Source organism: Oncorhynchus clarkii, chromosome 3 (assembly GCF_045791955.1).
Source record: "Oncorhynchus clarkii lewisi isolate Uvic-CL-2024 chromosome 3, UVic_Ocla_1.0, whole genome shotgun sequence".
NCBI lineage: Eukaryota > Metazoa > Chordata > Actinopteri > Salmoniformes > Salmonidae > Oncorhynchus > Oncorhynchus clarkii.
This window is the reverse complement of record NC_092149.1, coordinates 9714958-9787046: the sequence shown is the minus strand read 5'-3', so window position 1 is coordinate 9787046 and position 72089 is coordinate 9714958. Positions and strand designations below refer to the sequence as shown.

At 47.4% G+C, this 72089-nt stretch overlaps 2 protein-coding genes across 2 annotated transcripts; one reads left to right on the top strand and one right to left on the bottom strand.

Annotated features, from left to right (window-relative positions):
• The first annotated feature begins 8232 nt into the window (after positions 1-8232).
• Positions 8233-11410, top strand: LOC139405696 (cholecystokinin-like). Its single transcript, XM_071148119.1, has 3 exons — positions 8233-8317; positions 9365-9625; positions 11155-11410. The coding sequence occupies exons 2-3, from the start codon at positions 9367-9369 to the stop codon at positions 11292-11294; spliced, it is 399 nt and encodes a 132-aa protein (XP_071004220.1). The 5' UTR covers positions 8233-8317; positions 9365-9366; the 3' UTR covers positions 11295-11410.
• Positions 11411-16565: 5155 nt separating this feature from the next.
• LOC139387519 (trafficking kinesin-binding protein 1-like) lies at positions 16566-63419 on the bottom strand. Its single transcript, XM_071133805.1, has 17 exons — positions 63286-63419; positions 57913-58107; positions 37633-37709; positions 37299-37415; positions 36647-36747; positions 29662-29770; positions 29349-29427; positions 28865-28995; positions 28507-28581; positions 27753-27890; positions 27234-27269; positions 25174-25250; positions 24789-25022; positions 23602-23909; positions 21691-22119; positions 19711-19813; positions 16566-17486 (listed from the first exon to the last, which is right to left on the bottom strand). Exons 1-17 carry the CDS (start codon positions 63287-63289, stop codon positions 16661-16663), a joined length of 3039 nt encoding a protein of 1012 aa, XP_070989906.1. The 5' UTR covers positions 63290-63419; the 3' UTR covers positions 16566-16660.
• Positions 63420-72089: the final 8670 nt, after the last annotated feature.

Sequence of the window (72089 nt, the reverse complement as noted above, 5' to 3'; positions counted from 1 at the left end):
GGAGTATGAGAGATCGGACCAATGTGCAGCGTGGTAAGTGTCCATAATATATTTAATAAACTGACGAGGAGTATGAGAGATCGGACCAATGCGCAGCGTGGTAAGTGTCCATAATATATTTAATCAACTGAACACAGAATACAAAAAAACAAGATAAATAAATGATAACCGAAACAGTTCTGTATGGAAAACACAGACACAGAAAACAACTACCCACAAATCATAGTGTGAAAACAAGCTGCCTAAGTATGGTTCTCAATCAGAGACAATGATAAACAGCTGCCTCTGATTGGGAACCATACCAGGCCAAACACAGAAATACAAAAACATAGAACACATAGATTGCCCATCCCAACTCACGCCCTGACCAAACTAAAACAGAGACATAAAAAAGGAACTAAGGTCAGGACGGGACAGTTATTGTAGTTAGGCTTCATAGGGGTTGCTGGCCTGCTGAGCAGTGGGGCATGAGGGTTTGTTCAATAGCCACGTCGGGGACGGTTTTTAATTGCGGTTACAGAATGAAAGCTGCCCTCGCTTGATATTTGAATTCTGAAAAGAACAAAATGAAAGATATTGGTATTTATTTATTTAGATGTAGATTTATTTTTATTTTCATGTATTGACGCTGTAATGATATATTTACTGCTGTATGGGGTGTGTACTGGCGGCAGAGAAGTCAGGCGTAGGCGATGCAAAAAACTGATTTACAACGGCGCGGTTTAATAAATAAAACCCCCGTTAACAGTACAGTATTAAATGAATAAAACCTTTCACACACCAGCTTAACGTGCACAAGCATTACAATAAACAATTACGGACAAGGACATGGGGAAACAGAGGGTTAAATACACAACATGTAATGATGGAATTGGAACCAGGTGTGTGGAAGACAAGACAAAACAAATGGAACCAGGAGAGGGGACCGACTTCGGTGGAAGTCGTGACAACTGCCTGGTACTGATGCTCTAGAAATACTTAGAGAGACAAATCCAAGCCTTAATTGCTCTCTGTAGTAGAGGTCTGTTGGACTGCAATCAGCAATCTTCATCTGTATCTGCATAATGTGAACCAAGAAGATGTGACAAATGTGATTATTTTTTCCTCCCATTGTGCCTTGGTTCTATGCAGTACATTGTCCATGCATAACTATATGAAGAGAAAGACTGGCCGATTCAGTGGAAAACACATTAACTGCAGTATTTTCACAAACAATTGTGTATGTGTGTACAGGTTTTTAAAGGGTCAGCCACTGAAGTGGAGGTTCTCAGCTCGAGCTGCATGAGTGTAGACCTCTCTATTGAGGGATTTAGGTGGGAGTGCTGTGAAGACTTGGTTATTACCCACATTTTGATAGAAACTCACCCAGCTGTTGTTTACAGAAATACCGTAACAATACAACAAAGATAAAAACTATTTATCATTGCTAAAATGTACTTCGGTCTTTGTCATTTTAACAAAGCTTTGAATCAAAACACCTCTTCTGTTTCTGCCCCCCATGTTGATCAATGATTAAGCTATCTTTATCTGTTGTGTTTCAAGAGCAGCTCCATTGTTGTCCTGTGGTCTCATCACAATATTGTAGAGTGTATGGATACTAGAAGGTCAGTTATAGGTAGGTACTACAGGAGAAAGGAATAGCTGCAGTAGGCTACTCTGAATTAACATTCATGCATAGCAGACTAACTCAATGCTGGACCCTAGAGCCAGTTCCATAGCTGATTTAAATGTGTCCTTGCTAGTCAAGGACTGATTTAGACCTGGGACACCTGGTGGATGGAATGAATCATTAGGTAGAACAGAAAACCAACCGTACCCGGGATCTCCAGGTTCTGATTTGCATTCCCCTGCTTTATAACATACAGCTAATACAACAAGGATGACATTCAGTTTGTCAGAGTCGCTCACACTCTCCGGTCTGTGACGCAAGTTCCCGATGTCACTTCATCTCAGTATTCATCCGCCTGACGTTTTAAGACAAATCATATGGGTATATAAAGGGGAGGTGATGCGGCTTACAGGGTCAAGCATTTCTTCTCCCAAAGAAAGAAACAAGAGGATGTGGTAATGATGAAGGGACTGTGTTGAGAGGAGGGGATGGAGAGATGAAGGGAATGTGTTGAGAGGAGAGGATGGAGAGATGAAGGGAATGTGTTGAGAGGAGGGGATGGAGAGATGAAAGGGAATGTGTTGAGAGGAGGGGATGGAGAGATGAAGGGAATGTGTTGAGAGGAGGGGATGGAGAGATGAAGGGACTGTGTTGAGAGGATGGAGAGATGAAGGGAATGTGTTGAGAGGAGGGGATGGAGAGATGAAGGGACTGTGTTGAGAGGAGGGGATGGAGAGATGAAGGGAATGTGTTGAGAGGAGAGGATGGAGAGATGAAGGGACTGTGTTGAGAGGAGGGGATGGAGAGATGAAGGGAATGTGTTAAGAGGAGAGGATGGAGAGATGAAGGGAATGTGTTGAGAGGATGGAGAGATGAAGGGAATGTGTTGAGAGGAGGGGATGGAGAGATGAAGGGAATGTGTTGAGAGGAGAGGATGGAGAGATGAAGGGAATGTGTTGAGAGGAGAGGATGGAGAGATGAAGGGACTGTGTTGAGAGGAGAGGATGGAGAGATGAAGGGAATGTGTTGAGAGGAGGGGATGGAGAGATGAAGGGAATGTGTTGAGAGGAGGGGATGGAGAGATGAAGGGAATGTGTTGAGAGGAGAGGATGGAGAGATGAAGGGACTGTGTTGAGAGGAGAGGATGGAGAGATGAAGGGAATGTGTTAAGAGGAGGGGATGGAGAGATGAAGGGACTGTGTTGAGAGGAGGGGATGGAGAGATGAAGGGACTGTGTTGAGAGGATGGAGAGATGAAGGGACTGTGTTGAGAGGAGGGGATGGAGAGATGAAGGGAATGTGTTGAGAGGATGGAGAGATGAAGGGAATGTGTTGAGAGGAGGGGATGGAGAGATGAAGGGAATGTGTTGAGAGGAGAGGATGGAGAGATGAAGGGAATGTGTTGAGAGGAGGGGATGGAGAGATGAAGGGAATGTGTTGAGAGGAGGGGATGGAGAGATGAAGGGAATGTGTTGAGAGGAGGGGATGGAGAGATGAAGGGACTGTGTTGAGAGGAGAGGATGGAGAGATGAAGGGAATGTGTTGAGAGGATGGAGAGATGAAGGGAATGTGTTGAGAGGAGGGGATGGAGAGATGAAGGGACTGTGTAGAGAGGATGGAGAGATGAAGGGAATGTGTTGAGAGGAGGGGATGGAGAGATGAAGGGAATGTGTTGAGAGGATGGAGAGATGAAGGGAATGTGTTGAGAGGATGGAGAGATGAAGGGAATGTGTTGAGAGGAGGGGATGGAGAGATGAAGGGAATGTGTTGAGAGGAGAGGATGGAGAGATGAAGGGAATGTGTTGAGAGGAGGGGATGGAGAGATGAAGGGACTGTGTAGAGAGGATGGAGAGATGAAGGGAATGTGATGAGAGGAGGGGATGGAGAGATGAAGGGAATGTGTTGAGAGGAGGGGATGGAGAGATGAAGGGACTGTGTTGAGAGGAGAGGATGGAAAGATGAAGGGACTGTGTTGAGAGGATGGAGAGATGAAGGGACTGTGTTGAGAGGAGGGGATGGAGAGATGAAGGGAATGTGTTGAGAGGAGGGGATGGAGAGATGAAGGGACTGTGTTGAGAGGAGAGGATGGAGAGATGAAGGGAATGTGTTGAGAGGAGGGGATGGAGAGATGAAGGGAATGTGTTGAGAGGAGGGGATGGAGAGATGAAGGGACTGTGTTGAGAGGAGGGGATGGAGAGATGAAGGGAATGTGTTGAGAGGAGGGGATGGAGAGATGAAGGGACTGTGTTGAGAGGAGGGGATGGAGAGATGAAGGGACTGTGTTGAGAGGAGGGGATGGAGAGATGAAGGGAATGTGTTGAGAGGAGGGGATGGAGAGATGAAGGGAATGTGTTGAGAGGAGAGGATGGAGAGATGAAGGGAATGTGTTGAGAGGAGAGGATGGAGAGATGAAGGGAATGTGTTGAGAGGAGAGGATGGAGAGATGAAGGGACTGTGTTGAGAGGAGAGGATGGAGAGATGAAGGGACTGTGTTGAGAGGAGTGGATGGAGAGATGAAGGGAATGTGTTGAGAGGAGAGGATGGAGAGATGAAGGGAATGTGTTGAGAGGAGAGGATGGAGAGATGAAGGGAATGTGTTGAGAGGAGAGGATGGAGAGATGAAGGGAATGTGTTGAGAGGAGAGGATGGAGAGATGAAGGGACTGTGTTGAGAGGAGAGGATGGAGAGATGAAGGGACTGTGTTGAGAGGAGTGGATGGAGAGATGAAGGGAATGTGTTGAGAGGAGAGGATGGAGAGATGAAGGGACTGTGTTGAGAGGAGGGGATGGAGAGATGAAGGGAATGTGTTGAGAGGAGGGGATGGAGAGATGAAGGGAATGTGTTGAGAGGAGAGGATGGAGAGATGAAGGGACTGTGTTGAGAGGAGTGGATGGAGAGATGAAGGGAATGTGTTGAGAGGAGAGGATGGAGAGATGAAGGGAATGTGTTGAGAGGAGGGGATGGAGAGATGAAGGGAATGTGTTGAGAGGAGGGGATGGAGAGATGAAGGGACTGTGTTGAGAGGAGGGGATGGAGAGATGAAGGGACTGTGTTGAGTGGATGGAGAGATGAAGGGAATGTGTTGAGAGGAGAGGATGGAGAGATGAAGGGACTATGTTGAGAGGAGGGGATGGAGAGATGAAGGGACTGTGTTGAGAGGAGAGGATGGAGAGATGAAGGGAATGTGTTGAGAGGAGAGGATGGAGAGATGAAGGGACTGTGTTGAGAGGAGGGGATGGAGAGATGAAGGGAATGTGTTGAGAGGAGAGGATGGAGAGATGAAGGGAATGTGTTGAGAGGAGAGGATGGAGAGATGAAGGGACTGTGTTGAGAGGATGGAGAGATGAAGGGAATGTGTTGAGAGGATGGAGAGATGAAGGGAATGTGTTGAGAGGAGGGGATGGAGAGATGAAGGGAATGTGTTGAGAGGAGGGGATGGAGAGATGAAGGGACTGTGTTGAGAGGAGGGGATGGAGAGATGAAGGGACTGTGTTGAGAGGATGGAGAGATGAAGGGAATGTGTTGAGAGGAGGGGATGGAGAGATGAAGGGAATGTGTTGAGAGGAGAGGATGAGAGATGAAGGGAATGTGTTGAGAGGAGGGGATGGAGAGATGAAGGGAATGTGTTGAGAGGATGGAGAGATGAAGGGAATGTGTTGAGAGGAGGGGATGGAGAGATGAAGGGAATGTGTTGAGAGGAGGGGATGGAGAGATGAAGGGAATGTGTTGAGAGGAGGGGATGGAGAGATGAAGGGACTGTGTTGAGAGGAGGGGATGGAGAGATGAAGGGAATGTGTTGAGAGGAGGGGATGGAGAGATGAAGGGAATGTGTTGAGAGGAGGGGATGGAGTCATCATGGACAAGACATTTTTGTGGCTGCGTCACGTGGCACCCTATTTCCTACATAGTACTTTTGACCAGAGCCATATGGGGTGTCAGTTGGGACACGAGCTCTGCCTATCTGCTATGTTTCCATCACCACTGCTGAAAGGGAATCAGATCAGATGTATCTCTCTCTAATCCATCCAGGCGTTTGGCTGGAAGCTCTGGATTGAGAGAGAGACCTCTCTTTATTGGATGTTAGTGCACAGATAAAGCCAACCCTGGCTTAGCTCTGTCAGGCTGATCTGAGGGTGCATGGTGACCTGCTTAGCTCTGTCAGGCTGATCTGATAGGGTATATGGGGACCTGCTTAGCTCTGTCAGGCTGATCTGATAGGGTATATGGTGACCTGCTTAGCTCTGTCAGGCTGATCTGATAGGGTGCATGGTGACCTGCTTAGCTCTGTCAGGCTGATCTGATAGGGTGCATGGTGACCTGCTTAGCTCTGTCAGGCTGATCTGAGGGTGCATGGTGACCTGCTTAGCTCTGTCAGGCTGATCTGATAGGGTATATGGGGACCTGCTTAGCTCTGTCAGGCTGATCTGATAGGGTATATGGTGACCTGCTTAGCTCTGTCAGGCTGATCTGATAGGGTGCATGGTGACCTGCTTAGCTCTGTCAGGCTGATCTGATAGGGTGCATGGTGACCTGCTTAGCTCTGTCAGGCTGATCTGATAGGGTGTATGGGGACGCCCTGCTGGCCAGTGATAGCCCACCTGGCCCCCCTGCCTTCAAAGATTCACATCAGAAAGTCTGGGTGCATCTCATTCTATTCCCTGAAGCCTTCAAACTCAACTCTGGACCACAAACTAGTTCCACTGTGTTTTCTCTTTCATTGTTCCCCTCTAATCAGGGACTGATATAGACCTGAGACACCAGGTGGGTGCAATTAATTATCAGGTAGACCAGAAAACCAGCAGGCTCCAGATCTCGTAGGGTAAGAGTTGAACACCCCTGCCCTGTAGTGCACTGCTTTTGACCAGACTCCTATGGGCCCCGATCAAAAGTAGTGCACTATATAGGAAATAGGGTGCTATTTGGGACAAAAACAATATCAGCTCTTTAAGTTGTGTAGGTGATGTTACTGATGTTCTTCTAGATGCTGTCTTTCTCCTTATTAATGTTGTTGTTGTTATAACAACAAGGGTCTGTTCTCTCTCGGTCTCTGTGCGTGCAGAGCTGAGTGGCAGCTTGTTCCGTGTAACAGCCATATCACTCCAAGAGGACAACCACCTGCCGATGACATTCTGAAGAGCAACGGATCGCTAATGATAGCCCATTTACATAGAGGACCATGCTTAAAATACACAGGAGAGAGTGTAGATACACCACTATTCCTGTTCATCTGAGATTGAATCCCACATCCCCGTGGGACAGCTAATTGGTGTACAGTGGAATTCTAATGTCCCTCGTTAGAAAAGTCAACTGGGCTTAAGAACAATGAATTAAATAATGTTACAACAGTAATGAGTAATGTGTTAGTTATACAAATATTAAAGGAACCTATATTTAAAACCACTATCTGGATGTATGAGGCTGCTGAGGGGAGAACTGTTTAAGACAAAACTACATTCCTATAAAATAGTGTTCACTGGGTCAAATGAAAGATACTCGGAATATTAGATACTCTGAATACTGTATATTAATTCAAAGTACAGGAAGCATGTTTCCTCCACTAATCGTAGAAGCTGGACAAAGGATTTGATTGAACAAAGACAGTAATTCAGTTTATAGATATTTGAGATGCAAGTATCGGGTCAGGAGGAGAACCAAAAGGAAGGCTGTTTAATTCTCTAACGATACAGTGTATGAATCACAGGAGGCTGATGAGGGGAGAAGACTGTTTAATTCTCTAACGATACAGTGTATGAATCACAGGAGGCTGCTGAGGGGAGAATAATGTTTAATTCTCTAACGATACAGTGTATGAATCACAGGAGGCTGCTGAGGGGAGGGTGGCTCATAATAATGTCCAGAACAGCGGTATTAAATACATGGAGATCATGTGTCTGATGTATTTGAAAACATTCCACTTATTCCACTCCAACCATTACCACTTCCTCCCCAATTAAGGTGCTACCAACCTCCTGTGGTATGAACGTAATCCTGAAAAAACATAATCTCCATGTCCTTCAGTTAGACAACTTGAAAAGACCTTTAAGAGATCGTGCCTTGTGTTTCATTCCCAGGCACACAGCCAGATGTGCATCCCCATATTAATCAGGCAGCAGTCTCTCTAATGAGGGAGAAGGATTAGCCTATCACTGTCTGGAGACGGAGGCTGATGGGGTGGGGGGTGGCGAGGCTGCTGACTGGGGTCTAGGAGAGGGGCTTACTTCTGGGTCATATTCATTAGGAACCAAATGGAAGAAAATGGACTGAAACTATGAGTGATTATACCTGAACACACCCAATATAAAAAAAAGTGTCCTAATGAATACGACCTTGTTTTTGGGGGAGGGAGGTGTGGGGAGTGGTTGTCATGATCTTTGACCCTCTCCCCCTCTTGTTTCCTAGTGCGTCAGCATCAGAGGAGAGGAGAGAGGAGCGTGGGGAGTGTAGTGGGTTCAGGGTGGTGCCCTGTCCCTCTCTGAAGGAGGCGGAGAGTGCGTCTATCCCGTTACTGCGTCAGCGATGAGCAAATACACGACAGGATGCAAACGCTCCGCTCCAGGGACGGCCCTCCCACTCCGGGTATATAAGGGTCAGTCCTGCACCTTCAGGAGAAGTGTCCCGCTGTCTGTTCCAGCTGTACTCCCTCTACTGTACACTCCTCTCCTCTACTGTTATCAGACTGTTGAGCCCAGCCTGTGTGGACTGACTGAAGGTAATTGAACTTTGTGTGGCTATTTATTTTTCTAATTTTTCTGCTGTGAGGTCGCTGTGGTTATCAGTAAAGAAGCTTAATGAACACTTGGAGCATGGGACTAATTCCTTGCACAATGGGTTCTCTACAATTGAAGTACAGGGTTTAAGTTCAGGTCAATAATCCAACTGGGTTCCAGTCAATTATGTGAGGACGTAATTGTGTTTTTCATATGAAATCTGTCTGGAATTAATGTATCGACATTCATTCACTGTAGCTAGTTTGAGAAATGATGGTGTGTCCTGACTCCTGTTCAATATCTGATGTATTATTGTGCCTGAATAAACCTTCCTTTGGAATGCTGTCCTTCTATATTTGTTTTAATTCTATACAACCCAGACAGTTCTTGTTTGTTGAATCTACATGAATTATTCACTAGTCCATTGGTGGTATGAAGACATCTTCACCCGGGAGAGTACTTTTCAATGGCTCTTTAAACAGAGAAGAGTCTGTTTTTTCTGCCTCTTATGGTAGAAAAGTAAATTCTCCTGACTGGAAGCTGAAGAAGCCGATAACATGGATCGCTGCCTAATTGTGTTGGTTCTTTCCTCCAGGATTATATTTCAACAGGAAAGACTCATCCATCAGTATTACTTCCCTACAACTTATGACTATATATATGTCTATATGACTGGTCAATTCATATTGGGTGGGAAAGGGCACTTTAATTTTGTTTTTGCTAATTGCCTTCTACCCCTGTGCTGCATAATGCAACAAAAAGGTTTCAGTTGTGTCACGAGAAAAAATATCATGGTATTCCTTGTAAAACGTATTTTTTTAAATACTCAAATGTAATACAGATCTATGCAGAGATGTTAATTCATGTTCTCTTTTGATGCTAATCTTTTCTGATGTTCTGTCCATCTCTCTCTCTGTGCCCGCTCCCTCTCTCTGTGCCCCCTCCCTCTCTCTCTCTGCCCCCTCCCTCTCTCTGTGCCTACTCCCTCTCTCTCTGTGCCCCCTCCCTCCCTCTGTGCCCCCTCCCTCTCTCTGTGCCCCCTCCGTCAGCAATGAATGCAGGCATCTGTGTATGTGTACTGCTGGCTGCGTTCTCTGGCAGCAGTTTGGGGCGCCCGTCGGACTCGCAGGATGAGGACAAGCCTGAGCCCCCCCAGCTCGGCAGCGTTATGTCTCCCCAACACACACGCCACACCCGCTCAGCACCCTCCAGTGGCCAGCTCATCCCCTTCTCCAAACCGGCAGAGGACGAGGCAGAGGACCCCCACACCAGTCTGCGTGAACTACTGGCAAGATTGATATCCAGGAAAGGTAAGCCATGGCATCTGTTAAATGTTTGTTAAAGTAAAATAGACCAATGTTAAAGGTTTCTTCATAAATATCATATTCTAGGGTTGTATGTTATCACAATCCTAGTATCCCTCACTCATGAACTAAGTCACAAATTATATTAAGTCATGTATTAAGTCACCGTATTCTCTATGAAGTGCAATACTTTGACCAGGGCACATAGCGCTCTGATCAAAAGTAGTGTACTATTTAGGGAATAGGGTACCATTTGGGACAGTGACCTTGTATGAGTTTTGGATTGGCAACATCTCCACTCTGATAGCTTTCCCATCTCTATAGTTAAAGCAATTTTCCTCTGAGAAGGAAGAGAAGTCTCCAAACCGGCTTTGGCCTTTCTAGGGAGTTTTTCCTAGCCACCGTGCTTCTACACCTGCATTGCTTGCTGTTTGGGGTTTTAGGCTGGGTTTCTGTACAGCACTTTGAGATATCAGCTGATGTACGAAGGGCTATATAAGTAAATTTGATTTGATTTGAAGTCCCACAGTACAAGATGGAGGAGAAAGTTGATAGTGGGAATTATCCAGACAGAGGAGGCCTTCCCTCCAGTGGTTTTCATCACGTAACAGAGATGAAGAAATATGAGATTGTTAGAGAAAGAAAGCCTCCCTCCATCCTTCCTCTCTCTCCTCTGTCATCATTCATCTCTCTGGGTGTCACAATCCAGTCATGGCTGTGTCATGCTGCTGTCATCTGGCCCTGCTCAAACTGGACTTTTTGACTTTTATAAACAATCAAATAAATGGCTATATTTTGCCATTTTAAAAGGAACTCCACAAACGTTGTGTAGATTAGTGCGGTTTGTAGATATCCTTAACTCCTCTGAAGAGGGACAGAACATTGTGTAGGTTAGTGCAGTTTGTAGATATCCTTAACTCCTCTGAAGAGGGCCAGAACATCTACACACATAATAATTAACATTTACACACAGAAGTACATGCCAAAGAATGAAACAGTCAGTGTCTCCAGTGGATTCATAATGACGGACCGGCACCAGTCCCTGGGATGATGCTGAGCGGATGATGCTGAGCGGATGTTGCTGAATGGTTCCATCAGATAGCTAGCCAACACTGATTTAGTCATTAACAAGTGTTCATTTGTTTTAATCCAATAGGTCTTCCCTGATCCCTGGAACAGAAAGTGGTTAAGAAACATGTTATGATCCAACATAAAGGAGTGGTGTTACCCTGATCCCAAACAGTCATAAGGACAGGATGCTTTCTAGGAATAATTCTATTATGTTCTTTCATCTAATGATACAATCAAATGAATAAGGTTCTACCAACAGGAGACTCCAGTGCCTGTTACAGTATAGATGATATCTGTCTCTGTGCCAGACAGAGACAGATATTTTATATCCATATGCATTAGAATATACTGTAGTATTTAAAAGGGCAATCTGGGATTCAAACAATGCACAAGCACCCTTTCTTTGGTAAAAAGCTGAAGGATTGTGCTGGAGAAAAGTAACCCCTCAAATTCCCTGGTTCCAGGATCATTGCAGAGGAGCTCGTCCCTGAGCAGCAGAGCCAGCGGTCCGGGTCCCAGCCACAAGATAAAGGACAGAGACTACCTGGGCTGGATGGACTTCGGACGCCGCAGTGCAGAGGAGTACGAGGAGTACTCCTCATAGAAACAGACGCACCACCACTAAATCCATCTCGATTATCAGAAAACAAAAAAATCATTGTCCCCAAAAGCTATATTTATTATGATGTATTTGATGTAAATGTGTTTGTAAAACTGATATGAAGCAATATATATATACATATATATATACAGTACGTATACAGATTTTTGAAGAAAACAAAAAAGTGTGATGCTTTTCTTACATGTACCCTATACACAGTCCGATGTCCTTAAAACACAGATACCTAACCAGACAGATTTTGTAGTAGAATCAACCAAGTCTGCATAATAGAACATCCTTCTCCTTAGTGTTTCCAAACACTAAGGCCTTGGGCTCATTGTATTCCTAAGTGCCATGCAGTCTAGTGTGTTTAGTGGGCTCATGGCTTGCTCTATTTGTCATTTACAAATAATGTTACACAACGGCTCATCTGACTCATATTTGCTCCCCTATTATGCTGGACCACAGTTGCCACACATTGTTCACAGCTCTAGTCATCACTGAGCCACAGAGATGCAGCAACATACAGCAAGATCCTCCTCTTAATGCAGAAGGTACAGGGAGGTTAGACCGTCAGAGACTACAGTGGGTGTATTAGCAGCACACAGAATTTAGGTCTGAAAGTGATACCTCCCTGAGCAACTTGTCTTCTTATGGACCCACTGTACCTACAGCAGCCCAGCACATCACTCGGACTGAATTAAAGAGCAAGAGCGTTTTTGTTAACGAGCCGTCCTCCAAATCTACTTTTTCAGACACACAGCCTTAGAGTGTGATTGTAGCGGCAATAACAGAGGCAATATCACATCTCAGTCACTAAATAGATAAACTGGAACACAGAGGAGACAAATAGAGCCTGGGTTTTTACATTAGACAAAGCACGCAGCTTAACAAATATTGGATGGAGTACCACTTGGGTGCATTGGAGAGACAATGGCTTGGCTTGGATTGCACTGTTGTGAGCATAAAGCTTGGCTAGCGCTGCACTAATGCTAGCACAGGTGTCCCTCAATGAGCTGATTTAATTATTTGCGACAGGTTTTCGTTGTGGGATGGGAGAGGAGGCAGAGGAGGGGAGGCGGAGGAGGAGAGGATGAGGAGGATGAGGGGAAGCAGAGGAGGAGAGAAGGGGAGGGTGAGGTGGGGAGAAGGGGAGGATGAGCAGAGGTGGAGAGGAGAATGGGAGGGTGAGGAGAAGGGGAGAATCAGGGGGCTGAGGGGAGGCAGAGGAGGGGAGAAGGGGAGGATGAGGAGAGGTGGAGGAGGGGAGGATGAGGGGAGGCAGAGGAGGGGAGGAGGATGAGGGGAAGTGGAGAAGAGGATGAGGAGAATGGGAGGATGAGGAGGGGAGAAGGAGTAGAAGAGGAGGATGAGGGGAGGTGGAGGAGAAGAGGAGGATGAGGGGAGGTGGAGGAGAAGAGGAGGATGAGGGGAGGTGGAGGAGAAGAGGAGGATGAGGGGAGGTGGAGGAGAAGAGGATGAGGAGAAGGGGAGGATGAGGTGGGAGTAGGGAGGGATCTGTTGCATAATAAAGCATGGCAATAAAATACAGAAAAACATGAAACATCTGCTGCTGCTAGGGCTGCTGCTGCTGGGGCTGCTGCTGGGGCTGCTGGGGCTGGGGCTGCGGCTGCTGCTGGGGCTGTTGCTGCTGGGGCTGGGGCTGCTGCTGGGGCTGGGGCTGCTGCTGGGGCTGCTGCTGGGGCTGTTGCTGCTGGGGCTGCTGCTAGGGCTGCTGCTGCTGGGGCTGCTGCTAGGGCTGCTGCTGCTAGGGCTGCTGCTGGGGCTGGGGCTGCTGCTGGGGCTGCTGCTGGGGCTGTTGCTGCTGGGGCTGCTGCTGGGGCTGCTGGGGCTGGGGCTGCTGGGGCTGCTGCTGGGGCTGCTGCTGGGGCTGCTGCTGCTGGGGCTGCTGCTGGGGCTGGGGCTGCTGCTGGGGCTGCTGCTGGGGCTGTTGCTGCTGGGGCTGGGGCTGCTGCTGGGGCTGCTGCTGCTGGGGCTGCTGCTGGGGCTGCTGCTGGGGCTGCTGCTGCTGGGGCTGGGGCTGCGGCTGCTGCTGGGGCTGCTGCTGCTGGGGCTGGGGCTGCTGCTGGGGCTGCTGCTGCTGGGGCTGCTGCTGCTGCGGCTGCTGCTGGGGCTGCTGCTGCTGCTAGGGCTGCTGCTGCTGGGGCTGGGGCTGCTGCTGCTGCTGCTGGGGCTGCTGCTGGGGCTGGGGCTGCTGCTGCTGGGGCAATTACATGTATTGGTGCCCATTTACAACAGACAGTGGCTAACTGCTGGGTCCACATTAGGCTCAATGAGATGCTAGAAGGTTGGGACTGGGGATGGTGAGACCCCACAGGGAGACAGTGATTTGACAGACCTAGAGAGAGATGGCAGGTAGGGGGGATTATGTAGGACCACTAAACATTTCGGAAAACTTGTGCAGATCCCAAAAAGGATGAATCATTTCAGTTCCTTGAGTATTTTTTTGGGGCATCAACAACCTCCTTTGAAGTCTATGATAATGCAAGTCAAACGTCAATTTGATCATCAATTGGTTTGTAAGACACTAAAAATATCACTAAGAAAATGTGAATATGTTGAATAGAACAAGATCTCCAGCATATTTCATTGAACAACCTTATAATAATGCAAAAACAAATCAACATAAATAATTGCATATTCCAACTCTCCATAAAACACCTGAAGGGAGTGGAATCATGGCCATTATCACCATTGTACCCTGGAGCAATTAGGGTTAAGTGCCTTGCTCAAGGGCACAGTGACAGATGATTTATTTCACCTTGTCGGCTCCGGTATTCGAACCAGCAATCTTTCAGTTACTGACCCAATGCCTTAACCATGAGGCTACCTGCTACGTTTTATCCATCTGTGAATATCAAGTGGCTTGTTGTTCAAGTGGATGTGTGATCATACCAGATGTTCCCACTAATTACAAACAAAAGAGAGGACTTCCTTGAACATGGAGAAAAGGGCACTGAAAGAGCACTTAGGGGAACAGCTGAATGAGTAGTGGGTTTATTTCTGCTGCTGTCTGTAGTAATGGACCCTCAACACAATGCACTTGGTTCCAACAACACTGAAATTCTCAAATAGTCATCTAATTGCATGAAACGGAGGCCAAGATCTTTCCCTTGTGAACACGTGTTGTAGCTCGGTCCATATTGTCCTCATAAAGCTGTGTGGGCACCAGTCTGGTGAAACACCATGAAACAACAGTTGTCAAGTACATGTCTTCATAAACGCTTCATTATCATGAGGATTTCTGGTGATTTGTGCTCCAACCATGATGTTATTATTTTGTCTGTAGTGAACTCCAACCAACACTACATAGACGGATAAATAAAAGACATGAAAGCAAGCAGGTCATATCAATTGTTTTATTGATAATAGCCTTTTTTTTGCAAATTGGTGCTCTTGAAATTCCGGAACACAAAACCCTTGTTTTTAAACCAGTGTTCTGACCACTTCATGGCCTGAACAACATTTTTGTCCCTTATATATATATATATATTCTAGTTTATTAAAAAATAGTTAACATGGCTAAATTCATTGCATACATACCATTTACAATGTACAAGTAGTATAATAATAATTCCCTTTGTGGTTGAAATGCAGTAAAACCATCATTTAAATCAACAGACACATATGGACATCATATTTTCTGCTGTTAATCAATACATTCAAAGGCTATTCAAGTTACACACAATGTCAGCAAGGACGATTCTCTACTTTTGTCAGAAGTTAATGATAAATAATAGGCGTTTCTTCTTTATTTCAACACATATACTGCATCTATCCAAGATGTAACGAGAGCTCATCTTCTCTGCAGTTCAAGTTAAAACTCGTACGAGGAGGATATCCTCAGAACACAAAGCAGTTGTCTGCTCATACCAGGGAGGAAGCAGACAGATCAGTCAGTCCAACAACAATGGAACTATGTAAAGTATGAGGCACTAGGACGTATTCCCTCCATCTCTCCGTTCCTCAACTTCATTTACAGTACAGGGGCTTTAGTTTAAAGCTAACAGTTCAGTCACCAAAGCTTGTTACCAGAAAGATGAAAGTCAGAAGAAAAATCTAACTTGTATAATGTTTCTCTCATAAAAGTCAACCGCGTCCCTCCCAGAGAACTCTTCTACACACCTTTTGTATTGGGAGACAGCAGTTAGTGGGCTCTGGTTGAAATGTCCTGTATATCTGATTATCACCTTAACCAAATGACTCAAGCCTTTCTTAGACTATCTAGGCCTATAGGTAAATCTTTCAACAACTTTATACACACACACACACACACACACACTCACATACTCGCACTGCACACAAATGTCTATAAATCATGTTGGTCTGTTACAATGTATCCAAGTTCAAACCATAGCCTATTCATTCACGGCAAACATCCATGCACCCCTCTTAGCTTCAAGTGTGGCTCCTTCCCACTCTTTATTTGGATCAACTTTGAGGTGAATAACATGTGTTGTTGCCCAGTATTGTGCTGGCTAGTAGTATGAATACTGTACCTCCAACATTTCATTTCCTCAATAAAGGTCTTAGTTATGTGCATATTGTCATGATGCCACTGAACACCCTTAAATACCACTTAAGGTGCGTTCGTTGGTACTGCTTGCCACTCATTAGCTAATTAACAGGAAGAGAGTGTTTTATCTCCACATGTATACGTTTAGACCTGGGAATAAAATAAATAGATTTTTAATATGAGTTTACCTGGGCTTGGAAGCGCTCCGTTTCCTAAACAGATAACAGGTGCTACAGTACATCTTCTTCAGCCTACCGATCTGCAGGGCCAATCAACAATAAAACAATAACACATCATGGTACTATTTACTGAGGCTTGTAAGCAGAGAGAAAAGAGGACAGAGAAAGAGAGGAGAGGAGAGAGAGACAATAGAGAAAGAGGACAGGAGAGAGAATAGAGCGAGAGGACAGGAGAGGGAGACAGAATAGAGAAAGAGAGGACAGGAGAGAGAATAGAGCGAGAGGACAGGAGAGGGAGACAGAATAGAGAAAGAGGACAGGAGAGGGAGACAGAATAGAGCGAGAGGACAGGAGAGGGAGACATAAGAGAAAGAGAGGACAGGAGAGGACAGGAGAGAGAATAGAGAAAGAGGACAGGAGAGAGAATAGAGAAAGAGGACAGGAGAGGAGAGACAGAATAGAGAAAGAGGACAGGAGAGCGAGACAGAATAGAGAAAGAAAGGAAGACAATAATTAGCATTGATACAAAATGCACTGTAAAAAGAAAGGGCATCTCTTTCAGGCACAGAGTTGATTTGTCACAGACCAGGGAGCTATATATACATCCAACTCATCTGACAGGTGACAGACAGAAGAGAAAAGTCAACATTCATTCACCCATCATTGAGACTAGTCTGTCTGGGGAGTTTGGAGGAAGAAGCCAGGAGCATGTCTGTGGGGCTGTGGGGCCCCGGGCCCTTCATAGTCATGCCGGCTCCTACCATGGCCGGGTAGCTGCGGTTACGGCGGATGCCCGCGTTCAGAGCGGGGCCGAGGCCCCCTATGGGACTGGTCACCACAGAAGGGCAGAAGTGGGAAGGGCGGTGGAGGCCGCTGAGGGGCCCCAGCATGGTGGGCCCCGTGGCCCCTGATAAAGAGGGGCCGGCCCCAGCCACGCTGAAGCGCTTCAGCTTGTCCACCAGCTTCAGATTGTGGACGCTGACGTCAGTCTGACACTCGCTGTCTGCTGACTCACTGCTCTGGGCCTCTGCCCTCACCTCCTTCAGGATGGAGCTGGCCGGCTTCGATGCCAGGAAGTTGTCATAGGGCGGGGCGCTGGGACTGAGTTCGAAGGGGCCCACGGGGCTGCTGGGTTTGGCACAGAGGGAGCGGTGGGTTGGGGAGTTGGGCGGCGTGGAGGGTAGGGTGTCGGGGGGCCGCGGCGGTAGAAGCGACGGTACTCCCCCAGTGGGGATGGAGGTGCTACAGTCTGCCCGGTCCCAGCTCTGAGGGTTGTAGACTGCTGCAGAGATGCCTCGCTCCTGGAGGAGCCGCACCAGACCTCCACTAGTGCTCATGGTCTTGGTGGAGTCTCTTAGGTTGGTGAAGGACTCGGCTGCCAGGCTGAGGCGGCGCGGGGTGCAAGGGGTTGAGCAGGGGGTAGATCTGACGCTGCTGCTGCTGGTCATGACGCAGGAGGCAGTAGGGCCCGACATAAGGCTGAAAGAGGGAGATGAGAGGGACACATACAGACCGTCACACACAGTCAGCCATACCGCTATGCAGTCAGCCATACCGCTATACTGTCAGCCATACTGCTACACAGTCAGCCATACTGCTACACAGTCAGCCATAGCGCTATACAGTCAGCCACACAGTCAGCTATACTGTTATACAGTCAGCTATACTGCTATACAGTCAGCCACACTGCTGTATAGTCAGCCACACAGTCAGCTATACTGCTATACAGTCAGCTATACTGCTATACAGTCAGCCACACTGCTGTACAGTCAGCCACACTGCTGTACAGTCAGCCACACAGTCAGCTATACTGTTATACAGTCAGCTATACAGTCAGCCACACAGTCATACAGTCAGCTTTACAGTCAGCTATACTTTTATATAGTCAGCTTTACAGTCAGCTATACTGTTATACAGTCAGCTATACTGTTATACAGTCAGCTATACTGTTATACAGTCAGCTTTACAGTCAGCTATACTGTTATACAGTCAGCTATACTGTTATACAGTCAGCTTTACAGTCAGCTATACTGTTATACAGTCAGCTATACTGTTATACAGTCAGCTATACTGTTATACAGTCAGCTTTATAGTCAGCTATACTGTTATACAGTCAGCTATACTGTTATACAGTCAGCTATACTGTTATACAGTCAGCTTTACAGTCAGCTTTACTGTTATACAGTCAGCTTTATAGTCAGCTATACTGTTACACAGTCAGCTTTACAGTCAGCTATACTGCTATACATTCCGCCACACAGTCAGCTACACATCAGCCATGCTGCCATACAGTCAGCTATGCTCCTCAGCTATGACAGACACAGCCAGAGCCTAGACCACACAATAGATCCTTCTAAAGCCTAGACCACTCAATAGATCCTTCTAGAGCCTAGACCACTCAATAGCTATTCAATAGGTTGATTTTAGTCTGACCATCATTGATCATCAATGTTAGTTTCCTTTTTTAGCACACACACTGATGCAGACTAGTACAATATAATGGAGCTTCCTGGTACAAAGTAAATGAACTAACCAATCACTGCCCATATCAATATCAGATCAAATAGAAAACAATATTAACACCTCACTGACTATTTCATTCAGAAACCAACAGACAAATCAATGGGACTCTTTGACAAGGTTATCTGGATGTTACCCCAAACACATGCTATTTCAACCCCAGATAACATTTCCTGGAAAACCCCCAAAGGAAATCAGAGACACAGTGCTAACACACCGGTAATTATACAAACCAGTGTTATGAACACCGTTCCAAACATAGTTCTGTAAGCAATGAACACCCACAAGCTTTTAGCATCAATCATCAGACCACAATCAAGTTGTATTGTATGAATCAAGGCCAGGGCCCCATCATTATATTATGGAGGACATTTTCATCTGATCGTCATTGATTAGAGAGTCTCAGCCCGTTGGGGCGGAGCTGTTCTAGATTTGTTTGATTGACAGTTGACAGGAGGGGGGTTAGAGGGTTTAGAGACCAAAGGAAGCAGAATAGTTAGAAGGGGACAGCGAGGCAGGCTTTGTTATTCCCCGGAACAACCCCAACACTACGGAGTCAGACCCCAAATCCCCTACAATGAGGCCACGCTACTAGTCATGTGACATGCGACAGGTCTCACCCACAGGGCGGGATGGGGCGTGGCTCAGTGGGCCTGCTGCTCTAAATCAGCCTTCAGAACAACATGATAGAGAGCGGCTTCCTCTTCCTCATCACATGACCTTGAAGGGATGGGGGCAATTCAATACAATTCAATCATCTTTATTCAGGAGGGGCAATTATAGCTGTCAGACAGTGGGTATGTGTTAAACACACCATGGCTCAGCCAGGGCTAAGGAAAACGTACTAGTGAACGAAATCATGACTAACTTAGTTTTTACATTAATTAATATTATTAATCTGAGTCACTATTTCCTTCAGCAATATGGGTTTATTATGATCCTCTCTGTATTATCATTCTCAGCCCAATGCTGAAAGCCAAGGAGGTTTCCACTGTCTGCAGTGGTAGCGATTCAGACAGACACTGCCACCTAGTGGCTACAGGGGTACACTGCAGTGTCAGCATGCATCTCCAATGGCACTCTTTTCCCTATATGCTGTAGTGCACTACGTTGGTCCAGGTCCCACAGTGGATAGGGAAGCCATTTGGGACTCCACCAGTGTGGGGTAAGAGGGTTGTCTAACCTGGGGGTGACTCTGGTCAGCTCGTCTGAGGGGTGCATGATCCGACAGGTGGTGAAGGTATAGGTGGAGCTGGTGTTGGACATGCATTTACCAGGGTAGTGGGCTGTAGACAGGAAGAGAGGGAGAGAGAGGGAGAGAGAGGGAAAGAGAGGGAAAGAGAGGGAGAGAGAGAGAGGGAGAGAGAGGGAGAGAGAGGGAGAGAGGGAGGGGGAGAGGGAGGGAGAGGAGAGGGAGAGAGGGAGAGAGGGGGAGAGGGAGGGGGAGAGGGAGGGAGAGAGAGGGAGAGAGAGGGAGAGAGTAGAGGGTTAGTACTGGGCAGAGGAACCAACATTCTTTTAAACATAAAACTTCAAATCAAACACTCAAAGACAGAGTGGATGGTTTAAAGCTGCATCAATTGCAAAGATGAAACCGCTGTATTTTTGCCTGAAGAAGCCGTTTTAAACCACTGAAAACAATTAGATAGGCAGATAAAGGAATGACAATGATTTCAGAAGATTCCTAATATCCCAGGCATGAATTAGTGTTCCACTCGAACATAGGGATTCTCCATAAGGAACACAATGCAGGTTGAACTAAAAGCACTAGAGAGAAGTGGTGTGTTGACTGTTTGGAGCCGTGTGTGGACTCTGCAGTGTTGACTGTTTGGAGCCGTGTGTGGACTCTGCAGTGTTGACTGTTTGGAGCCGTGTGTGGACTCTGCAGTGTTGACTGTTTGGAGCCGTGTGTGGACTCTGCAGTGTTGACTGTTTGGAGCCGTGTGTGGACTCTGCAGCTCAATGTCAAAGGCAGGAGATGAGGTGACATTCACACCACTCCATAATAATTCCTAGGAAACAGGGTCATGGACTGAACATGTTTCCCAAATGGTCCCCTACTCTCTATATAGTATACTACTTTTAACCAGAGCACTATGGGCCATGGTTGAAATAGTGCATTGTATAGGGAATTGGGGCCATTTGGGATGACAGTAGTGTCATGTGAGTTACTGGACAGCTGTGAGAGCACGTTGTTAACAGATCACGTCATATGATACCACGACAACCAAACCACAGAGACCTGGACACTGGCCATAGGTTGTACATATTCAATCTGGAGTGTGTGTGTGTGTGTGTGTGTAATACGTATATACTACATCACTATGTAGGTTTACACTAACATAGGACATCTCTAATAATTGGCTTTTTGAGTGTTCTTCATGCCTTTGAGATGAAGAATGTTGTGATGGAAGATGAGAACAAAATCACGACAACATGATTTGACACCAGATAGGACACAAATGACTTGAGTGGATGGAAGTGGTGATCAGAACTGGAGGATTCAAATGAATCTGAATTTGTAAGGAAGGATCTTGAGATTTTAGGAACAGTGTGAATATGAGGTGGAGATTAAACACAATACTGAAATAAATTCAACTCAATATACTCAAAAGGGGTATGATAGTAGCACACGTCTAGATGAGGTGGGTGTGTCTGGACGAGGTGGGTGTGTCTGGACACGTCTGGATGAGGTGGGTGTGTCTGGACGAGGTGGGTATGTCTGGACACGTCTGGATGAGGTGGGTGTGTCTGGACGAGGTGGGTATGTCTGGACGAGGTGGGTATGTCTGGACACGTCTGGATGAGGTGGGTGTGTCTGGACGAGGTGGGTGTGTCTGGACACGTCTGGATGAGGTGGGTGTGTCTGGACGAGGTGGGTATGTCTGGACACGTCTGGATGAGGTGGGTGTGTCTGGACGAGGTGGGTATGTCTGGACACGTCTGGACGAGGTGCGTGTGTCTGGATGAGGTGGGTATGTCTGGACATGTCTGGATGAGGTGGGTATGTCTGGAGATGTGTGCATGAGCGTGGAGGGATCGGGGACCGACGGGCAGGCGAGGAGGGGATGGCTATGGCCAATGAATGCCCCAATATCCTGAGGTAGAAGGGAGGGCTTGGGACGTCCGGTGCCTGTGTGACCCATTTAGCAGGCTCCCTCACCGGACACCCCGTCTGCAGCTGCAGCCTGATCCTGGTTCCACTGGTTCTCGCTGTCTGGAGGTGCAGGGGACGACAGTGATGTGCTGCCTGGGCCTGTCTCGCCCTCTTCCCTGGCTTCTCCCTCTGGAAGGTTGTTGTTGATGGATCTGCCGCTGCAGGAGGAGGAGCAGGAGGAGGAGCGGGTACGGAGGCCCTGCCGGCTGAGGATGGAGATGCCACTACAGCCGGGGGTAGAGCCTGAGACAGACAGGTGGTCAGACTCCTCCACTACCTCAAAGTCCTCCTCCTCAAAGTCAGTGAACAGGTACATGTGCTCCAGGTCTAGTTCCAGAGGACGGAAGCCCTTAGTGACCACACCAGGCCGCGTGTCCAGGATCCCACCCAGGTTGGGCTGAGCCAGCTGCTGCCACTGGTGCAGGGTGGCCGAGCCTGGGAGGGAGAATATCAAACGTTAGACACGCATATATTATTAAAGTGTAATGATAATGTAATAAATATGAGTATATATTATTATAGTGTAATGATAGTAATAAATATGAGTATATATTATTATAGTGTAATGATAATGCAATACATGTTAGTGTATACTATAGTGTAATGATAATGTAATAAATATGAGTATATATTATAGTGTAATGATAATGTAATAAATACGAGTATATATTATTATAGTGTAATGATAATGCAATACATGTTAGTGTATACTATAGTGTAATGATAATATAATTAATCCCAGTGTAATGATAATGTAATAAATCATAGTGTATATTATATTGTAATGATAATGCAATTAATCTGTGTATATTATTATAGTGTAATAATGTAATAAATGGTAGTGTATATTATAGTGTAATGATAATGTAATAGCAGTGTAATAATGTAATGAACTCACAAGTGTTGATTCATTGTGCATGTTAATGGTGTTGTCACCAGGCGGCACTAGAGACGCAGATTAGATACTCTACTAGATGTTTCCTACTACAGTATAACCTGACAGTGACTACATCCCAAATGCCACCCTACATCCCTATATAGTGCCCTCTGATCTCTGCTGATTTTTCAATCAACCATTTAATCTGACAAAAAAAAAGCTGAAAAACTTGTTGAAAACAACATTTGGAAAATGAATATATTTAGCATTTTAACGTGGGGAAATATGTAAGAAAAACGTAGATAAAAATGTTAAGAACTTCTTTTATTTGGTTAAACGTGTGCTTCATACCTGATCTATAACTGCATCTATCGACTCAAACACAGTATCCAACTTGTATTTCAAACAGTAGCATTCAGGTTCTTTCAGGAGATAACACAAATATGTAGCAAATCTCTCGACAGCTTTTTGAGGATGCCTGATATGTTTGGAGATGATTTGACATGGACATTAGAGTAACAGGCTGTATGGCTGTTTAATGTAATCTCTCCTTGATGAAACATAGGATGAGAGGCACAGGGCCTCAACGATGCTGTGAAAAAGACCAGCAACAGGTCTGGATTTGCTGTGCATGATGATAACTAAACCAGGCTAAACTAATGTGTTTGGCAGGGCTAGTGGTGGGCCGGTCTAACTCGAAGTAAAAGCTCAGACACACCAATAACGGTTTCTGGAACTTGGCACCTCTGAACGTAGTTTGCAAACATATTTATTATGTAGAATCACTTAAGAGTTTTGGCAGTCAGACATCGACAGCGGGTGGTCCCTAAAACACAGCATGCTGAACGATCGGCTAGATCCACAATCGGTGTGAACTGTGTGAGCCTCAACTCTAACTGTAGATGTGGAACCAGCAGTGGGGGCTGGGTGAGTCAGAAGTAGAAGGAGTACTGTGTGGAGAGGCTGCACTCATCATGGTGAATTAAATCCCACAGTGTGTCAACCAGCAGCAGGGTGAGAGGTCGTGGGGGAGGAGTCACCTTCCAGTGGCTTGACGATCTGCAGCTTCTCCGGCAGGTATGAGCGGGAGCTGAAGGAGTACCCAGACCAGATGGAAGAGGGGTGGGTTCCTCCCAGGGACATGATGCTCTCTGTGGGGGTCATACTGCCGTTGTCCACCTCTCCCTTCTCCACCAGCCCCTGGAGCTTCCGATCCCTCTCCTCCTCGAAGAACCGCCGCTCGCTCAGGTAGTTGTCCCGCCGCAGGGAGAGACGTCGCAGGGCTGCTTCCAGATCCTGAGAGCCCGGCGTTCCAGGGGTCCCTGGTTTCTTGTTGGAGTCATCCATACTGGGGGGGAGAGAGAATAGAGCAGAAGACAACATGAGTCTTGGCCATCAACCTGCATTTGCTGAGGACAGGAGAAACTGTGTACATTGTATTTATTTATTCAATCTAGTCCTATTCAACGCTACAAGTCTAACAAGAGGTCCTATAACTGGTTTTCTGTACTCAATGAGACACTGGTCCTGTACATAACAACGTGAATAGCAACAAGACTGGCTGATGACATCAACAAAAAGAGTCAACTGTTATTTGCGGTTGTCAAAACTAATAACAAAAATCACCAATGGTCATTTGACGTCAACACAAGACGTTTTGACTTTCCTAGCATTATGTGCAGGGCCACAACATAATCAGTTGTTACAGGAGAAACTACTGTTTGGCTTTATTGTACCGTGGTTGCTATGGGAACTAGTAAAGACAAACTTCTTCCTTTCCCTCTTGGTTTACACAGCAAAGCCATGGATATTGCTGTCAGTGGTGTTGTTGTAGAGCCAGCAAATTACAATGATAGCAGATATGCATTCAGGAAACCGTCTTGTTAACACTCTGATAGACTTTACTGGACAACTACATGGATGGGACGACCTCTGACCTGTTGTTCCAGCCAGAACTTTACTTGATCAAGTAGGTAGGCAGACAGACAGACAGACAGACAGACAGACAGACAGACAGACAGACAGACAGACAGACAGACAGACAGACAGACAGACAGACAGACAGACAGACAGACAGACAGACAGACAGACAGACAGACAGACAGACAGACAGACAGACAGACAGACAGACAGACAGACAGACAGACAGACAGACAGACAGACAGATTTCATATTCAAAGTGAAAGAGAGCCAGCCAGCGAGTAGAGTCATGTCTCAGTCCCAGTACCTGTGGTCAGGCGTCTCCAGTATGAAGCTGTTGGTGTGGTTGTCTATGAGGATGCTCCCCATATCTCCTCCGTACAGGCTGGAGCGGGGCGTGGACAGGCAGCTGGAGCGGCCAGAGTTCAGACAGGACGACCGGTTGGAGCCGGGGATGTTCATGGGAGACGGGGCCAGAGAGGAGCGCTGACGCATCAGGTTAACGTTTTTCACAGTCTCAAACACACGCTTGGGGTGCAACCTACACACACACATACCATACACACATACCACACACACATACCATAGACACACACATAACACACACACACACACACACACACAATATCAGCATAGCTCTAAAATGGGGTTAGATGTACTTCAGTAGATATTGGTATTGAATCAGGGCCTACTTCTGCTCTTCCACTTCCGGGTCATCCATAGCCAGCCCCTTCCTCATGGTGCCCTCAATCTCAGCAGCTAGAGAGTCCTGGGAGGACAGACAATAATAATAATAGTAATGATGATGAGTACTATGTGACTAGTCTCTGAAGTCCCAGACCTAGGGACTGTGATTAATAAAGATTATCTTGGTAACGTTGAAAAGGGGGGTGTCCTCTTCAGACAGACAACTCTCCCAACAAATCACAAGGCAGACATGCCAGAATGTCACGATTCAAAACAAAAGTTGGCAGGCAAAACCTTTGCAGTAGTTTAAGTGAAGGTAGTTGATGCAAACTAAACACTCACGTAATGCACTCATTAAAAATAACCTCTGATCACCATATTTCTAGCTACTTTTTTGTGTCCGGGAGATGTTTAAGCTAGGACAACACGCTAGGACGACACGCTAGGACAACACGCTGATAAGGCAGTGACGTTGTAAATAAACCCTAATGCCAAAGTGACGTTGTAAATAAACCCTAATGCCAAAGTGACATTGTAAATAAACCCTAATGCCAAAGTGACATTGTAAATAAACCCTAATGCCAAAGTGACATTGTAAATAAACCCTAATGCCAAAGTGACATTGTAAATAAACCCTAATGCCAAAGTGAATAAATAAACCCTAATGCCAAAGTGACATGGTAAATAAACCCTAATGCCAAAGTGAATAAATAAACCCTAATGCCAAAGTGACATGGTAAATAAACCCTAATGCCAAAGTGACATGGTAAATAAACCCTAATGCCAAAGTGACATGGTAAATAAACCCTAATGCCAAAGTGACATTGTAAATAAACCCTAATGCCAAAGTGACATTGTAAATAAACCCTAATGCCAAAGTGACATTGTAAATAAACCCTAATGCCAAAGTGAATAAATAAACCCTAATGCCAAAGTGACATGGTAAATAAACCCTAATGCCAAAGTGACATGGTAAATAAACCCTAATGCCAAAGTGACATGGTAAATAAACCCTAATGCCAAAGTGACATTGTAAATAAACCCTAATGCCAAACTGACATTGTAAACCCTAAGGCCAAACTGACATTGTAAACCCTAATGCCAAAGTGACATTGTAAACCCTAAGGCCAAACTGACATTGTAAACCCTAAGGCCAAACTGACATTGTAAACCCTAAGGCCAAACTGACATTGTAAACCCTAATGCCAAACTAACGTTGTAAACCCTAATGCCAAACTGACGTTGTAAACCCTAATGCCAAACTGACATTGTAAACCCTAAGGCCAAACTGACATTGTAAACCCTAATGCCAGAGTGACGTTGTAAACCCTAATGCCAAACTGACATTGTAAACCCTAAGGCCAAACTGACATTGTAAACCCTAATGCCAAACTGACATTGTAAACCCTAATGCCAAACTGACGGAGTTAAACCTACAGGAGGGTATCTCTCCAGGAACAGGGTTGGAGTGAAAACCTACAGGAGGGTAGCTCTCCAGGAACAGGGTTGGAGTGAAAACCTACAGGAGGGTATCTCTCCAGGAACAGGGTTGGAGTGAAAACCTACAGGAGGGTATCTCTCCAGGAACAGGGTTGGAGTGAAAACCTACAGGAGGGTATCTCTCCAGGAACAGAGTTGGAGACCCATGTTCTAGAGAGACTATGTGACTGAATTGGGTTAATTTGTTAGAGAATCTTCTGGGCCCCAAAAATCAGCCAATGGATTCTGGACAAACAAAACAAGACAGGATCCATCACACGGAAGTAACAGGGTTACATGGGAACTAACCCAGCCTGTTAATCCTACTGTAAACACCTCAAAACATTACTTCTCTCTACAGGGTCAATACCAGCCATCTCCTTCTCCCCACAGACCACATTCACTACAGCTAGATGCTAATACAGATAAGGTGTCTACCTCTCTCTACATTACATTTACATCACAGTTCTGGGGCTGGGGAGTTACGTCGTGGCCAGGGCATTAGGGTTACCTCCCTGCTCCTCACTGGTGGTGAGTGGCAACACATCAAGCAGTCAGAGATGCAATAGACAAGTTGTCCACTCACCCCCTCGGCATAAACAATGCTGTTAACATCTGACACCTGAGGAATGGGGTTGAAAACAAAACCTGATGAAAGGAAATCCATTTCCCCTCTATACCAGTTACAGCCCTCTCTCCATTCCACTCTGCTTCAATCTGTTCTTCCCTCCTCATGCTCACTCCTTCCCTCCTCATGCTCCCTCCCCCCTCCTCTCTCATACTCTATCCCTCTCTCCTCTCTCATGCTCCCTCCTCATGCTCCCCCCCTCCTCTCTCATACTCTATCCCTCTCTCCTCTCTCATGCTCCCTCCTCATGCCCCCCCCCTCCTCTCTCATTCTCTATCCCTCTCTCCTCTCTCATGCTCCCTCCCCATGCTCCCTCCCTCCCTCCTCTCTCATGCTCCCTCCTTCCCTCCTCATGCTCCCTCCCTCCCTCCTCTCTCATGCTCCCTCCCTCTAGTCTGTCCATAGAGAACAGGAAGGGTTGAGGTGTACTGAGAGGTAGTGATTTATTAATCTGACCCCTGTGTATGTGTGTCTCACCATAGGGAACAGGCCCAGGGAGTGAAAGCGTCGGGGTGTACTGAGAGGTAGTGATTTATTCCGGAGGTTCTTCAGCTCTTCCTGGGCCTCATGGAGCATCTCCATACACTCTGCATACTTATCCTCCAACTCCCTCAGCTAGACGAGGGGAGAGAGAGGTGAGAGTAGAGTAGAGTAGAGTAGAGAGAGAGGGGAGAGAGAGGGGAGAGAGAGGGGAGAGAGAGGGGAGAGAGAGGGGAGAGAGAGGGGAGAGAGAGGGGAGAGAGAGGGGAGAGAGAGGAGAGGAGAGGGAAAAGAAAGCGCAAGAGAAGACGAGCAAGGAGATTATCAGAAAACTATATGGACAATATCACAATTGTTGTAAATAATGTAAATGATAATCATATGGTGTTGAAGCATCAGGGGGACACCAAACACGATTCTATTTAAATATGGTTAGAGATTGTATTGTATTGAATTATATAACCCAACTTCCACTAGACTCATTCCATGGAGGGCCGAGTGGCTGCATGTTTTCACTCCTCCCTTGTACTTGATTGATGAATTAGGGTCAGTAATTAGTAAGGAACTCCCCTCACCTGGTTGTCTAGGTCTGAATTGAAAGGAAACACCAAAAACCAGCAGACACTAGGCCCTCCATGGAATGAGTTTGACACCCCTGGCATAATGGAAAACATCCCTAGCGTGGTAATTGGGTCTCGTTAGGCAGTGCTTATTGTCCTCTTGGTAATTGATTAATGAGGCCTTACTGTACCTCAGCAGTGAGCTGGCGCTGGGCATCTTTGGCAGCCCCTAGATGCTGGGTGAGCTCTTGGTTTTCCACTGCATACTGTGGAACAGACGTGACTGTTAGTCCCTTAGGGCTATAAGCTCACACACATCATCATCGACACACTGACAACAGCTATAACAGACTAGTTGTGTTCCAGGTCGGCGTCTTTGCAGCTGTGCCTTTCTGAAGATGTCTATATTATGAATATGGTTCTACTTCTCCAGGCGTTGTGACATCAGAAGAATCTGCAGAGCGGGACTGTAAGAAAGGCGACCTGGAACGTGTCCATTGGCCTGGACCGTGGCAGGCAGTCTGGGTCATTACTGGCCTGGCCACTCACAGACTTGGACTTCTTCTGCAGGTCTACGATCTGGGACAGGAGGTGTGTGATCTCCTCCTGCTGGCGAGACCCGTCGTCCGTCTTCCTCGCCAGCTCCTCCGCCAGGGTGGACATCTGGTGGTTGGCATCTCCTAGTGGGTACACGGGACGGGCGAAATAAATGACATGAGCAATGAGCATCCACCATGAATCAGTGTTGTTGACCTCTCATAGACCTCCTCCATAGCAACACTTAAATGTAGCTCCAGTGATACATGATGTTAACGGCCTAGCTAGGTGTTAGTAATATCTCCACCTAGTTCTCCTCATATGGCTCTCACACATCCAGTCCTATCAGAAGTGTGAAGGGGAGTGAACAAGGGCAGAGGGAACATCCTTATTGGAATGAAACACTGCCCTGTTTTGCTTTCTCTCAGAGGGCCTAGGGGACAGAGGAGGTGAGACCTGAGCCGTGTGTGTGTGTGTGTGTGTGTATGTTACTCACTCAGCTCTTTGACGACGTCGTTGACCAGCTGCTGCTCCTTCTCCTCGTACTCCTCTGTCTCCGTCTCCAGGTGACTGGCCTGGTGGGGGATGACAGGATGCAGCCACACATCATCATCATCACACAGCAGGAGAGCTGGGTGTAAAGTATTGGCAGCAGTACTTATTCCAGTCCTATTATCACTGGTACCTCTGGTTTACTATGAAAATACTCGGTCCCCAAAGCAATGAAATTAATATCTGACCTCTCCTTCACAGTATGGTCAGCAGGACCATAGAACTACACACAGGGTTAGTTAGCGACATGACTTTACCTCTGATCTGAGAGAGATGTTCTCTGCCTCCAGGTCTTTGAGTTTCTTCTGCAGTGAGTCCAGGGGGAAGTATCTTGGCACCGACAGTGTGGAGTCATTGTGGCGGATGCTGTGTGGACGAGACACAGTGACTGGTCAGTAAGTGACAAGAGACATAGGCTTCGTCCCAAATGGCATCCTATTCTCTACGAAGTGAACTACTTTTGACCACCAGGGCCCGTAGTTCAACATGTTGTGCACTATGTTTGACCAGAGCCCTATGAGCCCTGGTAAAAGGTAGTGGACTACATAGGGACTAGGTTGCCATTTGGGACAGAGATTTGTAAAAACAGGGAATCATATCCACCAAAGGATAATTTTTTAATTTATTTCACCTTTATTTAACCAGGTAGGCTAGTTGAGAACAAGTTCTCATTTACAACTGCAACCTGGCCAAGATAAAGCAAAGCAGTGCGACAAAAACAACAGAGTTACACCTGGAATAAACAAACGTACAGTCAATAACACAATGGAAAATCTGTATACAGTGTGTGCATATTAAGTAAGGAGGTAAGGCAATAAATAGGCCATACTGGCAAAGTAATTACAATTTAGCAATTAACACGAGTGATAGATGTGCAAGTAGAAATACTTTTGTGCAAAAGAGCAGAAAAAAAAGATACAAAAAAATATGGGGATGAGGTAAGTAGTTGGTTGGATGGGCTATTTACAGATGGGTCTATTTACAGATGGGTCTATTTACAGATGGGTCTATTTACAGATGGGCTGTGTACAGATGGGCTGTGTACAGATGGGCTATTTACAGATGGGCTATTTACAGATGGGATGTGTACAGATGCAGCGATCAGTAAGCTGCTCTGACAGCTGATGTTTGAAGTTAGTGAGGGAGATAAGTCTCCAACTTCAGTGATTTATGCAATTCGTTCCAGTCATTGGCAGCAGAGAACTGGAAGGAAAGGCGACCAAAGTAAGTGTTGGCTTTGGGGGTGACCAGTGAAATATACCTGCTGGAGTGCTTGCTACGGGTGGGTGTTGCTATGGTGACCAGTGAGCTGAGATAAGGCGGAGCTTTACCTAGCAAAGACTTATAGATGACCTGGAGCCAATGGGTTTGGTGACGAATATGTAGTGAGGGCCAGCCAACGAGAGCATACAGGTCGCAGTGGTGGGTAGTATATGGGGCTTTGGTGACAAAACGGATGGCACTGTGATAGACTGCATCCAATTTGCTGAGTAGAGTGTTGGAGGCTATTTTGTAAATGACATCGCCGAAGTCAAGGATCGGTAGGATAGTCAGTTTTACGAAGGTAAGTTTGGCAGCATGAGTGAAGGATGCTTTGTTGCGAAAGAGGAAGCCGATTCTAGATTCAACTTTGGATTGGAGATTTTATTTTATCTTTATTTAACTAGGCAAGTCAGTTAAGAACAAATTCTTATTTTCAATGACGGCCTAGTGGACAACTATAAATACCTAGGTGTCTGGCTAGACTGTAAACTCTCCTTTCAGACTCATATTAAGCATCATTCGCCTGTTCAGGGGCAGAACGATTTGTACCTTGTCAGCTCGGGGATTTGAACTTGCAACCTTTCGGTTACTAGTCCAACACTCTAACCACTAGGCTACCCTGCGCCACAATGATGCTTAATGATGCTTAATATGAGTCTGAAAGGAGAGTTTACAGTCTATCCAGACACCTAGGTATTTATAGTTGAACAGCATGCATTTAGTTTTACTAGTGTTTAAGAGCAGTTGGAGGCCACGGAAGGAGGGTTGTATGGCGTTGAAGCTCGTTTGGAGGGTTGTTAACACAGTGTCCAAAGAAAGGCCAGATGTATACAGAATGGTGTCGTCTGCGTAGAGGTGGATCAAAGAATCATCCACAGCAAGAGCGACATCATTGATATATACAGAGAAAAAAGTCGGCCTGAGAATTGAACCCTGTGGCACCCCCATAGAGACTGCCAGAGGGCCTTGAGATACCAAGGCTGTTGAGTCTGCTGATAAGAATACGGTGATTGACAGAGTCGAAAGCCTTGGCCAGGTCGATGAAGACGGCTGCACAGTACTGTCTTTTATCGATGGTGGTTATGATATCGTTTAGGACGATGAGCGTGGCTGAGGTGCGCCCCTGACCAGCACGAAAACCAGATTGCATATTGGAGAAGGTACGGTGGGATTCGAGATGGTCGGTGATCTGTTTGTTCACTTGGCTTTCGAAGACTTTACAATGACTGGGCAGAGCTGGCAGAGGGGTTCAACACCATATACAGACCAGACTGGAACCTTCTGCATAATTTAGACAACAAGGATAGATGGAACAGTCAATCAATGTTTTACCACCAGTGTAACAGGACACCTGGTAGTGTCTGCCATTAAGACACTAATGGGAATGCCACGGTCCTGGTTTTCACCCAACCGCTCTGTGTTTGAGGGGTAAGAGAAACAGGTCAGTTTGTCTGTATTTTCCCCCTGAGAGAACACAACAAACCAACCCAGCCTGCTGCCTCAGTGTCACAGTACCTCTGTCAGAGAACACAACAAACCAACCCAGCCTGCTGCCTCAGTCTGTCACACAGGGTCACAGTACCTCTGTCAGAGAACACAACAAACCAACCCAGCCTGCTGCCTCAGTGTCACACAGGGTCACAGTACCTCTGTCTGAGAGAACACAACAAACCAACCCAGCCTGCTGCCTCAGTGTCACAGTACCTCTGTCTGAGAGAACACAACAAACCAACCCAGCCTGCTGCCTCAGTGTCACACAGGGTCACAGTACCTCTGTCTGAGAGAACACAACAAACCAACCCAGCCTGCTGCCTCAGTGTCACACAGGGTCACAGTACCTCTGTCTGAGAGAACACAACAAACCAACCCAGCCTGCTGCCTCAGTGTCACACAGGGTCACAGTACCTCTGTCTGAGAGAACACAGCAAACCAACCCAGCCTGCTGCCTCAGTGTCACACAGGGTCACAGTACCTCTGTCTGAGAGAACACAACAAACCAACCCAGCCTGCTGCCTCAGTGTCACAGTACCTCTGTCAGAGAACACAACAAACCAACCCAGCCTGCTGCCTCAGTGTCACACAGGGTCACAGTACCTCTGTCTGAGAGAACACAACACACCAACCCAGCCTGCTGCCTCAGTGTCACACAGGGTCACAGTACCTCTGTCAGAGAACACAACAAACCAACCCAGCCTGCTGCCTCAGTGTCACACAGGGTCACAGTACCTCTGTCTGAGAGAACACAACAAACCAACCCCAGCCTGCTGCCTCAGTGTCACACAGGGTCACAGTACCTCTGTCTGAGAGAACACAACAAACCAACCCAGCCTGCTGCCTCAGTGTCACACAGGGTCACAGTACCTCTGTCAGAGAACACAACAAATCAACCCAGCCTGCTGCCTCAGTGTCACACAGGGTCACAGTACCTCTGTCAGAGAGAACACAACAAACCAACCCAGCCTGCTGCCTCAGTGTCACAGTACCTCTGTCTGAGAGAACACAACAAACCAACCCAGCCTGCTGCCTCAGTGTCACAGTACCTCTGTCTGAGAGAACACAACAAACCAACCCAGCCTGCTGCCTCAGTGTCACACAGGGTCACAGTACCTCTGTCTGAGAGAACACAACAAACCAACCCAGCCTGCTGCCTCAGTGTCACACAGGGTCACAGTACCTCTGTCTGAGAGAACACAACAAACCAACCCAGCCTGCTGCCTCAGTGTCACACAGGGTCACAGTACCTCTGTCAGAGAGAACACAACAAACCAACCCAGCCTGCTGCCTCAGTGTCACACAGGGTCACAGTACCTCTGTCTGAGAGAACACAACAAACCAACCCAGCCTGCTGCCTCAGTGTCACACAGGGTCACAGTACCTCTGTCTGAGAGAACACAACAAACCAACCCAGCCTGCTGCCTCAGTGTCACACAGTGTCACAGTACCTCTGTCTGAGAGAACACAACAAACCAACCCAGCCTGCTGCCTCAGTGTCACACAGGGTCACAGTACCTCTGTCTGAGAGAACACAACAAACCAACCCAGCCTGCTGCCTCAGTGTCACACAGGGTCACAGTACCTCTGTCTGAGAGAACACAACAAACCAACCCAGCCTGCTGCCTCAGTGTCACACAGGGTCACAGTACCTCTGTCAGAGAGAACACAACAAACCAACCCAGCCTGCTGCCTCAGTGTCACAGTACCTCTGTCAGAGAACACAACAAACCAACCCAGCCTGCTGCCTCAGTGTCACACAGGGTCACAGTACCTCTGTCTGAGAGAACACAACAAACCAACCCAGCCTGCTGCCTCAGTGTCACACAGGGTCACAGTACCTCTGTCAGAGAACACAACAAACCAACCCAGCCTGCTGCCTCAGTGTCACACAGGGTCACAGTACCTCTGTCAGAGAACACAACAAACCAACCCAGCCTGCTGCCTCAGTGTCACACAGGGTCACAGTACCTCTGTCTGAGAGAACACAACAAACCAACCCAGCCTGCTGCCTCAGTGTCACACAGGGTCACAGTACCTCTGTCTGAGAGAACACAACAAACCAACCCAGCCTGCTGCCTCAGTGTCACAGTACCTCTGTCTGAGAGAACACAACAAACCAACCCAGCCTGCTGCCTCAGTGTCACACAGTGTCACAGTACCTCTGTCTGAGAGAACACAACAAACCAACCCAGCCTGCTGCCTCAGTGTCACACAGGGTCACAGTACCTCTGTCAGAGAGAACACAACAAACCAACCCAGCCTGCTGCCTCAGTGTCACAGTACCTCTGTCTGAGAGAACACAACAAACCAACCCAGCCTGCTGCCTCAGTGTCACACAGGGTCACAGTACCTCTGTCTGAGAGAACACAACAAACCAACCCAGCCTGCTGCCTCAGTGTCACACAGGGTCACAGTACCTCTGTCAGAGAACACAACAAACCAACCCAGCCTGCTGCCTCAGTGTCACACAGGGTCACAGTACCTCTGTCTGAGAGAACACAACAAACCAACCCAGCCTGCTGCCTCAGTGTCACACAGGGTCACAGTACCTCTGTGAGAGAACACAACAAACCAACCCAGCCTGCTGCCTCAGTGTCACACAGGGTCACTGAGAGAACACAACAAACCAACCCAGCCTGCTGCCTCAGTGTCACACAGGGTCACAGTACCTCTGTCTGAGAGAACACAACAAACCAACCCAGCCTGCTGCCTCAGTGTCACACAGGGTCACAGTACCTCTGTCAGAGAACACAACAAACCAACCCAGCCTGCTGCCTCAGTGTCACACAGGGTCACAGTACCTCTGTCTGAGAGAACACAACAAACCAACCCAGCCTGCTGCCTCAGTGTCACACAGGGTCACAGTACCTCTGTCTGAGAGAACACAACAAACCAACCCAGCCTGCTGCCTCAGTGTCACACAGGGTCACAGTACCTCTGTCAGAGAACACAACAAATCAACCCAGCCTGCTGCCTCAGTGTCACACAGGGTCACAGTACCTCTGTCAGAGAGAACACAACAAACCAACCCAGCCTGCTGCCTCAGTGTCACAGTACCTCTGTCTGAGAGAACACAACAAACCAACCCAGCCTGCTGCCTCAGTGTCACACAGGGTCACAGTACCTCTGTCAGAGAGAACACAACAAACCAACCCAGCCTGCTGCCTCAGTGTCACACAGGGTCACAGTACCTCTGTCTGAGAGAACACAACAAACCAACCCAGCCTGCTGCCTCAGTGTCACACAGGGTCACAGTACCTCTGTCTGAGAGAACACAACAAACCAACCCAGCCTGCTGCCTCAGTGTCACAGTACCTCTGTCAGAGAACACAACAAACCAACCCAGCCTGCTGCCTCAGTGTCACACAGGGTCACAGTACCTCTGTCAGAGAACACAACAAACCAACCCAGCCTGCTGCCTCAGTGTCACACAGGGTCACAGTACCTCTGTCAGAGAACACAACAAACCAACCCAGCCTGCTGCCTCAGTGTCACACAGGGTCACAGTACCTCTGTCTGAGAGAACACAACAAACCAACCCAGCCTGCTGCCTCAGTCTGTCACACAGGGTCACAGTACCTCTGTCTGAGAGAACACAACAAACCAACCCAGCCTGCTGCCTCAGTGTCACACAGGGTCACAGTACCTCTGTCTGAGAGAAGAGGGGGATTTTCTGGACAAACAAATCAAAGGCCTTTATTCATCTTAAAGAAAACAGCCTTGAAGCCGTCCTTAAGCAGGAGCCACAAAACATATCAAGTACCTGCCCTTTGGATGGACTTGTGGGACCAGTGAAATAAGAGCTTAAAGGCCCAGTGCAGCCAAAAACTAGACTTTCTGTGTAATATATACACATATCCACACTTTGAGGTTGGAATAATACTGTGAAAATGATGACAATGCCTTTTTAGTGTAAGAGCTGTTAGAGAAGACCGCATGAAATGTCAGCCTGTTTTGGTGGGTTGAAGTTTTACATTTGTTAATAGAACAATACGAGAGTTCCAAACATCTCTCCCAAAAACAGCTTGTTTTCAGTCCCCCCTCCCCACTCAGACCACTCCCAGACAGTCCTAGCTAAATTCTTGCTTGAGAAATTGTTCTTTGCTAAGTTGACTGTTAATTGAAAACAAAATTACAGTGAGGTACACAATTGTTACCCAGATATGATTTGATATCGAAAATAAAAACAGCTGCATTGGCCCTTTAAGTTGAAAGGTTATATCATTGTAAAAGGAGAGTAGAAGTGGGAGGAACAAGAGCAGAGAGACCTTACGACAGACCATAGTGGCATAGTGGGGGTTTACTGACAACGGCAAAATGAAGGAGTTTTGCTTTAAGAGGAAAACGTGGATGTGATGAGTGGAGTGGAACAGGTCCGGTTGCTGCCTTTAGCAGAACAACAACCATAGGAGTTGGCTATAAACCACAAACCGTTATCGGAACCAGGCTAATCTCACAGGTCGGGATGACAGATAGCAGACTCACGGGGTACAGGTGGACGAATCTCCTTCACTCTCCTCTGCTGCACTAGTGTAGAACTGGAGAAGCTCATCTTTCATAGACAGATCATGGCGCAGCTGAGAAACCTGCAGAGGGAGAGAGGGGGACAGAGAGGATGAGAAGGGAGAGAGATGAGGGAGGGGGACAGAGAGGATGAGAAGGGAGAGAGATGAGAGAGGGAGACAGAGAGGGTGAGAAGGGAGAGAGATGAGAGAGGGGGACAGAGAGGGTGAGAAGGGAGAGAGATAAGAGAGGGGGACAGAGAGGGTGAGAAGGGAGAGGGGGACATAGAGGGTGAGAAGGGAGAGAGATGAGAGAGGGAGACAGAGAGGGTGAGAAGGGAGAGGGGGACATAGAGGGTGAGAAGGGAGAGAGATGAGAGAGGGAGACAGAGAGGATCAGAAGAGAGAGAAATGAGGGAGGGAGACAGAGAGGGTGAGAAGGGAGAGAGATGAGAGAGGGAGGCAGAGAGGGTGAGAAGGGAGAGAGATGAGAGAGGGAGACAGAGAGGGTGAGAAGGGAGAGGGGGACATAGAGGGTAAGAAATGGGGGAGAGAGATAAAATATCAACATTATGTCACATCTTCTCCTGGTTCTGAGAGAGAAAAGAGCACACGTACACACACTCCACACACACCTCCTCTCGAATGTGCTCCACTTGCTCCTCCAGGAATTCATTTCTCTCACTGAGGGTTTTGTTCTTCTTCAGTAGTGACTGGCCGATGCGGGCGGCGAGCTCCAAGTCCCGTTCTTTCTGCAGGGGAGACAGAGGGGCTGGTTAGAGGGGCTGAGCATCATGATCTAGGAATCAGGTCAAAGGGAGACAGTTGCTAATGTATGACAATGTTTGACTTGTCCTATGATGTGGTTAACTTGGCCTGGCAGAGAGATGTCTGAACGGTAGATTTGACTATCCAAACAGACAGCATTGTAAATGAATGTGCTCTAAGTGAGAGACCAGGTTCTCTTACCTCTTCAAGCAGACGAGTAACAGCATCTATGTCACTGTACGTCTTAGTCATCTGGCCCACTCTTTCAGCACATAGAACTGTTGAGACAACAGAGAGGACAAACACAGTTAACAGCTGTAGAGACAACAGAGAGGACAAACACAGTTAACAGCTGTAGAGAGAACAGAGAGGACAAACACAGTTAACAGCTGTAGAGACAGCAGAGAGGACAAACACAGTTAACAGCTGTAGAGAGAACAGAGAGGAGAAACACAGTTAACAGCTGTAGAGACAACAGAGGAGAAACACAGTTAACAGCTGTAGAGAGAACAGAGAGGACAAACACAGTTAACAGCTGTAGAGAGAGAACAGAGAGGACAAACGCAGTTAACAGCTAGGCCATATCTGAGCGCAGTAATGTACTGTATGTATGCCTGACTGCTAAACAGCTGGGGCAGGGCAGACAGAAGGATATTTGAAATAGCTGAGTTATCAGAGGGCCACCTACTGTACACATCACACAGCCCTGCCTGATGACCTCAGAGATCTTTAGCAAGTTGTTGTTATCAGGTAGAGTGGCTCCGTCTCAATACTGTTTCCTTGATTCCTCGTTTCCTTGTGTCCTCTCAACCCTTCCTCACCTCATAGCTTTCTCAAAACACCAGAGGAAATCCAGGAAAGGATTCGAGGAGAGGAAACGTGTTTGTAAGGTTTCCCTCTGTGGTTTTGAAAAAACGGAGAGATGACAGGAGAGGAGGGATCCAGGAAAGTCTATTGAGACGGAGGAAGTGACAAGTGAGATGGTTTGGACTCTGACCTCACCTCACCTCAACCCCACCCCAGCTGAGCTGATAACAGCACGTTGCCAAGCTGCAGTGTCATTCTCTGTTAAAACAATGCTATGTTATTCCCAGCTGATGCCCTGTCACTGCCAAAACATGACTAAATATATATAGCACTCAACCCTGAGCCTATTTCTGCCCCTTTTTAGATCTTGTCTCATCGTTACAACTCCCCAACGGGCTCGGGGGGCAAAGGTCAAGTCATGTGTCCTCCAAAATATGACCTGCCAAACCGAGCTTCTTAACACCGTTCCGCTGAGCCCAGAAGCCAGCCGCACCAACGTGTCGGAGGAAACACCGTTCAACTGACGACCGTAGTCAGTCTGGCCCGCCACAAGGAGTCGCTAGAGCACGATGAGCCAAGTAAAGCCCCCCCTCGCCAAATCCTTCCCTAACCCGGACGACACTGAGCCAATTGCGCGCTGCCCTATGGGACTCACAATCACTGGCGGTTGTGATGCTGCCTAGGATCGAACCCGGGTCTGTAGTGATGCCTCTAGCACCACATTGCAATGACTTTGACAGCTTCGCCACTCGGGAGGCCTAAACTTCTTTTATTTATATATATATATATATATAAAAAAATAAAAGCAGTTTAGGCCTCCCGAGTGGCGAAGCTGTCGAAGTCATTGCAATGTGGTGCTAGAGGCATCACTACAGACCCGGGTCAGGCCTGGTATAGTTCTAATTGTTGTAATCTCAGATAGGTGTCCGTAGGGCAGCAAACACAGGCTGGTAGGGTATAGGTCAGGCCTGGTATAGTTGTAATTGTTGTAATCTCAGATAGGTGTCCGTAGGGCAGCAAACACAGGCTGGTAGGGTATAGGCCAGGCCTGGTATAGTTGTAATTGTTGTAATCTCAGATAGGTGTCCGTAGGGCAGCAAACACAGGCTGGTAGGGTATAGGCCAGGCCTGGTATAGTTGTAATTGTTGTAATCTCAGATAGGTGTCCGTAGGGCAGCAAACACAGGCTGGTAGGGTATAGGTCAGGCCTGGTATAGTTCTAATTGTTGTAATCTCAGATAGGTGTCCGTAGGGCAGCAAACACAGGCTGGTAGGGCATAGGCCAGGCCTGGTATAGTTGTAATCTCAGATAGGTGTCCGTAGGGCAGCAAACACAGGCTGGTAGGGTATAGGCTAGGCCTGGTATAGTTCTAATTGTTGTAATCTCAGATAGGTGTCCGTAGGGCAGCAAACACAGGCTGGTAGGGTATAGGTCAGGCCTGGTATAGTTCTAATTGTTGTAATCTCAGATAGGTGTCCGTAGGGCAGCAAACTCAGGCTGGTAGGGTATAGGCCAGGCCTGGTATAGTTCTAATTGTTGTAATCTCAGATAGGTGTCCGTAGGGCAGCAAACACAGGCTGGTAGGGTATAGGTCAGGCCTGGTATAGTTCTAATTGTTGTAATCTCAGATAGGTGTCCGAAGGGCAGCAAACACAGGCTGGTAGGGTAAAGGCCAGGCCTGGTATAGTTGTAATTGTTGTAATCTCAGATAGGTGTCCGTAGGGCAGCAAACACAGGCTGGTAGGGTATAGGCCAGGCCTGGTATAGTTCTAATTGTTGTAATCTCAGATAGGTGTCCGTAGGGCAGCAAACACAGGCTGGTAGGGTATAGGCCAGGCCTGGTATAGTTCTAATTGTTGTAATCTCAGATAGGTGTCTGTAGGGCAGCAAACACAGGCTGGTAGGGTATAGGTCAGGCCTGGTATAGTTGTAATTGTTGTAATCTCAGATAGGTGTCCGTAGGGCAGCAAACACAGGCTGGTAGGGTATAGGCTAGGCCTGGTATAGTTGTAATTGTTGTAATCTCAGATAGGTGTCTGTAGGGCAGCAAACACAGGCTGGTAGGGTATAGGCCAGGGCTGGTATAGTTGTAATTGTTGTAATCTCAGATAGGTGTCTGTAGGGCAGCAAACACAGGCTGGTAGGGTATAGGTCAGGCCTGGTATAGTTGTAATTGTTGTAATCTCAGATAGGTGTCCGTAGGGCAGCAAACACAGGCTGGTAGGGTAAAGGCCAGGCCTGGTATAGTTGTAATTGTTGTAATCTCAGATAGGTGTCTATAGGGCACCAAACACAGGCTGGTAGGGTATAGGTCAGGCCTGGTATAGTTGTAATTGTTGTAATCTCAGATAGGTGTCTATAGGGCACCAAACACAGGCTGGTAGGGTAAAGGCCAGGCCTGGTATAGTTCTAATTGTTGTAATCTCAGATAGGTGTCTGTAGGGCAGCAAACACAGGCTGGTAGGGTATAGGTCAGGCCTGGTATAGTTGTAATTGTTGTAATCTCAGATAGGTGTCTATAGGGCACCAAACACAGGCTGGTAGGGTAAAGGCCAGGCCTGGTATAGTTCTAATTGTTGTAATCTCAGATAGGTGTCTGTAGGGCAGCAAACACAGGCTGGTAGGGTATAGGCCAGGCCTGGTATAGTTGTAATTGTTGTAATCTCAGATAGGTGTCCGTAGGGCAGCAAACACAGGCTGGTAGGGTATAGGTCAGGCCTGGTATAGTTCTAATTGTTGTAATCTCAGATAGGTGTCCGTAGGGCACCAAACACAGGCTGGTAGGGTAAAGGCCAGGCCTGGTATAGTTGTAATTGTTGTAATCTCAGATAGGTGTCCGTAGGGCAGCAAACACAGGCTGGTAGGGTATAGGCCAGGCCTGGTATAGTTGTAATTGTTGTAATCTCAGATAGGTGTCTATAGGGCAGCAAACACAGGCTGGTAGGGTATAGGCCAGGCGTGGTATAGTTGTAATTGTTGTAATCTCAGATAGGTGTCCGTAGGGCAGCAAACACAGGCTGGTAGGGTATAGGTCAGGCCTGGTATAGTTCTAATTGTTGTAATCTCAGATAGGTGTCCGTAGGGCAGCAAACACAGGCTGGTAGGGTATAGGTCAGGCCTGGTATAGTTCTAATTGTTGTAATCTCAGATAGGTGTCTATAGGGCAGCAAACACAGGCTGGTAGGGTAAAGGCCAGGCCTGGTATAGTTGTAATTGTTGTAATCTCAGATAGGTGTCTATAGGGCACCAAACACAGGCTGGTAGGGTATAGGCCAGGCCTGGTATAGTTGTAATTGTTGTAATCTCAGATAGGTGTCTATAGGGCACCAAACACAGGCTGGTAGGGTATATGCCAGGCCTGGTATAGTTGTAATTGTTGTAATCTCAGATAGGTGTCCGTAGGGCAGCAAACACAGGCTGGTAGGGTAAAGGCCAGGCCTGGTATAGTTGTAATTGTTGTAATCTCAGATAGGTGTCTATAGGGCACCAAACACAGGCTGGTAGGGTATAGGCCAGGCCTGGTATAGTTCTAATTGTTGTAATCTCAGATAGGTGTCTATAGGGCACCAAACACAGGCTGGTAGGGTAAAGGCCAGGCCTGGTATAGTTGTAATTGTTGTAATCTCAGATAGGTGTCTATAGGGCACCAAACACAGGCTGGTAGGGTATAGGCCAGGCCTGGTATAGTTGTAATTGTTGTAATCTCAGATAGGTGTCTATAGGGCACCAAACACAGGCTGGTAGGGTATAGGCCAGGCCTGGTATAGTTCTAATTGTTGTAATCTCAGATAGGTGTCTATAGGGCACCAAACACAGGCTGGTAGGGTAAAGGCCAGGCCTGGTATAGTTCTAATTGTTGTAATCTCAGATAGGTGTCTATAGGGCACCAAACACAGGCTGGTAGGGTATAGGCCAGGCCTGGTATAGTTGTAATTGTTGTAATCTCAGATAGGTGTCTATAGGGCACCAAACACAGGCTGGTAGGGTATAGGTCAGGCCTGGTATAGTTCTAATTGTTGTAATCTCAGATAGGTGTCCGTAGGGCACCAAACACAGGCTGGTAGGGTATAGGCCAGGCCTGGTATAGTTGTAATTGTTGTAATCTCAGATAGGTGTCCGTAGGGCACCAAACACAGGCTGGTAGGGTATAGGCCAAGCCTGGTATAGTTCTAATTGTTGTAATCTCAGATAGGTGTCTATGGGGCACCAAACACAGGCTGGTAGGGTATAGGTCAGGCCTGGTATAGTTCTAATTGTTGTAATCTCAGATAGGTGTCTGTAGGGCAGCAAACACAGGCTGGTAGGGTAAAGGCCAGGCCTGGTATAGTTGTAATTGTTGTAATCTCAGATAGGTGTCCGTAGGGCACCAAACACAGGCTGGTAGGGTATAGGCCAAGCCTGGTATAGTTCTAATTGTTGTAATCTCAGATAGGTGTCTGTAGGGCAGCAAACACAGGCTGGTAGGGTATAGGTCAGGCCTGGTATAGTTCTAATTGTTGTAATCTCAGATAGGTGTCTGTAGGGCAGCAAACACAGGCTGGTAGGGTATAGGTCAGGCCTGGTATAGTTGTAATTGTTGTAATCTCAGATAGGTGTCCGTAGGGCACCAAACACAGGCTGGTAGGGTATAGGTCAGGCCTGGTATAGTTCTAATTGTTGTAATCTCAGATAGGTGTCTATAGGGCACCAAACACAGGCTGGTAGGGTATAGGTCAGGCCTGGTATAGTTCTAATTGTTGTAATCTCAGATAGGTGTCTATAGGGCACCAAACACAGGCTGGTAGGGTATAGGTCAGGCCTGGTATAGTTGTAATTGTTGTAATCTCAGATAGGTGTCTGTAGGGCAGCAAACACAGGCTGGTAGGGTAAAGGCCAGGCCTGGTATAGTTGTAATTGTTGTAATCTCAGATAGGTGTCTATAGGGCACCAAACACAGGCTGGTAGGGTATAGGTCAGGCCTGGTATAGTTCTAATTGTTGTAATCTCAGATAGGTGTCTATAGGGCACCAAACACAGGCTGGTAGGGTATAGGCCAGGCCTGGTATAGTTCTAATTGTTGTAATCTCAGATAGGTGTCCGTAGGGCAGCAAACACAGGCTGGTAGGGTATAGGTCAGGCCTGGTATAGTTGTAATTGTTGTAATCTCAGATAGGTGTCCGTAGGGCAGCAAACACAGGCTGGTAGGGTAAAGGCCAGGCCTGGTATAGTTGTAATTGTTGTAATCTCAGATAGGTGTCTATAGGGCACCAAACACAGGCTGGTAGGGTATAGGTCAGGCCTGGTATAGTTCTAATTGTTGTAATCTCAGATAGGTGTCTATAGGGCACCAAACACAGGCTGGTAGGGTATAGGTCAGGCCTGGTATAGTTGTAATTGTTGTAATCTCAGATAGGTGTCCGTAGGGCAGCAAACACAGGCTGGTAGGGTATAGGCCAGGCCTGGTATAGTTCTAATTGTTGTAATCTCAGATAGGTGTCCGTAGGGCAGCAAACACAGGCTGGTAGGGTATAGGCCAGGCCTGGTATAGTTCTAATTGTTGTAATCTCAGATAGGTGTCTATAGGGCACCAAACACAGGCTTTGAACTCCATTGGTGGAAACAAATGTAAATGAGGAGTTAGATGCAAAGTCCATATTGACATTCATGTGCAGCATCACAGTGAGCAGTCATGACAGTGAATGGCCTGTACAGTATAAGGGTTGTTGGCTGATAAAAACAACTTCATGTAGAGTTATTTACTCTGTGACAGGAGCATTTAAACTGAAAGCCAGACATGTGTTCTGTAATGTAACTTTCCATCCTCAGCACTGAAAAATGAATATTGTAATATCCTAATGAGCACAACAAAAGAACAAATACCCAGGGTGTGGTGTCAACATTATGAGGTGGACCTCAGCCATGGAGACAACCAGAGACTAATCAACAGCACACACATAGTATAGATCTGGAATGTGATAGAATAGACAAACATCTAGCGGCACGCCACACATCAGCACGCACCAAGCTGCTGTAGTTACTGTGTAGGGTATAGGAGACAGCTGCTGTAGTTACTGGGTAGGGTATAGGAGACAGCTGCTGTAGTTACTGGGTAGGGTATAGGTAGACAGCTGCTGTAGTTACTGGGTAGGGTATAGGAGACAGCTGCTGTAGTTACTGGGTAGGGTATAGGAGACAGCTGCTGTAGTTACTGGGTAGGGTATAGGAGACAGCTGCTGTAGTTACTGGGTAGGGTATAGGAGACAGCTGCTGTAGTTACTGGGTAGGGTATAGGAGACAACTGCTATAGTTACTGGGTAGGGTATAGGAGACAGCTGCTATAGTTACTGGGTAGGGTATAGGTAGACAGCTGCTATAGTTACTGGGTAGGGTATAGGAGACAGCTGCTGTAGTTACTGGGTAGGGTATAGGAGACAGCTGCTGTAGTTACTGTGTAGGGTATAGGAGACAGCTGCTATAGTTACTGGGTAGGGTATAGGAGACAGCTGCTATAGTTACTGGGTAGGGTATAGGAGACAACTGCTATAGTTACTGGGTAGGGTATAGGTAGACAGCTGCTATAGTTACTGGGTAGGGTATAGGAGACAGCTGCTATAGTTACTGGCTGGGGTATAGGAGACAACTGCTATAGTTACTGGGTAGGGTATAGGTAGACAGCTGCTATAGTTACTGGGTAGGGTATAGGTAGACAGCTGCTATAGTTACTTGGTAGGATATAGGAGACAGCTGCTATAGTTACTGGGTAGGGTATAGGAGACAGCTGCTATAGTTACTGGGTAGGGTATAGGAGACAGCTGCTATAGTTACTGGGTAGGGTATAGGTAGACAGCTGCTATAGTTACTGGGTAGGGTATAGGAGACAGCTGCTATAGTTACTGGGTAGGGTATAGGAGACAGCTGCTATAGTTACTGGGTAGGGTATAGGAGACCGCTTCTCTCTGCTCCCACGGTGATACTGCTCATGTTAAATAACACCAATTAACAGCAGTAGTATACATCAGAAGTCTGATGACCTGCCTGTTCTGTTGATGCTATCAGAAGTCTGATGACCTGCCTGTTCTGTTGATGCTATCAGAAGTCTGATGACCTGCCTGTTCTGTTGATACTATCAGAAGTCTGATGACCTGCCTGTTCTGTTGATACTATCAGAAGGGAGAATTCCATGTTTACTCTGAATACAAACAACATACTAAAAGTACTCACTGGTTATCCTGGTATAATAGAAATTCACATGACCTCCAGCCCTGAAAACCTTTGACAAATATTTAAAACCAATCAGTGTAGTAGAAACGGAGCAGGAGCCACACACAGGGAGCAGCAGCCACACACAGGGAGCAGCAGCCACACACAGGGAGCAGGAGAGACACACAGGGGGAGCAGGAGAGACACACACAGGGAGCAGGAGAGACACACACAGGGAGCAGGAGCCACACACACAGGGAGCAGGAGAGAGCCACACACAGGGAGCAGGAGAGAGACACACACAGGGAGCAGGAGAGAGACACACACAGGGAGCAGGAGAGAGACACACACAGGGAGCAGGAGAGAGACACACACAGGGAGCAGGAGAGACACACACAGGGAGCAGGAGAGACACACACAGGGAGCAGGAGCCACACACAGAGGGAGCAGGAGAGACACACACAGGGAGCAGGAGAGACACACAGGGAGCAGGAGAGACACACACAGGGAGCAGGAGAGACACACACAGGGAGCAGGAGAGACACACACAGGGAGCAGGAGAGACACACACAGGGAGCAGGAGAGACACACACAGGGAGCAGGAGCCACACACACAGGGAGCAGGAGCCACACACAGAGGGAGCAGGAGAGACACACACAGGGAGCAGGAGGGACACAGCAGTCTAACAATGTGGTTCAAAACCACTATGTGAATGAGAGGACCAGCAAAGCTCCCATAACTCCAGTTAGTATACCTTCTTGCAGAGTATGCTGCTCTTCATCCTCCTCCCTCTCCTCCTCCTCCTCCTCTCCATCACAGTGGTCAGGTGAACAGACATACTCCAAGCTGTCCTCTGGGGTGCTGTGACAGAGCAGTGACATGCTAACACCAACACTAGGCTAGTGGGGCCCAGCAGAGCCCAGCTGCCTCAAGTCCAAAGCCATGTCTAAGTGTGTGTGTGTGTGTGTGTGTGTGTGTGTGTGTGTGTGTGTGTGTGTGTGTGTGTGAGAGACAGTCCGTCTCAGTCAGCGAGAGAATGTGTGTGTCTAAGTCAGTGTGTGTGTGTTTGTGTGAGGACAGCAAGGCACGTCTGTCCCCCAGTCACAGACACTCCCTCCTCCTGCTCTCTCTCCCTCTATTGTCCATGACTAGAAGACAGTCCACTGTGGAACCGGAGCAGGGGAGTGGCACTGAACTATTCTCAGACTGACAGGACTTTGAATGTTTAGATTAGAGCATGGAGTCAATTCAAAATGTCAGCTATGTGACAAGGACTAATATAACCATATAATAAGTTATAGTTTTATCCCTATCAAGTCTAAATGTGTCTATTTGCTCACCCCCCTTTTCAAGCGTTGAAATGGTATGTTCCACCAGACTCTCCATGGAAACAGTGCAAGGCGGAGCACACCATAAGACACATACACCTGTTGTCAGGGTGGTGCCCCAGCCTGCCTCACCACAGTCAAATCCACAGGTGACTCAATTTGCAGATGCCTACTTATTCAAAGCAGAAGCTACATACGGAGAGCCAAATAACAGACCAGGAACCATTAGGAAATACAGAGCTTGATGAAATAGCATACAGGAAGAACAGTGTATACTGAACAAAAATATAAATGCAACAGTTCATATGATAAAAACATTGTTATTCCCATAACGACTGATAAAAACATTGTTATTCCCATAACGGCTGAGTAAAACATTGTTGTGCCCATAACGGCTGATAAAAACATTGTTATTCCCATAACGGCTGAGTAAAACATTGTTATTCCCATAACGGCTGAGTAAAACATTATTATTCCCATAACGGCTGATAAAAACATTGTTATTCCCATAACGGCTGAGTAAAACATTGTTATTCCCATAACGGCTGATAAAAACATTGTTATTCCCATAACGGCTGATAAAAACATTGTTATTCCCATAACGGCTGATAAAAACATTGTTATTCCCATAACGGCTGAGTAAAACATTGTTATTCCCATAACGGCTGATAAAAACATTGTTATTCCCATAACGACTGATAAAAACATTGTTATTCCCATAACGGCTGAGTAAAACATTGTTATTCCCATAACGGCTGAGTAAAACATTGTTATTCCCATAACGGCTGAGTAAAACATTATTATTCCCATAACGGCTGATAAAAACATTGTTATTCCCAAAACGGCTGAGTAAAACATTATTATTCCCATAACGGCTGATAAAAACATTATTATTCCCATAACGGCTGAGTAAAACATTGTTATTCCCATAACGGCTGAGTAAAACATTGTTATTCCCATAACGGCTGAGTAAAACATTGTTATTCCCATAACGGCTGAGTAAAACATTATTATTCCCATAACGGCTGATAAAAACATTATTATTCCCATAACGGCTGAGTAAAACATTGTTATTCCCATAACGGCTGAGTAAAACATTGTTATTCCCATAACGGCTGAGTAAAACATTGTTATTCCCATAACGGCTGAGTAAAACATTATTATTCCCATAACGGCTGATAAAAACATTGTTATTCCCATAACGGCTGAGTAAAACATTGTTATTCCCATAACGGCTGATAAAAACATTGTTATTCCCATAACGGCTGAGTAAAACATTGTTATTCCCATAACGGCTGAGTAAAACATTGTTATTCCCATAACGGCTGAGTAAAACATTGTTATTCCCATAACGGCTGAGTAAAACATTATTATTCCCATAACGGCTGATAAAAACATTGTTATTCCCATAACGGCTGAGTAAAACATTGTTATTCCCATAACGGCTGATAAAAACATTGTTATTCCCATAACGGCTGATAAAAACATTGTTATTCCCATAACGGCTGATAAAAACATTGTTATTCCCATAACGGCTGACAAAAACATTGTTATTCCCATAACGACTGATAAAAACATTGTTATTCCCATAACGGCTGAGTAAAACATTGTTATTCCCATAACGGCTGATAAAAACATTGTTATTCCCATAACGGCTGAGTAAAACATTATTATTCCCATAACGGCTGATAAAAACATTGTTATTCCCATAACGGCTGATAAAAACATTGTTATTCCCAAAACGGCTGATAAAAACATTGTTATTCCAATAACGGCTGACAAAAACATTGTTATTCCCATAACGGCTGATAAAAACATTGTTATTCCCATAACGGCTGATAAAAACATTGTTATTCCCATAACGGCTGATAAAAACATTGTTATTCCCATAACGGCTGACAAAAACATTGTTATTCCCATAACGACTGATAAAAACATTGTTATTCCCATAACGGCTGAGTAAAACATTGTTATTCCCATAACGGCTGATAAAAACATTGTTATTCCCATAACGGCTGAGTAAAACATTATTATTCCCATAACGGCTGATAAAAACATTGTTATTCCCATAACGGCTGATAAAAACATTGTTATTCCCATAACGGCTGAGTAAAACATTGTTATTCCCATAACGGCTGATAAAAACATTGTTATTCCCATAACGACTGATAAAAACATTATTATTCCCATAACGGCTGAGTAAAACATTGTTATTCCCATAACGGCTGAGTAAAACATTGTTATTCCCATAACGACTGATAAAAACATTGCTATTCCCATAACGACTGATAAAAACATTGTTATTCCCATAACGGCTGATTAAAACATTGTTATTCCCATAACGGCTGATAAAAACATTGTTATTCCCATAACGGCTGATAAAAACGGTTGACAAAAAACAACCGTGATCCCATACATAGAACATAGAACCTAGAACACAATCACCAAATATTTCACATAACTCTCCAATTAAACGTGTTTCCTTCAATTATCCCATGTCCAAATCATTTTCATTCATCTCATTTAACTTCTGGTAATATCCTTGGCAGTACTGTAGGCTAGTGTGGGAATACTGAATGCAACCACACATTCCTATTGAAACAATACAGTATCCACAATAGCTTGTGGCTAACCCCCCAAAACAACCCCCACCTCAGCCTCCCTGTCTGCCTCAGAGGCCCTTTTTGTGTGCACTGATAAAGTTCCCAGCATGGAGAGACTGGAGGAGGACAGCCCCCCCCCCCCCCCCCCCCCCCCCCCCCCCGCAGGCCAATAGAACTGTAGGCCCTGGGCTTTGTGAGCAGGGTGGAGATGGAGGGGGGTGGAGGAGATGGAGGGGGGTGGAGGAGAGGGAGGAGGCCAGCCCCTCTCACCTCCCTCCAACCCCCCCCCCCAGGCCAATAGAACTGTAGGCTCTGGGCTTTGTGAGCAGGGTGGAGATGGAGGGGGGTGGAGGAGAGGGAGGAGGACAGCCCCTCTCACCTCCCTCCAACTCCCCCTCCCAGGCCAATAGAACTGTAGGCCCTGGGCTTTGTGAGCAGGATGGAGATGGAGGGGGGTGGAGGAGAGGGAGGAGGCCAGCCCCTCTCACCTCCCTCCAACTCCCCCTCCCAGGCCAATAGAACTGTAGGTCCTGGGTTTTGTGAGCAGGATGGAGATGGAGGGGGGTGGAGGAGAGGGAGGAGGACAGCCCCTCTCACCTCCCTCCAACTCCCCCTCCCAGGCCAATAGAACTGTAGGTCCTGGGTTTTGTGAGCAGGATGGAGATGGAGGGGGGTGGAGGAGAGGGAGGAGGACAGCCCCTCTCACCTCCCTCCAACTCCCCCTCCCAGGCCAATAGAACTGTAGGCCCTGGGCTTTGTGAGCAGGATGGAGATGGAGGGGGGTGGAGGAGAGGGAGGAGGCCAGCCCCACTCACCTCCCTCCAACTCCCCCTCCCAGGCCAATAGAACTGTAGGTCCTGGGTTTTGTGAGCAGGATGGAGATGGAGGGGGGTGGAGGAGAGGGAGGAGGACAGCCCCTCTCACCTCCCTCCAACTCCCCCCCCCCCCAGGCCAATAGAACTGTAGGCTCTGGGCTTTGTGAGCAGGGTGGAGATGGAGGGGGGTGGAGGAGAGGGAGGAGGACAGCCCCTCTCACCTCCCTCCAACTCCCCCTCCCAGGCCAATAGAACTGTAGGCTCTGGGCTTTGTGAGCAGGATGGAGATGGAGGGGGGTGGAGGAGAGGGAGGAGGACAGCCCCTCTCACCTCCCTCCAACTCCCCCTCCCAGGCCAATAGAACTGTAGGCTCTGGGCTTTGTGAGCAGGATGGAGATGGAGGGGGGTGGAGGAGAGGGAGGAGGACAGCCCCTCTCACCTCCCTCCAACTCCCCCTCCCAGGCCAATAGAACTGTAGGCCCTGGGCTTTGTGAGCAGGGTGGAGATGGAGGGGGGTAGCGGAGAGGGAGGAGGAGAGGGGTACTGTAGGAAGAGGGGAGGCTGGCAGAGTTTGGCTGGCAGCCGTCCCTCCCCGCTCCAGTGGGGAGATGTACATACATGGTCCATGCCCTCCTCACTGCTGAAGTGATCAATATTCTGAGCATCACCCAGGGCTGTGTCCCTGCCAAACTCCCAGCCATGTGATCATGGAGCTAGGCCCATCCAGGCAGCTCTGAGCCTGGCCAGGCTGTCCCTGGCCTTCTGGAGCCCTTGTCTGGCTTTAGCCCACTGAGCCACCAGTCTCCACAGCACAACCTCCCCTCCAAACCTTCCATGTACTGTCTGCTTCATTATGGAGCGGGGCGGCAGGGTAGCCTAGTGGTTAGAGCGTTGGACTAGTAACCGGAAGGTTGCGAGTTCAAACCCCCGAGCTGACAAGGTACAAATCTGTCGTTCTGCCCCTGAACAGGCAGTTAACCCACTGTTCCCAGGCCGTCATTGAAAATAAGAATTTGTTCTTAACTGACTTGCCTGGTTAAATAAAGGTAAAATAAAAAAAATAAAAAAAAATTATGAGCCCCAGTCTCCACAGCACAGCCTCCCCTCCAAACCTTCCATGTACTGTCTGCTTCATCATGAGCCCCAGTCTCCACAGCACAGCCTCCCCTCCAAACCTTCCATGTACTGTCTGCTTCATTATGAGCCCCAGTCTCCACAGCACAGCCTCCCCTCCAAACCTTCCATGTACTGTCTGCTTCATTATGAGCCCCAGTCTCCACAGCACAACCTCCCCTCCAAACCTTCCATGTACTGTCTGCTTCATTATGAGCCCCCGTCTCCACAGCACAGCCTCCCCTCCAAACCTTCCATGTACGGTCTGCTTCATTATGAGCCCCCGTCTCCACAGCACAGCACAGCCTCCCCTCCAAACCGTCCATGTACTGTCTGCTTCATTATGAGCCCCCATCTCCACAGCACAGCCTCCCCTCCAAACCTTCCATGTACTGTCTGCTTCATTATGAGCCCCAGTCTCCACAGCACAGCCTCCCCTCCAAACCTTCCATGTACTGTCTGCTTCATTATGAGCCCCCGTCTCCACAGCACAGCCTCCCCTCCAAACCTTCCATGTACTGTCTGCTTCATTATGAGCCCCCGTCTCCACAGCACAGCCTCCCCTCCAAACCTTCCATGTACTGTCTGCTTCATTATGAGCCCCAGTCTCCACAGCACAGCCTCCCCTCCAAACCTTCCATGTACTGTCTGCTTCATTATGAGCCCCCGTCTCCACAGCACAGCCTCCCCTCCAAACCTTCCATGTACTGTCTGCTTCATTATGAGCCCCAGTCAGCTCTGCTAGCGGTGGTTTGGCGTGATGATGAACGACAGGAAGGTTGGCTACATAAAGTCTCTGGGACCAGGCTAGTGGCTAGGCCATACTGGCTGACTGTCCAATCATGTTGTTGGACGAGATCTCTAGAGACGTGTGGATAGTTGGAAATAGATATCCACAGTACAGCGCTGCAGAGTGTTTATCAACCATCTGAATATAAAACCATGTCATTTAGACTTGTCCTAACTGTTGGAGTAGACCGGTAGTAGGGGAGGTGGACATTAAAATGTCAAGAGGCCCTCGCAATACAATCTACTGTAGTAAATGAGTCCTCAAACATCATATATAACATCATATATAAACAGCATTACCAAAGAGATCCAACAGAACAGGCCTCTTCTCATAATATATGACCATCATCTATGGAAACATCTTCAGCCAAGGGTATAGGCCGCTGTTCTATATATAGAGCCCCTGATCATGTTGGATGGCTCATTGAAAGAATCAGGGGATACAGGGATAGCTGTAGTCTGCTTGGTGAAGCTGCTGTAAAACATTTCCATATTATATTGCTGTGTGATGCTATGTGCTGCTACTGTACAGGACTCAGATCTATTAGGTATGTTATTCTGACTGTACAGGACCCAGATCTATAGGACTGTACAGGACTCAGATCTATAGGACTGTTAGTCCGACTGTACAGCTCTATATGACTGTTAGTCCGACTGTACAGCTCTATAGGACTGTTAGTCCGACTGTACAGCTCTATAGGACTGTTAGTCCGACTGTACAGCTCTATAGGACTGTTAGTCCGACTGTACAGCTCTATAGGACTGTTAGTCCGACTGTACATATCTATAGGACTGTTAGTCCGACTGTACATATCTATAGGACTGTTAGTCTGACTGTACAGATCTATAGGACTGTTAGTCTAACTGTACAGCTCTATAGGACTGCTATACATCCCTCTACTCCCAGTCACATACACACACAATGGCAGGGCAATACTAAAGCTCCATGGGTAGTCTGTGCGCTCTATGAAAAACCACCGTGTCATTCCCCTTCGTTGCTACATTTACATAGCAGCCTTGTTTTGTGGTGCCACGGTTTCTGTTGCTCCTAATTCACCCTGGTTACAATCAACAGAAGCTGATATCACATCCAACACAACAAAATGATAGTAAGAGAATTAGCTACAGCCTCGTCCTACAGCCATGGCCTCCTTGGCTGAGGTAAACTTAGTTAAATGCACCTGTTATCAGACAGACCAGAGCAAAGTGAAGCAACACAGCAGCCCCTGGCTCAGTGGTTCCAGCATCATGTGACTGACGCAATACATACTGGAGCGAAGAGAGAGACCGGCAGATTTATACAGTCAATGGTATTTAACCACCCTACCAGCAAAATCATCCCCTCTAGCCCTCCTCCCTGTCCCTCTCCCTCCCTCCCCCCTTACCCACATATAGCCCCGTTAACAACACAGTTAGATAACAGCTAGATGGAGAACCGTCCCCATCAGGCTTACCATCTGTGCATTCCTCATAGTACCAGTCTAGCTCATAGTAATCCGCCTCCACAAATTTCTGCATACTCAGTCCCCTTCAGCTGAGAGGAGCACCACCATCTTCTCCTGTCCTGCTGCGGAGGTCACGAGAACACCTGCCCATCCTTTCATTACATACTCTGAGTTCTCTAGGAGTTTACCATGACGAGGAGACCACGTGGTACAGCACATTTTATCACTGGTACCAGAGCGGAAGGATGGGATGGAGAGGAGGAGAGGAAAGAGAGAGATATTTCTCAAAAAGCAACGCAGCCCAAAACACAGTTATGCAGCAGGGGTGTGTTGCTGCCTGGTGGTGAGTCAAGGTTGTATCACAGATGAGGGAGGGGCCTGGGGAGGGCCACGAGCCAATGAGGAAGGGAAATGTCAGAGGCATGCTCCTCCCTCTGAACTGTTTCGTCAATAGCAACCTGCTTTCGTCCCTCCTCTCTCTCCTTGGCTCACCCTCCCCTTCTCCCAACAGTACATCCTTCTGTGAGGTTGCCATGGAGACTGGCTCCCTACTCCAGCACTGAGCAGCATCTGAATGCAGGCTAGTGTTGCTACTGCTGCTGCCTCGGTGACCAGCTCTCTGTTCATATCTGCCTGGTCTGGTACAACACCTCTACTACAGGGCAGGGAGTTCACCTTGCTGAATGATATTAAGAAATCATTCAATAGGTTTATAGTGGGGAATATAGTTCTCTCTCCCACACTGATTTACAGCAGGATAATATCAGATGCTTCTACTTCTTTAATAGCATGTCCCTTTGATAAAGAGCACACTGACTCATTCTAACACCACTTCACAGTCAGACAATAAAAAGGTCAGATGTCATTTAATAGACAGCCATTAATCAAACAATGAGGATGATTATTTCAGCGACTATAGAAACACTTCATCAACCTGCCTGCTGACTGAGTCAACGGTGTATAATGCCATCAGTATTGCATCATATGGAGTGTAATGTGTTTGTGGTAGAAGATGCATCAGAGTAGGAGTGGCCTATCAGGGATCAGCTGACTTGCCAGATGACCAATGAACCACCCTGCTGCCTGTCCTCCTTGTGACATCACAATCACAGGTGACAAGACCGGAAATGACAAGACCAGATTGGTGATATAAATCTCTACAGCCTAGTTGTGAATTTAATCAAGGAGTAGAGTACAATATCTAAAACCATCTATCAAAGAATATCAGTTTGGGAACAAAGGTTTGTATTACGCTGCACAAATGTGACAACAAAGTGGTCTTGTCTTGTGAGAACACTGGAGTCTATCCTCACGTCAGTATCAGTAACTATTTGAACCAACGCTGCAGGACTGTCATTGTAGTCTACATCTGCCACAACGTAATCAGAGTATTAAAGTACCACAGCATCTGTTATTAAAGCATCCTACAGTGCCGTCTTTCAGACACCAGTACAGATACTGTATCAACACATATCTGCTGATTGATGCTGTTAAACTTCCTGAGCTCTACAGTATGACCTACATTCACAACAGTACAGATACTGTATCAACACCAACACATATCTGCTGATTGATGCTGTTAAACTTCCTGAGCTCTACAGTATGACCTACATTCACAACAGTACAGATACTGTATCAACACATATCTGCTGATTGATGCTGTTAAACTTCCTGAGCTCTACAGTATGACCTACATTCACAACAGTACAGATACTGTATCAACACATATCTGCTGATTGATGCTGTTAAACTTCCTGAGCTCTACAGTATGACCTACATTCACAACAGTACAGATACTGTATCAACACCAACACATATCTGCTGATTGATGCTGTTAAACTTCCTGAGCTCTACAGTATGACCTACATTCACAACAGTACAGATACTGTATCAACACCAACACATATCTGCTGATTGATGCTGTTAAACTTCCTGAGCTCTACAGTATGACCTACATTCACAACAGTACAGATACTGTATCAACACATATCTGCTGATTGATGCTGTTAAACTTCCTGAGCTCTACAGTATGACCTACATTCACAACAGTACAGATACTGTATCAACACATATCTGCTGATTGATGCTGTTAAACTTCCTGAGCTCTACAGTATGACCTACATTCACAACAGTACAGATACTGTATCAACACATATGTGCTGATTGATGCTGTTAAACTTCCTGAGCTCTACAGTATGACCTACATTCACAACAGTACAGATACTGTATCAACACATATCTGCTGATTGATGCTGTTAAACTTCCTGAGCTCTACAGTATGACCTACATTCACAACAGTACAGATACTGTATCAACACCAACACATATCTGCTGATTGATGCTGTTAAACTTCCTGAGCTCTACAGTATGACCTACATTCACAACAGTACAGATACTGTATCAACACATATCTGCTGATTGATGCTGTTAAACTTCCTGAGCTCTACAGTATGACCTACATTCACAACAGTACAGATACTGTATCAACACATATCTGCTGATTGATGCTGTTAAACTTCCTGAGCTCTACAGTATGACCTACATTCACAACAGTACAGATACTGTATCAACACATATCTGCTGATTGATGCTGTTAAACTTCCTGAGCTCTACAGTATGACCTACATTCACAACAGTACAGATACTGTATCAACACCAACACATATCTGCTGATTGATGCTGTTAAACTTCCTGAGCTCTACAGTATGACCTACATTCACAACAGTACAGATACTGTATCAACACATATCTGCTGATTGATGCTGTTAAACTTCCTGAGCTCTACAGTATGACCTACATTCACAACAGTACAGATACTGTATCAACACATATCTGCTGATTGATGCTGTTAAACTTCCTGAGCTCTACAGTATGACCTACATTCACAACAGTACAGATACTGTATCAACACCAACACATATCTGCTGATTGATGCTGTTAAACTTCCTGAGCTCTACAGTATGACCTACATTCACAACAGTACAGATACTGTATCAACACATATCTGCTGATTGATGCTGTTAAACTTCCTGAGCTCTACAGTATGACCTACATTCACAACAGTACAGATACTGTATCAACACATATGTGCTGATTGATGCTGTTAAACTTCCTGAGCTCTACAGTATGACCTACATTCACAACAGTACAGATACTGTATCAACACATATGTGCTGATTGATGCTGTTAAACTTCCTGAGCTCTACAGTATGACCTACATTCACAACAGTACAGATACTGTATCAACACCAACACATATCTGCTGATTGATGCTGTTAAACTTCCTGAGCTCTACAGTATGACCTACATTCACAACAGTACAGATACTGTATCAACACATATGTGCTGATTGATGCTGTTAAACTTCCTGAGCTCTACAGTATGACCTACATTCACAACAGAACAGATACTGTATCAACACCAACACATATCTGCTGATTGATGCTGTTAAACTTCCTGAGCTCTACAGTATGACCTACATTCACAACAGAAGGCCGCTGACAACCAGTTGACATAAAGGTCATACACAAGGACAGATCAGAATGTGATCAGATCAGATCCTGAGTGGCAGAGGGGTCTAAGGCACTGGTATCGCAGTGCTAGAGGCGTCACTACAGACCCGGGTTCAATCCCGGGCTGTATCACAACCACCGCACAATTGGCCCAGCGTCGTCCGGGTTAGGGGAGGGTTTGGCCGGGGTAGGCCGTCATTGTAAATAACAATTTGTTCTTAACTGACTGGTTAAATAAAGATTAGAAAAAACAAAAACAAAAACAGTTATCACACGCACACAGCCTTGTGTCTGTCCAGCCTCATGTCTGGTTGAGACACAGACAGACGTTAGGACAGACGTCTCCCACTGAGCTGATAGGACCAGCAGCCGAGCAGACTGGCACGTGGCGCTTCACCCACGGCTCAGCGGGTATGTTTGCTGTGTGAACCAGGCCCAGCTGTCTGACGCTGACCCATATGGGCTCAGGACCATATTAAAATGACTGTCTCTACCTTTCATTCCCTTTGTCTCAACCTCTGTCTGTCTCTCTGTGTTTGTATCGCTCGGTCTGTCTGCCTGTATTTCTCTCAGACTTCCTCAGTCTCATTACGGCACCAGAATCTCAGCTGTTAGTCTTCCACCCACATCACCCTCATTTTTTAAATCCTTGATATCGGCTCTAACCTGCACCATTTCCAAAAATACACTGTAATATCAGCTCAATAGAATGATTAATGTCAAGGTTAAAGCGACGAACCAGTTGAATATGAAATGTGTACCAGTGTACAACAGATCACATAAAAGGAAGAATAGAAAGAGAAGTAACCAGCAGAGGGATTGTGGAAGACTTCGCCCCCTTGTCTGAATCATCTTTAAAAAACAACTACATACAAACGCTGCACTTACGGAAATACTTCAGAGTCTCCTCAATCTGCTCCACGGTGAGGTCCAGGTTGGTGTCGGGGGAGAGGAGAGGGGTGTGGAGCCAGTCGTCGTGGTCATACCCGTAGATGGTGTCTGCTCTCAGCTTGTAGTGGGGCAGCTGCTCCTCCAGCAGACTGATGATCTCCACCTCCGGAAGATCAGTACTGTTACACACATCTGTAGGAGGAGGAGAGGGGAGGAGGAGGAGAGGAGGAGGAGAGGGAAGGGGTGGGGAGGGAGAGGAGATAGGAGACGGTATGAGGGGAGGAGGAGAGGGGAGGAGGAGAGGATAGGGAAGGGGTGGGGAGGGAGAGGAGATAGGAGACGGTATGAGGGGAGGAGGAGGAGACGGTATGAGGGGAGGAGGAGGAGAGGGGAGGAGAGGAGGAGGAGAGGGAAGGGGTGGGGAGGGAGAGGAGATAGGAGACGGTATGAGGGGAGGAGGAGGAGAGGGGAGGAGGAGGAGAGGAGAGGGAAGGGGTGGGGAGGGAGAGGAGACGGTATGAGGGGAGGAGGAGGAGAGGGGAGGAGGAGAGGAGGAGGAGAGGGGAGGAGGAGGAGAGGGGAGGGAGATAGGAGACGGTATGAGCGGAGGAGGAGGACAGGGGTTGAGGAGGAGAGGGGTGGAGAGGGAGAGGAGAAGGAAGGGGTGGGGAGGGAGAGGAGATAGGAGACGGTATGAGGGGAGGAGGAGAGGGGAGGAGGAGGAGAGGGGTGGAGAGGGAGAGGAGAGAGAAAAGGTGTGGGGAGGGAGAGGAGATAGGAGACGGTATGAGGGGAGGAGGAGGAGGAGAGGGGAGGTGGAGAGGAGGAGGAGAGGGGAGGGGTGAGGAGGAGGAGAGGGGAGGGAGATAGGAGACGGTATGAGGGGAGGAGGAGGACAGGGGAGGAGGAGGACAGGGGAGGAGGAGAGGAAAGGAGGAGGACAGGGGAGGAGGAGAGGAAAGGAGGAGGACAGGGGAGGAGGGAGAGGAGATGGTATGAGGGGAGGAGAGGGAGAGAAGAAGAGAAGAGGACAGGGGAGGAGGGAGCGGAGATGGTATGAGGGGAGGAGAGGGAGAGAAGAAGAGAAGAGGGAGAGACTAGAGGTTAGTTTTAGCCCGCTACAGTAGCAGGAGGTTATGTAACAGGTGCCTGGTTGAAAAACACCAGAACAATGGCTGTTTATGTTTAAACTTCATCATCTAGAGCAGGGTTCCCCAACTGGTGGCCTGCAGCCAAATCAATATTGGGGAGGTGTTCTTAATGTTTTGCACACTCGGTGTATGTGATGGTATACAAAAGTAAGCCAGGTTTGAAATGATATTGTTTTAGTGAAATGTTATATCTGTTTGGGCTTCTTGTGGTCAATTTGTAGTCTACAAATGATTTGTAATTACGTTCTGACCCCAATAATAGTTCAGTGGCTGAAACTAGTTAATGATCCCTGATCTAGTGAGAACGACGACAACAGTCTTGCTCAAGACATACACATACCTTTCAAAAAAACATTTTTAGCTCCTCAGTAGGCTATCCCTCTGAACAATCTGCTTTTCTAAACCACAATCAAACACAACGACCTCTGAACTATGGTCATACGTGATGACGTGTCATTGTATCTTGTTTACACATCAGAATCTTCGTAGCAGTCTGTTTACATAAAGGGAGTGCAGCAAGAGTTACTGAAAGCAGCGTAGGAGGACCCCTTGTGGCACATTGAGGAACTACACTCCTGCTGATGTCTATGTATCACAACAGTGCTACAGAACAACAAGATATGACAGTGATTTACAGAATAACAGATCCTGGAGCTGCTTTATGAAAATGAAGAGAGGGCATACAGTATACTATATAAACAAGGAGAATCTGCATAAACCCACAGACTGCGGAACATTTGGCTTGGGAACTGGGAAGAAGCTCTCCTTTGAGATACTAGTTTGCGACAGTAAACTCTGTGCTTCACTGGAACATAGTGAAGTCATCTTACCAGCACTTCCTGCCATGGGATTTACTCCTTCCCTCAGCAGATCCAGATGTCCATCAGACTCCCATCCAAAGACTGTTACAGCTCATCACTGTAAAACTCCTAGATAACTTCACCAGAATCACACTAAGAAGTGACGGAGTTGTGAATATGGAACGTCTCAGTTTATGTGAGCAGGCGTGTTTCCAATCCATTTGTTCAACAGCTGCGTTCATAAGACCTGCATATCTGTGGTGGCGATGAAGCTCCATCAGACAATGGTGTCCCAGACAGCCAGGCCTGAATCCAGACAGAACGGGCTGGCAGGCTGCTGAGACAGGCTAAACTGACTGACACCATGCTACTGGCTGTCTCCAGCAACACCTAGCAGCATTAGCTGACTACAGCAGGGGAGTCTGCCACAGACAGTCACACACAGACGACAACAGGGGAGTCTACCACAGAGTCACACACAGACTACAGCAGGGGAGTCTGCCACAGACAGTCACACACAGACGACAGCAGGGGAGTCTGCCACAGAGTCACACACAGACTACAGCAGGGGAGTCTGCCACAGAGTCACACACAGACTACAGCAGGGGAGTCTGCCACAGAGTCACACACAGACTACAGCAGGGGGAGCCTGCCACAGAGTCACACACAGACTACAGCAGGGGAGTCTGCCACAGAGTCACACACAGACTACAGCAGGGGAGTCTGCCACAGAGTCACACACAGACTACAGCAGGGGAGTCTGCCACAGAGTCACACACAGACTACAGCAGGGGAGTCTGCCACAGAGTCACACACAGACTACAGCAGGGGAGTCTGCCACAGACAGTCACACACAGACGACAACAGGGGAGTCTGCCACAGACAGTCACACACAGACTACAGCAGGGGAGTCTGCCACAGAGTCACACACAGACTACAGCAGGGGAGTCTGCCACAGAGTCACACACAGACTACAGCAGGGGGAGCCTGCCACAGAGTCACACACAGACTACAGCAGGGGAGTCTGCCACAGAGTCACACACAGACTACAGCAGGGGAGTCTGCCACAGAGTCACACACAGACTACAGCAGGGGAGTCTGCCACAGAGTCACACACAGACTACAGCAGGGGAGTCTGCCACAGAGTCACACACAGACTACAGCAGGGGAGTCTGCCACAGACAGTCACACACAGACGACAACAGGGGAGTCTGCCACAGACAGTCACACACAGACTACAGCAGGGGAGTCTGCCACAGAGTCACACACAGACTACAGCAGGGGAGTCTGCCACAGAGTCACACACAGACTACAGCAGGGGGAGCCTGCCACAGAGTCACACACAGACTACAGCAGGGGAGTCTGCCACAGAGTCACACACAGACTACAGCAGGGGAGTCTGCCACAGAGTCACACACAGAATACAGCAGGGGAGTCTGCCACAGAGTCACACACAGACTACAGCAGGGGAGTCTGCCACAGAGTCACACACAGAATACAGCAGGGGAGTCTGCCACAGAGTCACACACAGACTACAGCAGGGGGAGCCTGCCACAGACAGTCACACACAGACTACAGCAGGGGGAGCCTGCCACAGAGTCACACACAGACTACAGCAGGGGAGTCTGCCACAGAGTCACACACAGACTACAGCAGGGGAGTCTGCCACAGAGTCACACACAGACTACAGCAGGGGGAGCCTGCCACAGAGTCACACACAGACTACAGCAGGGGAGTCTGCCACAGAGTCACACACAGACTACAGCAGGGGAGTCTGCCACAGAGTCACACACAGACTACAGCAGGGGAGTCTGCCACAGAGTCACACACAGACTACAGCAGGGGAGTCTGCCACAGAGTCACACACAGACTACAGCAGGGGAGTCTGCCACAGACAGTCACACACAGACGACAACAGGGGAGTCTGCCACAGACAGTCACACACAGACTACAGCAGGGGAGTCTGCCACAGAGTCACACACAGACTACAGCAGGGGAGTCTGCCACAGAGTCACACACAGACTACAGCAGGGGGAGCCTGCCACAGAGTCACACACAGACTACAGCAGGGGAGTCTGCCACAGAGTCACACACAGACTACAGCAGGGGAGTCTGCCACAGAGTCACACACAGAATACAGCAGGGGAGTCTGCCACAGAGTCACACACAGACTACAGCAGGGGGAGCCTGCCACAGACAGTCACACACAGACTACAGCAGGGGGAGCCTGCCACAGAGTCACACACAGAGGACAACACGTTGGGGACACACTACTGTTATGGTCCATTGCCATCAATTAAAAGTAGTAAAAACATACAAATTCATAGTTAACTCCTTAAATCCCATATTTCTGTTAAATAGAGACGATTATAGGCCTCTTCTTCATATTCAGCTCAGATCTCCGAAGACCAACTATACTCAGAGCTATAAAAAGCTCCTGAACAACAACAGCCAGGACATGCAAACCAAAATAACAACAATGGCTGGAAGTGTCACATGAAGTGGATAAGGGCAGCCAGACATACTGTATCATCACAGGCATTAAACAGTCTCTACTATCCATCACAACATCATATTCACTGATACAGTATGACAACACCTGTGTCATGCCTTCTCTGTCGCCATGCAACAGCTGGAACTAAGGGATGTTGTATAAATGTTGTATGAAGATTGTATAAATGTTGTATGAAGGTTGCAGAGAGCCCCTGAGTGCTGACAGCTACTAGCTAGACCATTTGCTGTTGATTATTCCTGGACTGTATTTATAGTCAGATCTGTAAGGCCCTGGCACTCTGCTCTGCACCCGCTGGCCCACTGTCCTTCCTGTCCTCTACCTCTCTGGCATTCACTTCAAATCCCCAGGCTACAGTACACTACTGTAGCACAGGGCCAATACAGGCAGAACCGACATCCAGCTACACAGAAAACTAGACCCCATGGTGACAAACAGACAGACAGAGAGCGAGAGAGAGACAGACATGGGGGCAGTACTACAAACGGTGTCTAACTCTAGTCTAGTTCACGTTACTAGTCTTCATATCCAACCCGATCATGTTTACCCAAGAGATGACTAAAACAAATGCCTGAACAATAATGTGTGCACTTGAATTGGATGTATTTTCACAATCTATACCAGTAAGATGATGTAAATCAGTTGGTGACCTACTGTCCTAGTACTCATTAAAATCCAGACTATATAGTGTAACTATCCCCTTCACAAAAACATGCTTAGCAAACATGAATCATTTCCATAGGAAAAATCATTCTCACTATTCCATAGAAATGTCAAGAAATCAGACATTAAGTACAAAACTAAAATATAAGTCCAAATAAAGTGAGGAATCTCAGTAGTTTTAAACACCAAACAAGCCCAAACCACCCCATAGATCCAACCCAAAGTCACGGTGCCCAGTACTCACTCATGGCTCCTCTGCCCCCTGCTCCGTGTCCTCTCACCCCAACTTACATGTTCCGCTTCTCCAGGAAAGGGCAGGGCGAAGAGGAGCGGGAGTGAGAGAGAAAAATAGAGGGGAGGGAGGGACATAGAGAGAGAAGGGAGGGAGGGAGGAAGGAAGAGAGAGAAGGGAGGGAGGAAGAGAGAAGGGAGGGTGAGAGAAGGGAGGGAGGAAGGAAGAGAGAAGGGAGGGAGGAAGGAAGAGAGAGAAGGGAGGGAGGAAGAGTAAGAAGGGAGAGAGGAAGGGAGAGAGAAAAGGGAGGGAGGAAGGAAGAGAGAGAAGGGAGGAAGGAAGAGAGAGAAGGGAGGGAGGAAGAGAGAGAAGGGAGGGAGGAAGAGAGAAGGGAGGAAGAGAGAAGGGAGGGAGAGAGAGTGGGAGGGAAATAATAAATAGTGAGAGGGAAGAAGAGAGGCAGTCGTAGGAAAGCGACCCCAGCTACTCTGCGTTACCATGCCTGGCATGCCACTGACGGCGGTCACATGGGGCCCCCAACCCCCACAACCTCCCCATACTGTAGCCAGCATGGCAGCACAGCCCCCCCCACCCCACCCCACCCAGCTGCCTAAACAGACTGTCAACTGGATTACTGTTGGCCCGGAGAGTGCAGTGGACTGGAACACTCATTGTTCTCTATACTACAGGCCGGTCTCTTCCCACAGCTGCAGGATCTCTCTATACTACAGGCCGGTCTCTTCCCACAGCTGCAGGATCTCTCTATACTACAGGCCGGTCTCCTCCCACAGCTGCAGGATCTCTCTATACTACAGGCCGGTCTCCTCCCACAGCTGCAGGATCTCTCTATACTACAGGCCGGTCTCTTCCCACAGATGCAGGATCTCTATACTACAGGCCGGTCTCTTCCCACAGCTGCAGGATCTCTCTATACTACAGGCCGGTCTCTTCCCACAGCTGCAGGATCTCTCTATACTACAGGCCGGTCTCTTCCCACAGCTGAAGGATCTCTCTATACTACAGGCCGGTCTCTTCCCACAGCTGCAGGATCTCTCTATACTACAGGCCGGTCTCTTCCCACAGCTGCAGGATCTCTCTATACTACAGGCCGGTCTCTTCCCACAGCTGCAGGATCTCTCTATACTACAGGCCGGTCTCTTCCCACAGCTGCAGGATCTCTCTATACTACAGGCCGGTCTCTTCCCACAGCTGCAGGATCTCTCTATACTACAGGCCGGTCTCTTCCCACAGCTGCAGGATCTCTCTATACTACAGGCCGGTCTCTTCCCACAGCTGCAGGATCTCTCTATACTACAGGCCGGTCTCTTCCCACAGCTGCAGGATCTCTCTATACTACAGGCTGGTCTCTTCCCACAGCTGCAGGGTCTCTCTATACTACAGGCCGGTCTCTTCCAGGATCTGCATGAGTCTGACAAGTGAGACTAACTACAGGCAGGATGTACTGTAGTGCAGCTGGAAGCCAGCAGGGGAGAAGATGGCCTCCTCAGACAGGATAATATCCACCACAGATCATAACAGCAAAGATCAACTGTAGGCACTCTGGGAACTTTCCCTCTACAATAAGGAATGAAACTAATGATAAAAAATACAAATTCAAAGTACAAATTCAGATTGTTAGCCAGAGCCCTATACACACAGAGCCCTATACACACAGAGCTCTATACACACAGAGCCCTATACACACAGAGCCCTATATACACAGCGCCCTATATACACAGAGCCCTGGCTGTACAGTATATCATCTTGAGCCAAGCCACTACTAGCTGACTCCGTTTCTCCAGGCTGCTGAACTTGGGAACTAGTGTTTAAAGCAGCCGTTGGACTACTGTAGTCACAATGTCAAGGTGGACAAATGTCCCATCCTCCAGCAGGCTGACATGAAATAAGAGTTCAGTGGAGGAATGGGACCGTACTGTGTGTTACCTCAACACATCTCCATTAGGGGAACACTACTGCACTGTGTGCTACCTCAACACATCTCCATTAGGGGAACACTACTGTACGGTGTGTTACCAAAACACATCTCCATTAGGGGAACACTACTATTCGGTGTGTTACCTCAACACATCTCCATTAGGGGAACACTACTGTACTGTGTGTTACCTCAACACATCTCCATTAGGAGAACACTACTGTACTGTGTGTTACCTCAACACATCTCCATTAGGGGAACACTACTGTACTGTGTGTTACCTCAACACATCTCCATTAGGGGAACACTACTGTACTGTGTGTTACCTCAACACATCTCCATTAGGGGAACACTACTGTACTGTGTGTTACCTCAACACATCTCCATTAGGGGAACACTACTGTACTGTGTGCTACCTCAACACATCTCCATTAGGGGAACACTACTGTACTGTGTGTTACCTCAACACACCTCCATTAGGGGAACATTACTGTACGGTGTGCTACCTCAACACATCTCCATTAGGGGAACACTACTGTACGGTGTGCTACCTCAACACATCTCCATTAGGGGAACACCACCGTACGGTGTGTTAACTAAACAAGCCTCCAGAGAGATCCAGCCAACACTTGCGCCCACACAGGGTCGATTTGACACACACACACACACACACACACACACACACTCTAAAGCCAATAAATATTTGTGAGAACCCTAGAAACCTGAATAAAACCAGAATGAATCAAGCATATTAAAGTGTAAAGCTCTTCTGTAGGACGTGGGTCACCTAAGATACAGATGTGAACATGCTATTCCACACATTAACAGTGCTGGGGGAGAGACAGAGAGCAGCATCTGATTCAGTGTGCTGTAGGACGACAGGGAGGGAATCAGAAGGCTGTAGACAACAGAGCAGAACAGCTGCTGATTGTTCCTTTCCCCTACTTCAGGACAACCACTGTTCTCCACCTACCCAGCCACCACTGTGGTAGAGCAGCAACATGTCTCCAACTACATGTCTGATAACAAATGACACTCACTACTGACAATACCAGGAGGCTTGATTCTTCAGCCTTATGTCTGCCCACTGCCTGTTTAATAAGCCCCCTCCATTACCCCGGGTATGGTTGTAATAAGCCCCCTCCATTACCCTGGCTATGGTTGTAATAAGCCCCCTCCATTTTCCTGGCTATGGTTGTAATAAGCCCCCTCCATTACCCCGGCTATGGTTGTAATAAGCCCCCTCCATTACCCTGGCTATAAGCCCCCTCCATTACCCCGGCTATGGTTGTAATAAGCCCCCTCCATTACCCCGGCTATGGTTGTAATAAGCCCCCTCCATTACCCCGGCTATGGTTGTAATAAGCCCCCCCCCATTTCCCTGGCTATGGTTGTAATAAGCCCCCCCCATTTCCCCGGCTATGGTTGTAATAAGCCCCCTCCATTACCCTGGCTATAAGCCCCCTCCATTACCCTGGCTATGGTTGTAATAAGCCCCCTCCATTACCCCGGCTATGGTTGTAATAAGCCCCCTCCATTACCCCGGCTATGGTTGTAATAAGCCCCCCCCCATTTCCCTGGCTATGGTTGTAATAAGCCCCCTCCATTACCCCGGCTATGGTTGTAATAAGCCCCCTCCATTACCCCGGGTATGGTTGTAATAAGCCCCCTCAATTTCCCTGGCTATGGTTGTAATAAGCCCCCTCCATTTCCCCGGCTATGGTTGTAATAAGCCCCCTCCATTTCCCTGGCTATGGTTGTAATAAGCCCCCTCCATTACCCCGGGTATGGTTGTAATAAGCCCCCTCCATTACCCCGGCTATGGTTGTAATAAGCCCCCTCCATTACCCCGGGTATGGTTGTAATAAGCCCCCTCCATTACCCCGGCTATGGTTGTAATAAGCCCCCTCCATTTCCCCGGCTATGGTTGTAATAAGCCCCCTCCATTTTCCTGGCTATGGTTGTAATAAGCCCCATCCATTTCCCCGGCTATGGTTGTAATAAGCCCCCTCCATTTCCCCGGCTATGGTTGTAATAAGCCCCATCCATTTCCCCGGCTATGGTTGTAATAAGCACCCTCCATTACCCTGGCTATGGTTGTAATAAGCCCCCTCCATTACCCTGGCTATGGTTGTAATAAGCCCCCTCCATTACCCTGGCTATAAGCCCCCTCCATTACCCTGGCTGTGGTTGTAATAAGCCCCCTCCATTACCCTGGCTATGGTTATAATAAGCCCCCTCCATTACCCTGGCTATGGTTGTAATAAGCCCCCTCTATTACCCTGGCTATGGTTGTAATAAGCCCCCTCCATTACCCTGGCTATGGTTGTAATAAGCCCCCACCATTACCCTGGCTATGGATGTAATATGCCCCTTCTATTACCCTGACAATGGTTGTAATAAGCCCCCTCCATTACCCTGGCTACAAGCTCCCACCATTACCCTGGCTATGGTTGTAATAATCCCCCATCATTACCCTGGCTATGATTGTAATAAGCCCCCCCCCCCCCCAATTACCCTGGCTATGGTTGTAATAATCCCCCATCATTACCCTGGCTATGATTGTAATAAGCCTCCTCCATTACCCTGGCTACAAGCCCCCACCATTACCCTGGCTATGGTTGTAATAAGCCCCTCGCCATTACCCTGGCTATGGTTGTAATAAGCCCCTCGCCATTACCCTGGCTATGGTTGTAATAAGCCCCTCGCCATTACCCTGGCTATGGTTGTAATAAGCCCCTCGCCATTACCCTGGCTATGGTTGTAATAAGCACCTCGCCATTACCCTGGCTATGGTTGTAATAAGCCCCTCACCATTACCCTGGCTATGGTTGTAATAAGCCCCCTACATTACACTGGCTAGGGTTGGAATTCATGTGGTCTTGCCAAGAGGCTGGGTCTGGCACAGATCCACCAGACAGATGACACTGCTCAACGGCTCCTGATGCCATGGCAACTGTGCTGTAGTGTGTCTTAGTCTGTCCCAGAGGAAAAGCAGAACTTGGTGAACAGTGCAGGGCCTCAGTCCATTCCATTCAGCTGGCCTGACCACTGCTCACTGGACTAATGGAAAAGCTCTGGCTGATTCCAACTGTTTTGTCTATCCACAAACGGTTCCCATGGATACATCAGGCTGTGGGAATATCTGTGGTGTGTGGCGAAAACTGCATATCTGACAGAAAGAGAAGCCGAACAATCTCAGCTAACCCGGAACTAAAGTCTTGTGTAACTGGTCAGCTGCTATGTTAACGTAGTCTGCCCACCAGAGAGTATAGCAACAATGGCATGTGGACACACTGACACTGACAGACTTAATTACAAACAAAGTCCACCAAGCCAGAAATCAACACTCACACAGCCCCCTGACATGAACTTTGGGTTCAGTTCACATGGCAAATTGTAATACTGTAGTTACAGTACATCTCTTCTGTTCACTACAACCTTAGTGAACCCAACCTACCACAGTCTGGTTACCTACTGTAGTTACAGTACATCTCCTCTGTTCACTACAACCTTACTGAACCCAACCTACCACAGTCTGGGTACCTACTGTAGTTACTGAACCCAACCTACCACAGTCTGGGTACCTACTGTAGTTACAGTACATCTCTGTTCACTACAACCTTACTGAACCCAACCTACCACAGTCTGGGTACCTACTGTAGTTACAGTACATCTCTGTTCACTACAACCTTACTGAACCCAACCTACCACAGTCTGGGTACCTACTGTAGTTACTGAACCCAACCTACCACAGTCTGGGTACCTACTGTAGTTACAGTATATCTCTGTTCACTACAACCTTACTGAACCCAACCTACCACAGCCTGGGTACCTACTGTAGTTACAGTACATCTCTGTTCACTACAACCTTACTGAACCCAACCTACCACAGTCTGGGTACCTACTGTAGTTACAGTACATCTCCTCTGTTCACTACAACCTTACTGAACCCAACCTACCACAGCCTGGGTACCTACTGTAGTTACAGTACATCTCCTCTGTTCACTACAACCTTACTGAACCCAACCTACCACAGCCTGGGTACCTACTGTAGTTACTGAACCCAACCTACCACAGTCTGGGTACCTACTGTAGTTACAGTACATCTCCTCTGTTCACTACAACCTTACTGAACCCAACCTACCACAGTCTGGGTACCTACTGTAGTTACAGTACATCTCTGTTCACTACAACCTTACTGAACCCAACCTACCACAGTCTGGGTACCTACTGTAGTTACTGAACCCAACCTACCACAGTCTGGGTACCTACTGTAGTTACAGTACATTTCCTCTGTTCACTACAACCTTACTGAACCCAACCTACCACAGTCTGGGTACCTACTGTAGTTACAGTACATCTCCTCTGTTCAGTACAACCTTACTGAACCCAACCTACCACAGTCTGGGTACCTACTGTAGTTACTGAACCCAACCTACCACAGTATGGGTACCTACTGTAGTTACAGTACATCTCTGTTCACTACAACCTTACTGAACCCAACCTACCACAGTCTGGGTACCTACTGTAGTTACAGTACATCTCCTCTGTTCACTACAACCTTACTGAACCCAACCTACCAGAGTCTGGGTACCTACTGTAGTTACAGTACATCTCTGTTCACTACAACCTTACTGAACCCAACCTAACACAGTCTGGGTACCTACTGTAGTTACAGTACATCTCCCCTGTTCACTACAACCTTACTGAACCCAACCTACCACAGCCTGGGTACCTACTGTAGTTACAGTACATCTCCTCTGTTCACTACAACCTTACTGAACCCAACCTACCACAGTCTGGGTACCTACTGTAGTTACTGAACCCAACCTACCACAGTCTGGGTACCTACTGTAGATACAGTACATCTCCTCTGTTCACTACAACCTTACTGAACCCAACCTACCACAGCGTGGGTACCTACTGTAGTTACTGAACCCAACCTACCACAGTCTGGGTACCTACTGTAGTTACAGTACATCTCCTCTGTTCACTACAATCTTACTGAACCCAACCTACCACAGTCTGGGTACCTACTGTAGTTACAGTACATCTCCTCTGTTCACTACAACCTTACTGAACCCAACCTACCACAGCCTGGGTACCTACTGTAGTTACTGAACCCAACCTACCACAGTCTGGGTACCTACTGTAGTTACAGTACATCTCTGTTCACTACAACCTTACTGAACCCAACCTACCACAGTCTGGGTACCTACTGTAGTTACTGAACCCAACCTACCACAGTCTGGGTACCTACTGTAGTTACAGTACATCTCTGTTCACTACAACCTTACTGAACCCAACCTACCACAGTCTGGGTACCTACTGTAGTTACAGTACATCTCCTCTGTTCACTACAACCTTACTGAACCCAACCTACCACAGCCTGGGTACCTACTGTAGTTACAGTACATCTCTGTTCACTACAACCTTACTGAACCCAACCTACCACCGTCTGGGTACCTACTGTAGTTACAGTACATCTCCTCTGTTCACTACAACCTTACTGAACCAAACCTACCACAGTCTGGGTACCTACTGTAGTTACTGAATCCAACCTACCACAGTCTGGGTACCTACTGTAGTTACAGTACATCTCTGTTCACTACAACCTTACTGAACCCAACCTATTACAGTCTGGGTACCTACTGTAGTTACAGTACATCTCTGTTCACTACAACCTTACTGAACCCAACCTACCACAGTCTGGGTACCTACTGTAGTTACTGAACCCAACCTACCACAGTCTGGGTACCTACTGTAGATACAGTACATCTCCTCTGTTCACTACAACCTTACTGAACCCAACCTACCACAGCCTGGGTACCTACTGTAGTTACTGAACCCAACCTACCACAGTCTGGGTACCTACTGTAGTTACAGTACATCTCTGTTCACTACAACCTTACTGAACCCAACCTACCACAGTCTGGGTACCTACTGTAGTTACAGTACATCTCCTCTGTTCACTACAACCTTACTGAACCCAACCTACCACAGCCTGGGTACCTACTGTAGTTACAGTACATCTCTGTTCACTACAACCTTACTGAACCCAACCTACCACCGTCTGGGTACCTACTGTAGTTACAGTACATCTCCTCTGTTCACTACAACCTTACTGAACCAAACCTACCACAGTCTGGGTACCTACTGTAGTTACTGAATCCAACCTACCACAGTCTGGGTACCTACTGTAGTTACAGTACATCTCTGTTCACTACAACCTTACTGAACCCAACCTATTACAGTCTGGGTACCTACTGTAGTTACAGTACATCTCTGTTCACTACAACCTTACTGAACCCAACCTACCACAGTCTGGGTACCTACTGTAGTTACTGAACCCAACCTACCACAGTCTGGGTACCTACTGTAGATACAGTACATCTCCTCTGTTCACTACAACCTTACTGAACCCAACCTACCACAGCCTGGGTACCTACTGTAGTTACTGAACCCAACCTACCACAGTCTGGGTACCTACTGTAGTTACAGTACATCTCCTCTGTTCACTACAACCTTACTGAACCCAAACTACCACAGCCTGGGTACCTACTGTAGTTACAGTACATCTCTGTTCACTACAACCTTACTGAACCCAACCTACCACCACCTGGGTACCTACTGTAGTTACAGTACATCTCTGTTCACTACAACCTTACTGAACCCAACCTACCACAGTCTGGGTACCTACTGTAGTTACTGAACCCAACCTACCACAGTCTGAGTACCTACTGTAGTTACAGTACATTTCCTCTGTTCACTACAACCTTACTGAACCCAACCTACCACCACCTGGGTACCTACTGTAGTTACAGTACATCTCTGTTCACTACAACCTTACTGAACCCAACCTACCACAGTCTGGGTACCT

What these genes read in the sequence shown, in the direction of transcription:
- LOC139405696 (XM_071148119.1), top strand. Translation starts at nt 9,367, where the DNA reads ATGAATGCAGGCATCTGTGTATGTGTACTGCTGGCTGCGTTCTCTGGC. An exon ending in AAGATTGATATCCAGGAAAG is followed by an intron (nt 9,626 to 11,154) that starts GTAAGCCATGGC and finishes CCCTGGTTCCAG; the next exon opens with GATCATTGCAGAGGAGCTCG.
- LOC139387519 (XM_071133805.1), bottom strand. An exon ending in CCCTGGGCCTGTTCCCTATG is followed by an intron (nt 27,270 to 27,752) that starts GTGAGACACACA and finishes CCCATTCCTCAG; the next exon opens with GTGTCAGATGTTAACAGCAT. An exon ending in GCATTGTTTATGCCGAGGGG is followed by an intron (nt 25,251 to 27,233) that starts GTGAGTGGACAA and finishes CTGTCCTCCCAG; the next exon opens with GACTCTCTAGCTGCTGAGAT.